The following is a 69,987-nucleotide window of genomic DNA, read 5'->3' on the forward strand; positions in this document are numbered from 1 at the left end:
CAACACGGCAGGAGTCGGTCTGGCTGGGATGGGTTTTGTGCTCCTGGGGAAGGTTTTGGCCTGACAGCACAGTTTGCTGCAGACATGTGATGGATTTACTTTGTTAAGGGAAGAAACAGGTTTGCTCAGGTCCCTCCTGCCCCTGGCTTCCACTCTCAGTGACACTGGGAAAGATGAAGCCATTGCCCACTGAAAAGGCCATGGGGTAATTTCAGTCCCTTGCAAGTTGGCTGTTGGCTCTCCACACTGCATCAGCTCCCTGGGAACACCACCTGTCAGGAGCCCATATCAGAGGAATAAAATACACAAAGCTGTTTGAAAATGATGCTGCTGGTGGGGCTGGGGTCAAAGCCCATCACTTTGGTCACACCAAACTTCTTTGTGACTTCTTCCCATGCTGCTTTCTTTAGCACTGACTCACTTTTGAAGTGCATCCTCCCCATCCCTCATCTCTCTTACCTAGGATGGCAGCTCCTACCTTCCTGGTTGGCAATCCCATTACTCGGATGTTAAATCCTTAAACTAGCAATACATGACTTCTCTCCCAAGGTGTCTAATGCTCTGCAGTGAGTCTGCCGATTCTTACTGCCTGGTAAGAACATCTGGGACATCTGTGTGTTGTCTTTTCTGTCCTCAATTGTAAACCTATTGAGACAGAGGCTTTATGTTTCTTCTGCACCTGGAAAGCCTCAGGGCAGATGCTCCCCAGCTGAATTCAGGCTCTATATCTGCTACAGGTGATGTATATTTCATGGCAGGGGAGTTGGTTGGCTTCTTGAGGAAGTCTCCTCCCGGCAGTAAAGGCCAAGCTCTCGTTACCTTACAGCAAGTAATCAGGCAAGTAAATGAATCTGAAGTTTCAGCTTCTAACCAGAGGATTTCCTGAGGGAGGATAGCCCTGTTTTCCTATAGCCATCATCTCTCCTTCCTAAAAAAGAGACAAAAACATTGTCTTAAAGGTGGATGGGTTGTACAAGAGTGACAAAAAAATAATCTTGTGCTTAATTTCTCCTAATCGTATGGAGTGAAAAGGGGAATCCCTTTGAAGGAGGCTGGGTGAAGAGTGAGGGCAGCAATGCTGCGCTATAGATGTCAGAGGGTCTGGGAGTCATGTAAACTCGGAGCGCAAAGCTCTGCTCTGCAGCATTGACCTCCTCCTCTGCTCCCTCTTTAGAGCTGCCCAGGCTGCTCCCTATCAGCAACCACCCAACTGAAAGTGCAGCATCACAGCATTTACCTGCTCTCAGCATTGCACCATCTCAGCCCTCCGGCACATCGAGGTGCCCAGCTCTCGTGAGTGAGCACAGCCGCGATCTCAGGGTGCCCCTGGATCCCAATGGGAAAGCCGGCTGCAGGGTGACATTGCTAGAAGGGCACTAGCCTGGTTTCAGTGTCCTGGTTTTATTTGTTTGTCCAGTGGTTCCGCCCTGCACCTCACCCCACCCCGTGGTTAGCGCAGTGTTAATTACGGGCCATTCCAGTGGGGATTGCGTTAGGCTGAGCTAGGTACAGATTAGAGGGGTGCAGGTCACTCTGCCAGGGCAGGGGAGCCGTGGTTAGTAGGACACGGTGACACACTGCCCCAGGCAGTGCCCGGCAGGATTCAGCAGGGCTGTGGTACTGAGCTGTGACAGGCAGTGCTGGCAAAGCTGGGGGTGGCCAGAGAGCACTGGGTACGTGTGGTCCTTGCACGGGCTGCAGCGAGCAGCACCAACGCGGGCTGTTATAAAATCAGCCCTGGGATGTACTTGTTTAAACAAGCCTCAAGGGCACAGCTTTCCTAGAAGCTTCTAAATAAAACCGATCTCCCCTTACCAAGGCAACCTAGCTGCATGACAGTGATGCTTTTGTGGCTAAAACCCAGGACAGGGGTTCATGGTACCATCCCTGCCACTGCTGCGCTTTGCACGACCTCAGGCACACCGCTGAGTCTCTCTGTGCATCAGCCTCCGCATGGGTCTGGTTACAGGAGCCTACAGAGTATCTGGGGCTCCCCAAGGGGAAGGTGTCCCATGTGTAGTCAGAGAGGCAGCTAGTAAAGGTCCTTATCTGTTCCTTGGCTTATTTTCCCCTTCACAACACTGGCTCTAGCTGGCAGACAGATGCAGCACTGCCCATCTCTGTGAGCTGTGCATCCCTTTCTCTGGGTCTGGCGTCCCACAGCCTTTTCCCCTGCCTGGGGGATCACTGAGAGAGTGAATCTGGCTTCACAGCTCACCGCACAGCAACCGTAAAGCTCTTTCTGTTCTTTCAGAAGCTAATGTGAAAAATGATGATAGGCTAAATCTAGATCTATGCAGCAATTATGTGGGATTCCAGACCTTGCACCTGTAGCATAATACATAACAGAGCCAGATAACTACCTCGTCTAATGATTGCTCTGAACAGCATACAAATCACATTATGCAGGGTGAGCTGAAAGCCATTTTTCAGTGGAAGCTGATGAGCTTGGGAAGACTTCCTTTGCCCAGCTCTCTCCGACTGCAGGTTTGTCCTTTTCTCCTTGGAATCCTTCCTGTTATTTTTCTACCTTCCTGTTGCAGGATGCAACATTCATTACAATAATAGATCAAACTTTGAGTGGAAAAACTTCGCTTTATAGTTGTCTTTAAGGTTTCCCAGTTTTGTTCCTGTTTACTGATCTGCAGCCCTGACCTCTCGGCTCACCCTGCCAGGTACAGCGTTCTAATAACATGGCAAAAACAAGCCCAGTGGGCCTGGGTGCATACCCATAATTAGCAGGTAGAATGTTTTCATGGGGTGCTTTGATGGGCAAAAGATAGAACATGAAGGTTTTAATCTGCCCAGCACTTTTCAATCATTATGTGTCTGGGCCTTAACGTAATTAGGTTTTTATGCAGAGGGATAGAAGTTATCTTATTCAGTGAGCTCACGGTGGCTGAGAATAGCTGAGGCAGACCCCAGCGCATCAGGGCTGTCCTTTTGGGCAGATGTGGGTGCTTTATGCAACACAGGTGGTCAGACACTGGGACAGGTTAGAGATGCCATTGCCATCACTACTCAAAACTTGCCAGGAGAAGAACCCAAAATGCAGAATTATCCTTGCTTTGAGTGGGGTTTGAGACCTCAGGAGACCTGAGGTGTTTGGAGATGCTGTGTGCTCTGTCAGAGCTCTTGTAGCGTCACCAGTGGTTGCAGAAGGACTTGCTGCAGAAAACCTCCCTGACACGAACTTGCCATCCTGACAGTGACCAAGCTGGAGAGGGGAAGCTCAGAGCTGCACAAGGACATAACGAGGCAATGGGTGTTGATGCAGTTTGCTGAAACACACACAGAGAGCTGGGGAGGAGGAACATTGCTCTGCTGTTTCCCATCCCTTGTTGAAGTTATACTTAATACATATTTAGACGACTACTTCCAGAAGCAACTTAAAGCCTAAGTCCTGTTACCTGGAAGCAGACTTGAAGTCCTCAGCACTTAAGTCACCTCTAAAACACAAATGTGGGCACGTAGTAATGAAATTCTTCTCACCTAGTAATCATCACCCAAACATGAGGTGTAATTCCTTCTTATTGTGTAATTCCTCTTATAAAGAAGAGAAGCTCTTGTAAAAGTCAGTTCCCCTTATCCTCTTAGCCGGCATCTAAAGATGGAGTAAGTCATTCTCTGAGGTACTTTTACTTAGGGGTTTAGATAGCAAGGAAAGACCAAGCTCCTAAATATCAAACAGGCATGGGCAGAAGAGGAATCCAACACTAATGATGTAGCTTCTCTGGGAATTCAACACAAGTTTAAATTTGTGTATCAATTTCTTAACCTGAAAACTCAAGCGCTTTAGAAACCATGACTGGACATCCTGCTCTGGCTCTCTGCATCTTAATGTGTTTGGAATCTGGTCATAGATGGTCCCAGCAACTGCTCCAGATTCCCTAGTGAGATACGCAGGAGGAAGTTTTGAGGTGGAAGAGCAACATCAATGTAAATCTGTTTGGAGAGAGGTTTACTGACTGGATTTCTGCAGGTTTTTTGCCTGTTTGTTTCCTGTTACTCGTCTGTTACCAGCATGGAGATGTTAAGTGATGTGACCAACGTAGCCAGTAAGACTGGCCACAGCTATTATATAACGTCTGGTTGCAGTAAACATCTCAATGATTATTTCTTTGATTGCAGTGCAAAACATATCCTGTGCACAATATGTGGGTTACCGGGTAGAGTTATGTCATGACTCAGGATGAGCCAATATCATCCGCAACTGTTAATGAAGGGTGAGATTTTCATTAGTTTCTCTGTATTGACCTATTTCAGTTCCTACCAAAAGCAGTGGCTGAAGAAGGAGGCCCTCTGGAAGGGAAATCTCAGATGATTTATGGTTATTGGGCACTATCACAGCAGAGGCTGAGCAGCATCTCAAGGGTGGGAAGAGTGATCCTGCACTCGCAGCGAAGGCTCACCCTCATGCTCCTGCCTCCCCGCATCCTGCATCACAGCAGCCCAGGGCCTGCAGGGATATAAGTGCAGAACAAAAAGCAGAACTCTCACAAGGGTGGTTAGACATAAGCAGAGTGTCTCTGGCTCAGGAAACTCTTTGGCCACAGAAGGGGAGAGCATGCTGAGGAAGCTTTGCTGCCTGATTAGCCTCACACTTTTCCCTTAGGCATCTGCTGTGGGAAACCACTGGAGACAGGATACTGGGTTAGAGGGATGTTTGGTCTCTCGCAGGGTGGCTGTAATCACGTTGTGTTCTGGTAGATAGCCCAAGGATCCCTCTGTATTAAAAATTATATTCTTCACCTTACTTATTTCCTTATGGGGAAAAAAAAAATACAGCTATCTTGGATTCCTGCTTGTATAACTGGAATAACTTTTGTTCTCCACCCCACCAAAAGAAAAGCAAAACGCTTTTGTGTTGTGTAAGGTATTAATGAAGAGGATTTCTTCTGAACAGAGGGTGTTTGGAGCGCTGCTAAAATCTCTGCTCAGGAGAGGTTCAGCCCCTTGGTCTGGGGACGTGTGATCTTACACAGCCTTCCTGAGCCACTACAAAACCAATTACCTCTGATTTTAGTAACAACTTTACTGACTTATCCTCTTTCTGTACCCATATTATGAGATGAAAATAGCACCCAGCTCTCAAAGGAGGAGAATTAAGAGGCTTTATGACATTTTAAAGGGAGTTGAATCGTGCTTCCATTTCCACCTTTCACTTGAAAAGGGAAAGCAGCAGAGCAGGTCCCAGGAACCGCAGGCCAGCCCATTATGGATGAGGCAGTGTGAGAGGATTTAACCTATCTAAAAAAAAAGATTAGAGAAAGGTGACAGCAATGGAGGGGTAAAAAGTGACTTGCTGGTGGGGAGATAAAAATTATACCAAGTCACAAGCAGCTTCAGGAACAAAGCACTGGTCTCCTGACAGGCAGTGCACCTGCCCTGCAAATGTTATTCACCAGGTAAAAGAATTATTCTTATGAATCATTGCCTTGTGAGACATTTTAGAAAGCTCACAGCAGTGATTGAGTGATTGGCTGGATTTTGAGCTTGCCTGCTGAATCCTGGGAAAGCCCATGCAGCAGGAGAAGGAATCAGTACCTGAATACCTGAGATGCCGTGTGAGCAGAGTGTGAAAGGTGCACAGTACACTGGGGTGGTTTTTATAGTCTCAGAGATTTTCCAATGTTCCTTTGCAACTGAGAAGCAGAAGTGGTTTGAATTTCCTATTTCTTGTCTATAGTCTAGTTTAGGATCTAATGAAGGGATTTTTTTAAGAGAGTACACCAAGAAGAACCCAGCAACAACTTTCTCTGGTATGCTTAATGCTGGAACAACCCCAGATATTCCGCAGCTGAAATAGGAGCTTTCCATCTGTGCAGCTTCACTACTGTATAGATGTATTTCTGGTAGGTAGCTGCCTAGTTTACCAGTATGGCTTATGTGCTGCTGGTGTGGGGCATGGCTGGGGCATGTAGGGCACACTTTTCTCCATCTACTTTGATGTGTGGGCTAAGAGGAACTCAGTTCACTGTGCTCCACTGTGCAAGGGTTGGGTAGCAGCAGCTAGCTGTTAAATCAGTGCAGCTGCAAAACTGCCCCCTGAGGTGTCCATCTCCTCCACCAGCAACCTCTTGGGTGGGAAGGATGGCTCTGCTCTTGGCTGGGGCAGTGGGAGGGCAGGCTACCTGGCTGAGCATGTTCTGTGAGAGGCAGATGTTAGCCAGGCTTTACTGAAGGGCAAACTAGTGCTTTATGTTCTGAATACACTGGGAGTCCTGGAGTGCATAGTTCCAGCTTGAGAAGGATGCTGGATCCATTCTACAAATGACCACTAGCTTTATCACCCAAAAATTCTCCACCAGAGTATGCAAAGTTGACTTGGTGATAGCCCAGGATATTTTGCACATTCATGTGTGACTACTACCCCTTTGCTCTGGATTCTTCACTGCTGCATATAAGATTCTTATTGAGCATCTTAAGTTAGAAATGCCTTGAGACAGGAACGGTCTTTTGGGTCTGTGTTTATCCAGTATCTGGCTTCCTGCCAGCCTGGCCAAAGGCTAGAGACCCTTAGTGCCTCCACATCACAGAGAATGATTAATCATAACAATCCTCAGCCTCTTGCATGTCTGGGTGGTGAATCCTTCTCACACATCTGCAGTACCAGTGCATACAGAAGGTCCATCGGCAGGGTGTGACTTTACAGTGCCCCAGCACAGAGTCCACAGACATTTTCCATGCACATTAAACATCAGGTATCATGTGCCATTTCTGAACTGCAGTAAACCATCTCCTATGCTGTGCTTGAGCTTTCCACAAGAAGCACTTTGCCAGCACAGTGTGGTTTGTGCTCTTGAGCATCACTGGACCCTTTGTACAAATGGGGAAACTGAGATGCAGGGTGGGGAGAAGGATACAACCAGCAAGTGAGAGAAGGGAAAAAAAATGCATTGTTTGGACCTTTCTGCTCCATGCAGATCAAGCTGCAGCTCCCCATCACAATGTTCTAAGTCCTGGAAGCCTCCCAGATACATTTTTGGAAGCTGCCTTGAGCTGGGTGTAGCACAGCCCTTATCTGCTGCTGCAAGCAGGCTGGATGGCAGGATGCATCCTCCTGGAGAGGCCAGGATTGACTGCCCTGCAGCTGCCTTGCCCCAGCTGATAAGATCCCACTGGCCACACTGGCAGCAGAGATGTCAATGGCGAATATGGGGACTCCAAGCATGAGAGAGGAGGTTTGTTGTGGGAAAGGCCTAACACATGGACTGACTTTCTTGATGTGGGTGTTGCAGAGGAGCCAGGTCTGGTTTATATTGCTTGAGTCACGAGGGATCAGCACTTGGAGGAATAAACGTGTCAGTAATAGGATGAGTGAGAGGGAGAGGAAAAATATTTGGGGTTGGTGCCTTCCACCTCCTGCTCTGCCCCAGCCCCACCACATCTCCTCCCCTTTCCTCCCAACCACAGCAAAGGCTGCTTGGCTGCTGCTGGGTGGGAGCAGTTGGAGGCTGTACCTCAACACATGCTCATGTGCAGATGAAGCAGCAGCATAGACAGGGAGGAGACAGTCAACGTGCTGTATCTGCCAGGACACAGTCCCACCAAAGAGAGTGGGAGCTGGCTGATAAATGCTCAGACCTGCAGTCGACCAGCCAAGGCTTGCCAAGGGAACTCAGCCTGGAATGTGCAACTTCCTAGTTTGGGTTAGTGGAGGCAGGACAGTGTCAGGCTTAATTCCTGGGTATGGTCCTCTCATTTACTGTTTCCTACAGTTCCTTCTGGGGTGTGTCTGGACCAAGACAAGCAGCAGTGACCACTGTAAGGATTCAGCTGGCTAAAAAGGGCTGTTGATACATGAAGCCTTTCAGGTCCTTGGAGTGGCTTAATACATTCCTGGGACTTTGTTGGGGTTTTTCCCCTTTTTTGCCATTTTGCTGCAGTTCCTCTACATCCACTTCTCTCTTCCAAGATCTGGGGGTTTCCTGTAGCGTGGGGAGCAGGGCTCATCAGAGGGAAGTCACCAGGCATCATGTTATGGGATGTGGTAGGAGCTATGGCCAGCCCAGTGCAACTGCAATAGCTCCCTATCCACCCTGGTGAGGAGCAGCTCCTATCCTTATATAAGGATGTAGGTGTTGCTGGGAAATCAAAGGTCATCCCCTATTTTAGGAGGTGGAGGCTTGAATGGAGGAAGGAGAAGCTTACAGGCAACACCTGACTCTGCTTGTGTTTAATTATCTAATGTGTCAATGCACAAATATCAGTTCTGCCGACCTCAAACATGCAAAAATCCTGAGTCAAGCCACTTCCTCTTGTCCCCTAGTGTGGGATTTCCATGCAAAGAGGATACACTGGGGTTTTTGTTTCCTTGTTATGTTGAAGCCTTCAGGGGACGTGGTTTGCATTCATCTTTAATCAAAGCAGCTGCCTTGAGGTAACCTGTAGGACCACAGGAACTGGGCTTGGAGAGGACCTCACAAGCTAATCAAAAACTCTGTGTTGGGTCCAGCTGGGTTGCTGGGATTTTGTGGTTAAATACATGGTCCCAGAGCCCTGCAGCAACAAGAGAATTGGAGGCAAAGCAGTGTGTATAAGTGATGATAAGAGGGTTGGGCAGGGGGGTTCGGTATGGGTCTGAGCAACTCACTGGTAAGACTGCAGGCTCTTCCCTGAGGAGGATGGATGAGGTAATACCCATGCGTATCATGGCAGGAAGGCACCTGGATTTGTGTGTGTTAGGGTTTTTTCTAAGCAAGAATTCCTGGCACTTGGGAATGGCTGGTCCTGGTCAGAAGCTTACCTCAAATCATCTGAGAGCTCCATTGATAAATGACCAGCAGAAGTTTACTGTAATGTGGAGCGATTCTTTGTGGAGCAGTCACCTTCACAGGGAGCACCTCAGCTATTTAAATCAGATGTCTTGTGCTTTACAGGGACAGACAAGTCCTACATGGGAGCTTACACTATGTGTGGTGCCTCATGGCTCAGGCAGAGGGACTTAGGCTTGCCCCGGGGTGTTGGCATGGATGCTGAGGGTTTGCATGGCCATGATGAGGGTTTCTAGCCGTACCCCACCATGGGGATTTCTCTTATGATTTTTTTGTAAGCATAACTTTATTTTTACATTTCCTTTCGGAGGATTGATGAAATTCCATTTTTGCTCACACCAGGGTTGCCTGGTGTGGCCTCACTGTGGTTAGCATTTGTTCTTTGGGACTGTTAAAAGAAGTATTGCATTGCTTTATCCCCAGCCCCTCAACATACCCATCCATGTTAGCTCCTCCAGGCTGGTTTAACAGTGTATTTTATCTGCAAGCTCCAGTTTAGTTTGAATATTGCAGCTGGTGCTGAGCCACATTGCTGGTAATTCCAGACAGAGCTCTGAGCAGTTGGAATGAGAGGGACCCTGTCAAGACACAATCTTTTTGCTGAGTGCTTTTACAGCTCTACTCAGTGTTAACCTGCCTACACTTGGACCATTATTTCCTGTGCTCTTTCATTGTGGGATTTCTCATAATGCTGACGGATCAATAGGGCCTTTGTACCTTTCCACCTTCCACAGGTGCTCTCCTTTACTTAATGCCAGCTAAAATGTTTTAAACAAAGCACAGAGGCTCAGCCCACTTGTACTGGTTGGGTAGGTGCTATGAATTAGTTGGCAGGTTTTAATCCAGTAAAGCCTAGTTAACACTGTCCTTGTGCAGTAAGCTGATTATGATAAATAGGGATGCTGTGTCTTAGGAGACGCCTGAAATCAGATCAACCTAATGCAGTTAGACTGGCCAGGCGACTTCGTTTTCTTCCCCCCCCCCCCACCCCCTTTTAACTCCTGCAGTGGTCACTTAGGATGCAGTGATGGCAGCTGGCTGCCATCCATCCGCCGAGGTCACTGAGATTAAAGGAGCTTCTGGAAGGATGCTGTGAGCTCACATTCACCTTTGGCAGCTGCTGGCTCCCTTGCTCTTTGGCAGCAGGGGATCTGCAGCCGTGGCTGGGAAGAGGCCAGGGGACAGGGGTGTGAGGTGCATGAAACTCAAGGAGTTGAGTGAACACAGGTGCACGTTGGAGAATAAGTCTGATGAGGAATGGCTGAGGGAACTGGGGTTGTTCAGTCTGGAGAAGGCTCAAGGGGGACATTATCGCTCTCTACAACTGCCTGAAAGGAGGATGGAGCAAGGAGGTGGCTGGTCTCTGCTCTCAAGGAACAAGTGATGACAAGAGGAAATGGCCTCAGGCTCAGGGCAGTGGTGGAATCACCATCCCTGGAAGTGTTCACAAACTGTGCAGATGAGTCCCTCAGTGCCATGGGTTAGTGGTGGTCTTGGCAGTGCTGGGGTAACGGTTGGACCTCATGATCTTAAAGGTCTCTTCCAACCTAGCTGATTCCATTCCTGCCAGCTGCATTAGCAGTATGTCCTGTGCCCCATGCATGAGACAGGACAAGTGGGGTACTTTGCCCTCCCTCTTCCTGGTTTGCAAGTGCTGGGAGGCTTCTGGCTTCCTAGGAAGCAAAATGTCCTGGTGGATTGAGGGTCACACTGTTGGGTTTCACCACCAGTGCTGGGCATGTCCATGTGCCACTTCTCCCCTGCGCAGGGGATGGGTCTGGACACAAAAGGTGCCCCCATGAACAGGGACACTCAGCAGGGCTTGGGAGTCCAGTGCCTCTGGATCCAGCAAGGAGCTTTCTGGTTTGAGGCATCATTTACAGCTCATTGATATGAGTGTTTTCTGCAGTTCCCAGGGGTGATCCAGGACACTTAAGGCCTGTGGGGAAGGTTTTCAGTCTTGAGTGAGTATTTCAGCATTTAATGTCTGAATACAGGCTCTGTTGAGCAGTGCGGAGAATAAAGCTCCCATTTAGGATATTGCTGCTGCCTAAGAGGCTTTAGGGATTGTTAAAACTCTTGTCTCTCAGGAAATAGCCTGGCTTCATCTGTTGCCAATTACAGCCATGGGGCAGCACGGAGGCCTGGGGTGATTGTTTGCAGCTTGCCAACCTGCCTTTGGGTCCACGAAGGGGGTAAGCACAGAGCACAGAAAGGAGGGAAGACCCCACTGCAAGGAGAAGCTGCCAAAGCCCACCAGCAGCCATGGAGCTATGGGGATGTGGAGGAAGGGCATCATTCAGCTCAGCCCTGGCATGAATTAGGGCTTCCCGTGTGCACACAGATGGGGCTGAAACATCATCCCCCTTTTTAGATCTGTTTGCCTCAGGGGTATGAAAACAGCCTTGAAATAGGAAACAGGACATTAGCAGGTTGGAGGGAGAAAGCAGACCGTGTCCCTCCTGCTGTGCCCTGTCTGCGGGGGGTCTGCCCCCACGTGCTGCCTCCATCAGCGCCCCAAAGAACAGGGCCCTTGGGGTATTTTGGCAACAAATGAGACCAACTTGTGTTTGGGTTTGGGGCTGTCGGCAGCGCTATGGTGAGAGGGTGGCCGTGACCTCTGGGCATGAAAGAGCACTGAGGACTCCCCCAACAGGAAACGGATAACAAATTCAATCTCCTGCAAGTCCCCAGGGGAAACCTCCTGTGAAGTGGCTCTAATCCTGCTCGGGGTTAATGCACAGCACGTTGCTGGCTGTGATCCTGCTGAGGGTGAGGAGCGAGCCCTGTGCTGCGTGGCTGGGTGTGCAGGATGTCTCTGTGGGAAGCAGAGCATCTTCAGGTGGTGGGCAAGGTCTGGTGGAGAACTGCTGCTCCATGTGCCCCAGGCACCCTGCCATCATGTGTGCATGCAGGAGGCAGCTTGGGGTGCCCCTCTAAGCCCCTCGCTCAGCAGAACAAGAGGTGTACCTGTGGGTTCACTTCCTTCCACTGCAAAGCAAATGATGAGGTTGTTTCTGTAGCCTTTTGCTACCCAAACCCTGCGGAGTTTGCACAGCACTGACTTAAATTAGCATTCAGCTCTCCTCAAGTGCCTCTGAGTGTTCTATGAGTTTGTGGACCCAACTGCCCAGAAACCAGGTATTCCCAGGAGCCTGTTGACTTTGCTTTGTGTTCACTGTGGATGCCAAGTCTGAAAGGCAACCCGTGGCTTTGTACTTATTTCCATCTTCTGTTGACTGACCACATTCTTCCAGCTGCAGGAGGCCATTTGTCTCAATCTGCCAGTTTCCATGTGACAGACTTGTCCCCTGCCAGACTGCCCCTTGCTCTGCTGCTCATTTGCCCCTGTCATATCTCTTTCAGGGCTAAGCCACCAGTTCATGTTCCCTGGGTCCTGTTTGGATAGTGAGTGTTGACTCATCTGTGGTTTCTCTCCTGATTTCATTCTTTATGAAACAGGGGCAGACAGAAGGTGAGACCACCCCAGAGATGGGCAGGCTACACTTACTGGTCCAAGTGCTGCCCTGGAGAGCTATCACTGCAATGCAAAGGGGCCAAAACGTCTCATTTCTGTGCACAGCTTTGTGAAGGATAGCTCCTTGGAGGGACATGGCTTTTATGGTGCATTACTCTGCCTTTTCCACTGTGCTTTACTTGAGAAAGAGGGGAAAAAAACAGGGAGAGAGCCTACAGATAAGGGAGGCGTCAAAGCAACATCAGATGAGCATTAAACTGTGCAGTGCCTGGGTGCTGGCAGGCAGCAGCGCGGCCTTGACAAGTTAGGGAAAGAAAACCACTGTAAGACATTTCTACAAGCTCAAACACTCTTGGGCAGCCTGGTCATAGGCCAGGAAAGGAGGTCCCATGGTAGATGCATAATGCTAGATGCCAAGGCTCTGCTTTACCTAAGGCCCCAATATAGAAGGAACACCCCCTCCTGACATTGAGGCTTGAATGGAAGAGGACTCAGAAAGTTCTCACAGATGATCTGGCCTAAAGCAATGTCAGTTCTCACCCCTGTTTCTAGGCACACTGAAAGGGAATGTAAAGCTTATTTGGGTTTTGGGTTCTTCAGTGCTGCATTGCTCCAGCTAATTGATTGCCCTCATGAGGGTGAGGCTCTTATCAGATCCAGAAGGGAGTCCACCTCAGGGAGAAGTGGGAGAGAAAATGTAGGGTTGATTAGTATATAAAGCATGGTAGTGAGAGGTGAAGTTTGCTGTTGACCACAAGCAAATTCAATCAGGATATATCCTTTCCTCCCCACTTAGATGTTGAGAGCTCTTTGCTTGCTGCAGAGTCATTGCTGAAAGCCTGTGGAGGTGAGCAGCATGCAGGGCTCCCTCCCATGCTCACCGGGAGCAGTGTCTGCACTGACAATGCGACCACATCACTTCTTGCTGGAAACAGGGGTGAAATCCCTGGAGCTGAGGGGCTGGCAGTCCCTGATAATAAATAGGTGTAACGAATGTTTCTAGGCCTGAGCTGCAACAGCAAAATGGATGATGCACAGGCTCATCCTCTGCATGTGCGTGTCCCATATGCACACACAACCAGAGCCTGATTCTGTGGGTCACGTCCCAGCAAGTGCTATGACACCCTCAGCAGGGGGGAGCAAGAACCAGTTCTCTTCTGTCTAGGGAGATATAAAGCCCAGGCATGGATAGTGATAAAAGGTAAAAGCTCTTTCCTGTTTCTTACATAACTTTTCTATTAAACGCAGTCTGACTACAGCTCTGCACGCAGATACAGCTCTGGGTGTCGCACACTCCCAAACCTGATGCTGGTTGTCAGTGCTGCAGGTGTGCTGCACATCAGTGGGTCAGGGGCACAAAACGTAGGTGCAGAGTGGGTGTATAATGAAACCCCTGCACCCTCGCAGTGCTGTCAGGTTGCATCACACTTGAAATCAGACAAACAAATCACCGGGCAGGGGAGCCTAGCCGTTCTGCCTGCTGACTAACCTCCCCTCCCCATGCCTCCGGCTGCTGGGAACCGTGGGCTGTTGGCATGCACAAGCCCTATAGCTTGGTTTGGTAGGAGCCCAAAGTGGCTTGAATGGCAGGAGGAAACTCTCTGGCAACCCTTCACCAAAGCTTTTTGGCCATTGTGTTTTGAGCACAGCGTAGCAGCAGCCAGTGACTCTCCAGAGCATGTGATGTGATAGAACAAAAGTGTGGGTGGCAGAGGATGTTAACGTGCTGGCAGTAATTCCCAGCTCTGTGACAATGAGCCACTGATATCATCAGACGTGCTGGGCCAGATCCGGTGTTCCTCCTCTTGCTTGAGACCCTGATGAAAGCAATGGGAACTGCCACCCAAGATAATGACTGCAGGATCAGGCGGATGATGACACCCTGCTTTTCTTATCTCGTTATCTCTGGCACTGCCTCTCCCTCTCTGTGTCTCTTTCCACTACTTGCAGTGTTTCATTCTGTGCTCACGAAGTGTAAGGAGAGCCCACTGGGGAGCTATAAAAAGCACACGATCCCTGGAAACTCCCTGAGCTTATAGGGAAAAACTCTTCTGCTTTGCTTCCAGCAATTAAATTGCATCAGAAGATGCCCAAATCCAAGTATTGTTTTGCTGCTGTTACCCTGGGCAGGCAGATGCTGGATGGTCTATAGTTAGGAGTAGCCAAGGAGGTGGGCTGTGCAGGGCCCAGGGAACCCACTGCAGTAGGATGTCCTAGAGATCGCGTTTGTCTGGAGCCCATCTTCACTAACCCCTTTGAGACCCCACTCTTGACAAGGCCCAGCATGTATTGCATGCCGAGGAAATCTTACCATTTAGCCAGTTCAGGCTTTTGTATGGTTGCTACTGCCTCTGCTCTCATATCCTGCTAGGACCTGCCATGGTGTGAGCCATGGGGCTGCAGAGCCCCAGGTGTACCGAGAGGAACCGCACTGATGGGCACCCACCAAGGACAAGCCCTCCATCATTCAGACATGCTGAAGCTGGAGGCATTTTTCAAACCCATTGGGTCAGTTGTGAGGGATCCTCATCCTCTGAGGTAACAGTGGCCGTGGTGAGGTGGATCCTGACTCTGTGCTAGCTTCAGGGACTACCATTCCCACCATGAGGGCTGGGGACGTCAGCTCCCCCCTCAAAGAGGGCCAGTGGCACCATCCCATTACATCACTCAGTGCAGACCCTGGCCTGGGGACCAGGAGCTGTGGGATCCCTGCCTCCAGCCCTACACACGATCCCACCAGGGAGCTCTGCTCCCCACTCTGCGGGGCATCATCTTTTTTCTTCTCTAGTTCCCTTCTGTAAGCACTTTGATCTCTGTGAGGACTCGGTGCAAAAGCTGTGTGTTCCCATACACCTTTTTTTCACTTGCCATTGCAAATATCAGTTGTTTTGATGACATGTTATGAGTTTGTCTTAAAAATATTGATTTGGTTGAGGGCTGGTGCTGCAAGCACACAGGAAGATGTCCTTGTCAGCTTTTGAGCACTTATAGCTGTGGAATAGCTGCTTTCCCAGGAGAGCACGCCTGTTCACCCAGTAAAGGATGCTCTCTCCAGCTTGCTCATTTCACAGCCATAAAGGGACCAGTCTAAACTATTACAAACCCAGCTTGTTTCAAACAGGGCTTTTTTTTAGCTACAGTACAGTGAGCTGCTGATAGGTTTCGATCAGACCAAGGGACAGCCATGTGATCCCTGTGTCTTCACATCATGTACGCAGTTTCATTGTTTAGGCATGACGATCTGATCCAGTGATTTCTGAGACAAACCCTGTATCTCCTACTTGACTAGAGCATTTTTTGATTTGGAGACATCAAGAGAGGGAAACTCCACCACTTCCTTTGGTAGTTTGTTCCAGTGGTTAATCATCCTCGCTACTAAAAATGTGAGCCTCATTTCTCACATGAACTTGGTTGACTTTAGCTTCCCATCCCTGTCTTTTTGTGCTGGCCTCATCTACTATGTGCAGTGAAAACAGGCCAGATGACTGAAAGCATTCCAAGTTCAAATTCAAGTAATCCTGCAGTATTTTCTATAGGACTACAACGTATTTTCTCTATGGAAGTGATGGAGAAGATGTTCTGCTGCAGCTGGTGGGAAATAACCCTTCTGACTTGAAAGAATTGACCTCCACACTCTGCTCCCTCTCTGCCTCTAATTCTGTTGTAATTCCTCCTCTGCAGTTAATTAAAAGGGAATCCCCCACTGGAGGAAGAAACAGAAATAGAAAAATCCTCTTCAGGAATAGGCACTATGTAGCTAATCAAGCTGGGACTGCATTGTTAGGAGGAACCTCTCCTAAACCAGGCCCACAGCAACCCACAGCAAGAGCATCATTTTTAGCTCTGCAGAATAAGTTGGCTGACAGCTTGTACGGATGCAATCCAGTTCTTATGTGTGAGAGCAAAAAGAAAATGCCTCACTATGCGTTTAATTACAGTTGTTGATTAGAAATCCTTTGCAGCGCACATTTCAGCTAAAACAACCTTGCAATTGATCATGTAGACAGAAGCCTGCTACTTCTGTGACCAAAATCTGACACTGAATCTGTCTCTATTTCTGCATCCTTTCTTGACCTCTGATCTAAAAAGAGAAGAAAAGTGTTCAAGGAGCTGAAAGAGAGAACTCCCCTATCTGGATATCTTTGCATGTGGTAATAAGGCTGAAGTTGCAGACATTTAACAGCAAGGAAATACCAACACCACTGCTGCTTGCTGATGGGCTTCGTCTCACCCTGACCTGTGCTCACTGGAGAATTAATGGGATGGTATTTGACGTGACAGCATTACACTCATAAGGTCTCAGAATCCCAAATGTCAGGGTCAAAACTCATGTCAATCACTCCTCTGGTTTGTCTCTAACATATTCAGCTGACACAAGTGCCTGAACTGCCTGGAAGGGAGGGAATCATTGCAGCAGAGTATTTAATGAGTGTCCACCACAGGACAGGGTTTATTTCTGGCCATGTGGCTCAGCGTGTCACACCACCTCCTGCCTCCATGGACCACATCTGCATGGTAGCCAACATGACAGGCGCTTGCTGTAGCTTCTCCCAGGGTGGTCCGATTTAGGCTGACAGCTACAAAGCACAGCAATAAATATGTGCTGTAATGATCCTGTCAGTCACGACTGGACTGGAGAAATGCTTCTACCTAAGTACAGCATGTGCAGACAAAGAACGGAAGCTGTATAAATGGATGAGATGGCCTGCTGTGAAAAATGGTGGGTGCTAAATCCTGGCTCCAATTAAATGCTTTGGGAGGGGGGTTTGGGGTGGGATCTTTGGTTTGGTTTGGTTGTGGGAGGTTTTTTGCATGTCCATGTGTTTGTGTCTAGATACAGCAGCCTGAAGGATGTCAGGATTAACCTGCCCAAGTCATAATCTGGTGAGCTAAGAAAACTGCCCCACTTACGGCTGGAGGAAGGCATTTCTCACAACAGTTTCAAGACTCATTTCAGCCAGATGCCTGTGTGGTCCCCATCACTGCCTGCCCCGAGCTCCTCCCTATCGGAGACGTAGAAAATGATCTTTGGCTCCACATTCCCATCTTCTCTTGCCATGATTTCTCCCTTATCTTCTTTATTTCAATCCTTTCTGGCTCTTTTAACTCAGGTGGCGAAGGTGGTGGAAAAAAGGGTCTTTTTCACCCTCCAGCATGGCAGTTAAAGCTTTGCTGCTGTCACTGACTAGAATGACATGTCCTGGGTGAGGCAGTCCTGTGCCTGGTCACAGGTATGTGATAGCTTTGGTCATGGGGTCCCTCCTCTCTCTCTGCAGCTCCTCACCTGCATTCAGAGGGGTGTTTGCATGTCCCCTGTAATCCCTGTTTGGGTTGTCTTGATGCATGGCAGGAGGCAGGAGTTTCTGGACTCTTTTGGAGTGCAGAAAACATTTGGAAAGGCCAACACATTGTATGTTGTCCTCTGAAACAGGCAGGGCATTACCAGCATCAAAGGGCTGGAAGTGTTCAAGGCCTGGTTGGATGGGGCTTTGAGCAACCTGGTCTAGTGGCAGGGGGTTGGAACTGGATGATCTTAAGGTTCTTTCCAACCCAAACCATTCTATGATTCTAAGATCTGAGGTGGCTTTTCCAAATACTAAGCTCCATTTTATCTCTTGTGCACTAGGGTGGATGTGCCATGCAGGAGGCTGTAACTTAAATGTCAAGTGAAGCACAAAATGAGTATGTTCATGTCTGGCTGTGGAGTGTCTGAAGCATTTCTCTTGTTGATTTAGGCCATGGGAAACAGACAGGATCAGAGCAATAATGCCCTGAGACCTCCAATTTCCACACATGTCCCAGAGCACTTCCTGCTGAAGGCAGGCAGCCCTGAGCCCTGACCGCTTGTGCCCACAGCAGATCACCCCACTGCATCAAAACCCGAAGTGTCTCAGACAGGGAGAGCGGGCTTTGGCCGCCTCTGGCTTCTTTCTGGTTTCCAGCTCTTTTACAGGGTAAATTGAGCCTTTGTCCTGCTCAGCATCATGAGGCCGGGCTTCCTGCAGACAGGGACAATGCCCTCTTGTTAAGGAGTAAGCTTGTGTGGAGGAGGCTGAGCCTCAAAACACCTTCCAGCACCAACCCCTGGGACCTGATCTAAGTAATGCAAAAGTGAGTGTTGGTGGAGGGAAGGATACCTACCTGCTGCTCCTTCTGGAGCCCCCTCCTATCATCGCTACCTCCCTCTTGCAGGTTTCTGTCCCAGCAGCAAGAGCAGCAGAAGCAGACACATCGACCTCTCACTTGGTATGGGGGAATTATCTTAAAATAGAGCCACCTACACCACGCTGGGCTGCATGGCCAGCACAAAGAACACGCATCATATCATCCCTCTGGGCTTAAAGCTGCAGCGTGGAAAGGACAAAGAATGTCCAAAGTGTGAGCTGGTCAGGATGAGCCCCCTGGAAATGACGGTCTAACCTGCATCGATCAGAGTGAAAGCCAGCAGTGAAGTACCTTTCTTGTCCCAAACTTATTGTAGGTCTGCCCTAGGCAGGGAGGACTCATATCTCTAATCAAGTTCTGTGCAGTTCCAGGCCACCTAGAGGGTAGGGCTTGGGCAGGCAGTGGGAAAGGGGAGCAGATACTTCCTCTGCCTTTAAGAATGACATTGGGGTATGGCCAAGATGTGCACCTAGCTCTCCTGTGGTGTCCCTGCTGCAGTGAGGGACTGCAGTTTCTCCCCTCTTTAAATACATCCATAGAAAATGCATAGGCAGGATTGCGACAAGGTGGTGCCACCATATGGGAAATACATGCTGAGCCAGGCCAGCCTCATCCTTCTGCTGCACTTATGTGGCTACAGCTTTCCCTTCCCTTGGCCATCCCACCACAAGAGAGCGGACAGAGAGAACCCCTGTCAAGCTCTGTCCTTTCCACATCCCCGGCTGCCTTGCTTCCCTTCCTCTGGAGGTTTGTGTTCAGAGGCACCACGCCACGTGTGTGCTTATTGGTGGGACACCTGTATGGTCTGATAGCAGTTTTGGCTAGCTAGCAGCATGTGATGCATGGAGGGTACTGCTGTGATCAATAGCTATAAGTGTAGAAAAGAAAGTCCCTGCCACCGTGGATTCATAGCTCATCATAGTGCCAAGGCCAGGCTAACAATATCAAATGTGTTCTATCAGTGGAAAAGCTTTAGTTGTACTTCATGGGTAGTCAGTTCATGGAGCTGTTAGGATAAAAAATGGAGCAGCAGCTTCAGCAGCCTGTTGTCTGTAGGCTCAGGTGGTGCAAAGGGAACACCATGGCTGCACAGTTTCTCTAGGACTGATCTCCCTTGGTGGAACAGTTTCCAAAGGCAACACCGGTTTGCATATCTCTAAGCCCCATGGCTTCAGGTGCCCAAGATCTTTCTGAATCAGTCCAAAGAAGTATTTTTTCCCCTTCCTGGTAGATAAGAGATGTTTCATGAACAACCCAAAACTGTCAGTGATTCAGCCAGTGGAGCACGCGTTAGATGTCCTGATTCCCAAAGTAGCACTGCTAAGGTCTGGCTGGTGGCGTGTCCCAGCAGCCAGCTTTCCCGGGAAGCTGCTCCTCAAACCACACTCCCACTGCAGCACCACTTCCCAGAGTGCTGCCTACCGGGGGATGCTGAGAGGTCCCAGGGGTGGAGGAAAGGAAGCGTGTATGTGCGTACCACGGTCCTGGTGGTGGGAATGAGAGATCAGCATCAATCACGGAGGTCACTTCACCACCCCCTCCTAAACTGGGCTTCCACTATTACCGCAAGCAATGCTGGACACATGTTCTGACAAGTGACAATTTTTTCCCCAGCTCAGCCATGTTCTCTTCCCACCCCTTTTTCCCTGTGAGTTGACTTCTGCCTACACAGAAGCTTCTAGACGAGCCTGAATGCCTTCTCCATTGTGTGCTGATGGGATGGTGAGGTTGTACTGATGCACGCTTTCTTCCCCTGGATTTCTAGGTTTCCCTGCATGTAGGCAGTGAGCAACCTGATGCTGTATGACTGAAGTCTCTGCTCACAGTTCATGAATAACAAAGACTACCAGAGCTCACAGCCCAAAAGCCGTGTTCTGTAGGAGCTCCAGCACACATTCGTGGAGCAAACCTCTGCAGTGGTGTGAAATGTGATGGCCTCATGTTGGTCTTCAGCCAGAGGTTGCACTCCACACCCTGGAGCTGGAGGAAAGGCTGGTGCAGGATGGTCCAGCCTCTCCAGTGTGATGACCTCTGGCTCAGCTCGGACCCTTCTGTGGATAGTTTAACAAAGGAAAGCAAATCAGAACCCACTGGGTGCAGGAGGGATGGAGCAAGCATGTGTTTATAGGGTTAGTGTTTTCCTTCTGCTCTGGAGGACTGGCTGTTACTTGCTTTATTGGGACAGTAGGCTGAGACTACCTGCTAGCCATAGGCTATAAGGTAGCCCTAGAGATCTTCACCATGAGCAGCCCATGTCAGAAGAGGCATTTCCCAGGAGGAACTTGGGAAGGGCTAGAGCAAGAGCCTATCTTTGAAATCCTTAATTTGAAATTAAATAAGTCTTAATAAACCTGGAAATCCCCCTTTTAAATCTGATATAGCAGCCTCTTCTGGGCCCCCAAGCCCTCAGGGAGGAAGTCATTGCGAAGTGAGATTAAATGCACTTAAAGTTAAGGGGCCAGGGAGGTGGGGACCCAAGGCCTGTCTGCACTTGTGTAAGCCAAAGCATCAGTCGAAGGAGCTCATTTGAAGGTAGGCCCATACAGGAACAGCCTCTTGTTCAAAGGAGACCATCCTTTCCCAGGAGTAGGAGCTAAATAGAATCATAGAATAGTTAGGGTTGGAAAGGACCTTAAGATCATCAAGTTCCAGCCCCCCTGCTATGGGCAGGGACCCCTCACACTAAACCATATCACCCAAGGCCTCGTCCAACCTGGTCTTGAACACCGCCAGGGATGGAGCATTCACAACCTCCCTGGGCAACCAATTCCAGTGCCTCACCACCCTAACAGGAAAGAATTTCCTTCTTATATCCAATCTAAACTTCCCCTGTTTAAGTCTGAATCCGTTACCCCTTGTCCTATCACTACAGTCCCTAATGAAGAGTCCCTCCCCAGCATCCCTATAGGCCCCCTTCAGATACTGGAAGGCTGCTATGAGGTCTCCACGCAGCCTTCTCTTCTCCAGGCTGAACAGCCCCAACTTCCTCAGCCTGTCTTCATACAGGAGGTGCTCCAGTCCCCTGATCATCCTCGTGGCCCTTCTCTGGACTTGTTCCAACAGTTCCATGTCCTTTTTATGTTGAGGACACCAGAACTGCACACAATACTCCAGGTGAGGTCTCACAAGAGCAGAGTAGAGGGGCAGGATCACCCCCTTCGACCTGCTGGTCACGCTCCTTTTGATGCAGCCCAGGATATGGTTGGCTTTCTAGGCTGCGAGTGCACACTGAAGCCGGCTCATGTTCATTTTCTCATCGACCAGCATCCCCAAGTATTTCTCCACAGGGCTGCTCTGAATCTCTTCTCTGCCCAACCTGTAGCTGTGCCTGGGATTGCTCCGACCCAGGTGTAGGACCTTGCACTTGGCATGGTTAAACTTCATGAGGTTGCCATCAGCCCACCTCACAAGCGTGTCCAGGTCCCTCTGGATGGCATTCCTTCCCTCCAGCGTATCGACTGAACCACACAGCTTGGTGTCATCAGCAAACTTGCTGAGGGCGCACTCAATCCCACTGTCCATGTCAGTGATGAAGATGTTGAACAAGACTGGTCCCAACACCGATCCCTGAGGGACACCACTCGTTACTGGTCTCCAGCTGGACATTGAGCCATTGACCACAACTCTTTGTGTGCAGCCATCCAGCCAGTTCTTTATCCACCGAGTGGTCCATCCATCAAATTGATGTCTCTCCAATTTAGAGACAAGGATGTCGTGTGGGACAGTGTCGAACGCTTTACACAAGTCCAGTAGATGACATCAACTACTCTACCCCTGTCCATCAGCTCTGTAGCCCCATCATAGAAGGCCACCAAATTGGTCAGGCAGGATTTGCCCTTAGTGAAGCCATGCTGGCTGTCACCAAGCACCTTGTTGTTTTTCATGTGCCTTAGCATGCCTTCCAGGAGAATCTGCTCCAAGATTTTGCCAGGCACAGAGGTGAGACTGACTGGTCTGTAATTCCGCAGGTCATCCATTTTCCCCTTCTTGAAAATGGGGGTTACATTTCCCTTTTTCCAGTTGTCAGGAACCTCACCTGACTGTCATGATTTCTCAAATATGATGGCCAGTGGCTTAGCAACTTCATTTGCGAGCTCCTTCAGGACTTGCAGATGGATTTCATCAGGTCCCATGGACTTGTGCACGTTCAGTTTTTTAAGATGGTCTCAAACCAGTTCCTCTCCTACAGTGGTCCCAAGGTCTTCATTCTCGCAGTCCCTGTGTCTGCCTTCGAAGACTTGGGTGGTGTGGTCAGAGCATTTGCCAGTGAGGACCGAGGCAAAGAAGTCATTCAGAACCTCAGCCTTCTCCAAATCCTGTGTAGGCAGTTCTCCCGAGATCTTCCTGAGGTGCCTGTGTTCTCCCTTGTCTGTTTTTTACTTGCTATGTACCTGTAGAATCCCTTCCTGTTATCCTTAATACCCCTAGCCAAGTTTAATTCTAACTGGGCCTTAGCTTTCCTAACCTGGTCCCTAGCTTCCCAGACAACATCCCTGTACTCTTCCCAGGCCACCTGTCCTTGCTTCCACTTTAAATAAAAGTTGACTTTGTCATACTTACAAGGGCTTGCTGGAGGTGCAGTCTGCAAACAGAGCTGCAAGGTGGTTGCTGTTGTAGGAGTTCCTGTGCAACAGGCATTTGCCATATCTGCAGAGGAAATCAGCGATGTCACCCCACGGGCTCTTTTCCGCCCGTAGGAAAGTGTGGCGAAGACTCGTACTATAAGCAGTAGCATCGCACTGGGAACAGTTTCCAATACAAAATTGACTTAAAAGGAGCCAAGGCACTGCCTTGGTTCTGCTTTGGTAATGCCAGCGTAAATCATCACCCAGGTCCTGCTGGTCTCAGATCATGCCCTTCCTACAGGGCAAAGGTGAGCAAATGCATGGCAGGGATCATGCAGGTGGTTTAACTCTCCTGTTTTTAAATGAACAGCATTTTTGTTAGTATTTACTTCCACAATTACTTCTGCTTAAATATAACTATGTATTTTATGGGCTTAGCATATGATACCCTTTTTTGCTGGTGAAATACAGGGTGCAAAATGCCCCTCCTGGCACGAACCAGTTTGATGCTCAGAATGAAAGCTGTAATGGGTCGAGAGTGATGGGGGTGTTTTATGTTATGAAGATGCTCGAGTGGGCTGTGCCATCAAAAGGATACAGAGTGGAAGCCACATCCTGCCGGCTTGGGTAATCCATAAAAGAGCTTTCAGTGTTTTCCCTTGGAGTAACAGCTTTAAATTTTAATAAGCTGTAGCGTACTTTCACCGGATGTCATAAGCTGATACAAAGTTTAAATGGGGTTAAGTAAGTAGGAGCCTAGGAGAAAGGAACATAAAAGACGTAAATTATTTCCTCTCTTTCACAAGTTTGTTTCACCAGGTTTATTGGGGGGGGAATATTTAATTCAAATGATTTTTTTCTTCTCTGGATGATTCAGAGGTCAGGGGATGGAGACAACCCTTGAAGCAATGAAATCAATCAAGTTGCTAATTCAGGTTACTTTGTCATTTACCAACGATATTTACCAAGTCACAGACTTGTGTGTCTGAACGTGATCCACACAAGCCTGTAACACAAGGATTTGTAGGCAGACTCTTTGAAAGGTCACCCAGCCCACCCCTACCCCCAGGCAGGATCGACTCTGTGTAAGTCTGTCCAGATAGGCCATTGTTCAACCTGTTCTTGGAGCCTCAGCAGTGGAGAGCAGCAGCACCATCACTCAAGAAGCTTCCCCCATCTACAGCAGATGTGCCTGCCTTCACTTCAAGCCCATTACCCCCCATCTTACCGTGGGTGAAAGAGGAGGTCTGGTTTATCCTCTTCCTCTTTGCAGCTCTGGGTGGCACGTTTGCTGTCACCGCAGCCTCCCCCAGCCCAGCGGTTCCAACTGCTTCCTCTTTCCCCTCAGCTGCCTTCTAGATGCACTGCAGCAGACCCAGTACCATCCAGAAATACCATCTAGGGTGATATCCAAAGCCTACATCTACCTTCTGCTTGTTTTCTCTTTGCAAAGGTGGGATAAAGAGGAGTTTGGGGCATGGGATGTGCAGTGCCATGCTTGGAGCTGGGTAATCCTAGAGAGTTTGTTTGCATCATGACCCACTGCTGTCACTGCCTATGCCTTGCAAACACAGGGGCTGTGGAGTGGGTTTTTTTCCTGCTACTGGCAGTGCTATAGAAAACAGAGGTGTAATGGGGTTTACTGTGTTTATTTTGTTTGCTTCTGTGTAGCCAACTGAAATGGCTTCAAAACATTCTCAGCTAAAAGCATCAGCTACTCCATTTTGAGCTTAAAAAGTCATTTCTGTACCCAGGAGATGTACTCGTTCTCAGTGGAGTGGGCATAGTAACACGCACTGTGCAGTGGATTATATCTATGTGATTATACCCTCTAGGCAACAACCTGGTGCTTAAGAAATGAGTCACTCAGAAAGACCAAGGCTGAGGGAATCAGGTTCAGTGATTATAAGATTTGCTTCCAAAAGATCTGGACCAAAGTAATCAGTGTTCCCCCAAGATATGCTTGTGCTAATAGCCAATTCGGTGGTTTGTGTAAGAATATTTTATGTCATTTGATGGCTCCCAACAGTCTAAAGAAGCAGTAACCACACACAAGGACTAGGATTCACAGTGTGAGAGGCTGGATGGGCTCTGATGGGCAGGAATAGCCAGGAGATGTGAGTGAAAACCTGCCCTGGCTAATGATGGCTGTGCTAGTAGGGGGAGATCTGCCAATGCAGAATAGGAGCAGGTTTCTGGGAAATACATCCAGGAAAAGGGAAGAGACAGGACTAGAAGGCAAGAAATGCGTGCGGGGAAACAGTGGCAGGAAGAGGAAAGAACAAATGAGAACTGGCAAGTTGATAAAAGAACAAAAGGGCTTTGTCTCACATTAAAGGCAGCCAACTACACAAATCATTTTCCCATGTAAGAAATTACTGCTGCTACCCCAGGGATGGTGCATGGTTGCAAATGGGAAGATGGGTTCTTTACATTCATAACTGGGCCTGCAAGTGCTCCATCAATATGGCTCATGATGCTCTGAGCCACGTCAGGCGAGTGGAGAAATTGAAACTTGATTGTGCAGATAGCTGTAATCCCTGTTTTACAAACTGACTGTCCATCTGTACGTGGGAATAAGTCATCAGCTGGTGGAACAGAAAGAACAGTGGCTTCTAAAAGGAGACAGGAGGATCAGCTTATTCCTCTTTCACTCCTGACAGCAGCTGTTGACAGCAGCGTGCAGCAGTCAGTGGAGTCACATAGGTATGAGTCAGGTAAGAATCAGGCGTAAGCCTGAGATTCCCTTTCAGCCTGATTTTCAGAAGTGCTGAGTGCAGGCAGCTCCTATTGAAACCAAGGCACCGTTTAGCTTAATTCTGGTTTACGGCAGCAGAGCTGGGAATATAAACCACGTCTGAGAGGCACCTGGGCCACAATAAATACGAATTTGTTTGGTTCTCCATAATTGTATAGGCTATGGCATGCATTTTTTTCCTAATTCTTTGAGAATAGTCACTTATGATTATGGATTTGTTACAAAATGTAGATTTAAAGTGAAAACTGCATGAACTCTCTTTTTTATTATAAATGCCCAAGCAGTTACTGATCTATTTATTAGCTTTCTGGGGTAAGAAGAAAGATTCCAGCTTAACATCATATCTATGGGGCCATAAAGTGAGGGGGGTGGTTGCCATGACACAGAGTCTGTGTATGAGAGTGCTTTACATCCTCTAGAATCAGCTTTTGGCAATGGGGTTTTCTGCTAGACTGAGAGAAAACTGATGTTCATGATCGAGTCTGGTCTTTAGACTTTGTCTCAAGAGTGACTAAGTCATGACACCGGTGAGGTCTCAACTTGACAATACCCTATTGCCACTGCTCGGCTGTTCATAGCCCAGGGTATAAATTTACCTGTCTTCCAGCTCTCCATTTACCGGCACGAGCTTATCTCACTGCTTGTGCTGTAAGCATTTCAACAGCAGCCACTCTAAAATTAGAAACTGATGTTATGGAAAACTTAATAACATTAAAGAAATGCCAACCCATCTTCTCTGCTGTCTTGGGCTGTGCTTTGTTCCTCTGAGGCATTCCTTGCATTTCACAACCGACCGGAGGATGGGGGCTCAGGACTGTGCTCCAGCAGGGATACATGATATAGCTCTGGCCCCAGACTAGGATCCCACAGCATTTATGGATCCCCCTGATCTGCCTTCTCCTCAGCCCCCTTTCCAGCAATAAGATTGCTCACTGGCTTTCTCTCACCTTTGATCTTGGGGTTAATGCTTTGGGGAGACAAGCACACTTGTAGCTCCCAGCACAGGGCATCCCTTGTCTCAGCTCAGGCAAACTGAGCCCTAGAAACTCAGCTGATCCTGACTCTTTTCCTCCCCAGGAAACACATTTCCCATTCATTTAGTCACCTAAGCCCCTTTTAAAAGCTGCTTTTGAGTTGTATTCTCTCCAAAAGGCAGCATCTTGCCCTAGAGCCATGCCTGCTGGCTGCTCCCCCGTGGATGCTGCACCCTGGGACCTTTTACCTGGGGTAGGGGTTCAGTTGTAACCCCAGGAGCTGGAGCCTCTCCTCCCCAGCTGCAGTGAGGATTTCCCTTCATAGCACTGTGAACAGGCAGAAACAAAGAGCTCAGAGGAGGTGGGGAGGGGAGAAGGGAAGAATGAGCTGGGTTAGGGGAAATACAGCCTGGAAGTAAAGGAAAGGACCAGTTGATCTGAAAGCCCCGATAAAAGCCCAAGACAAAGGACGAAAGAGCCTGGGAGATTATCAAGGGGAAGCGGGAGGAGGAGCAGAAAGATGCAGCAGACCCGAAGTGGGAATGATGTAAAGTGCTGCAGGGAGGAGGGGAGTTTCCTACCTAGAGCAGAGGGTGGTTTAAGTTACTCAACCACCTCCGCTTACAGGAATCGAGCCCCTTTCTCCCTTCTGGCTGGGAGCACCTGAAAAAAGAAGGAGCTGCTCCAGCAGGGAAAAAGTATCCCTGTCCATCCCACAACCCTGACAGCATCAGCCCCGATTGCTCATCTATTTCCAAGTACAACCGAGTCATTTCGCTGGTGGGCAGAGAAGTCAGGGACACTTTGCGTGTCCAGCACCCTGCAGTGAGGAAGCATTAGTACTGCTGTTGTTAGCCTCGTTATTTTCTTCTAATAAAAAGGTGGCCATGACTCACTCCATTAAGAAACAAAAGCAGAGCTGTAATCTACTGAAAGGCAGTTGTTTGGATGCTCGGCATTAGGTGTGTAAAAGCAGGAAGGTCAGCTGCAGGTCAGGTCTGGTCATGTTCACCCTGCCCAGGACAGGCCAAACTTCAGGTATTCCCCATAGAGGTTGTTTGCTGGGGTGGTGTGATCTGCCCCCTTCACTTCAGCCGGGGGGGGGTTGGTGGGTGTTGAAGCTCTCTTTCCCACCCCTCCACATATTTCACTTGGGTTTCCTGAGAGGAAATGATGCTCTCGTGTGACTCCACTGGCCCCCCGCTTCCTCCCAGGAGGGACGAGCACGCTAGCGCCTGCCCGCAGCCCCTCTTGCCCTCCCTGTGCCGCACTGGGACCAGTTCTCCAGCTGGGCTGTTACTGGGGGAGCGAGCCCCCGGGAGCCAGGCTGCTTCTCAGGGAGGAAGAAGCCGCTCCTGAGGCTGGGAGGCAGGAAAGGCAGGTTATGTTCAGGAGGTTTCCTGTGGTGGGATCAGTCACGGTGCCCCTGCCACTACCAGATTGCCCCCCTGGTGAAAAATATAGGGGAGGAATCATCCGCCCATGGGATGATGTGAAGGTTTTCAGCACGGCTGTGGCCATGGCTTCTCGTGGTGGGGATCTGGTTCTGGCAGGGACCACACTGGCACATGGGGACACCCAACCCAGCCATGCAGCTCTGGCCATGTCCATGATGGCTGCAGGAGCAGGGAAGGAGCTGCTTTGCATGACGGCAGTGGCCAGGTGAAGCACCCACGCTAAGGCGCTCCGTGAACATCTGCCCCTACCCACAAGCTGCTTCTATTTTTGTTCCACCTCGTACCCTGAGTGACTCAGAGGAGGGGAAAAGGGGGGTCAGGTTAGAAGAAGCCAGCCGGGGGCTGCGGGGGGGAGCGTTGAAAGAGGAAGACGAGGAGAAGGTGCTTCGAAACCAGTAGTTGCTATTCTTTTAATCAGCCTGAACCTTTTCCTCCGCACTCAGCCTCTTTCATGCTTCTCTGTTTCAGCTGCAGGCAATCTGAGGCAGCGATGGCACTTCCTGCCTCCTATTGAGGTGAACATACTTTCAGGGCACCATCAGAATAAATGACGCCTTGCTCTTAGACAGCTCCACTGTAATCTCTGGGGCCGCGGTGAGCTGGAGCTCATCCTTTTGCCCAACTTCTTCCAAGAATTTCCAGTTCTCTTTTTGGTCGCTTTGCAAGACTTATCTACAAGGAAAAGGCAAGTGCCCAATTTCCTAATTCCTGTGCATCTTAGTGTCTTGGCTTCTGGACACAGGCACAGGCAGAGCTCTGTCATGTATGTCCTGCCGGTCCATGAGGCACAGTCTCGCAGCCTTAAAGCCCACCACAAGGAAAGGGACGTAAGACCCCTCCTCAAACAGCCATGCAAGCAATTTTTCCCATTGCAGGTGTCCTCCATCCCTGACCCGCTCTCCAAGCACTCATTCATTCTGCAGGAATGGCGCATCTTGCTTTGTCCCAAGCTGCTACTCCTCGTTTCCTCCTTTGCTGCCAGATAACCGCATCCCCGAGGATATTCCCCGGGCAGCCCACGCTTATCGCTGTGATCAGCCTTTGCTGGGGGTGAGAACATGCACAGAGAAAGGGGAACAAGGGGAACTGAAACCCCTCTTTGCAACCTGGTGTGAGAACCCTGCTCCAGCACTGCCATTCCTCCTTCCCCCCTTCCCTCTCCCTCCCTCCGCTCCCGGGGCAGGGGTGATGCCGGGATGAGCCTGGGGCCGATGACTGGAGAATTTTTGCGGCGTTTTTCAGCTTCCTCTGCCTCCAGCCTGACTAACGCTGCCTGCGCGCCCGCGGCCCCCGCCGCGCAACGGCGGAGGGAGGGGATCCCCGCCAGGGGGCGGTGCAGCCGGGCGGCACGGGGCGGGGGATGCCCATATTTGGCAAGCGGGCGCGTCACTCCCCTTATATGGGCAGTGTCGTCAAGGCCCATTCATATAAATGCCCGGTGGCGGCAGCCGGGATTCCCTGCCCGGGATCGGCGCGGAGCCGCGGTTCCTCCGTCCCTCCCGTCCTATCGCCGCGCTCCCGCGCTAGCACCGGGACTCCCCAGCCGCTCTCCCCGCTCCTGCCCCGCTGCCGGCATGAAAGTCACGTCCCTTGACTGCCGGCAGCTGAGGAAGCTCCTGCGGAAGGAGCCCTCCCGCTGCCTGGTGCTGGACTGCCGGCCCTACCTGTCTTACTCGGCCTCCTGCCTCCGCGGCTCTCTCAACGTCAACCTCAACTCCGTGGTGATGCGGCGGGCCCGCGGCGGGGCCGTGCCGCTCCACTTTGTGGTGCCCGACGAGACGGCCCGGTCCCGGCTGCTGCTGGGCGGTGAAGGGGCGGCGGGGACCGCTCGGCTGGCGGCCGTGGTGGTGCTGGACCAGGGCACGGGCCACTGGCAGAAGCTGAAAAAGGACAGCACGGCACAGATCGTCCTCAATGCCCTGCTCTCCAGCCTGCCCGAGGCTGGGGCCAGGGTCTGCTTCCTGAAAGGTGAGAGGGGCAGCGGGGAACGGGAGGGTAGGAGTTTAGGAGGCCGATTTGGATCGATCCCCACAGCCTCTCTGGCTGGCGGCGGCCCCGCAGTGGTCCCGTTCCTTTTCCGCCACCACCCCCCCACCTCCCCCGATTAACGTGGTTGTTGTTGGAGGGCAGGGAGGTAACGCCGGGATTTCGTTTCTTTTCCACCCACTGGACATAAATCCCGGATAGACTCTGCGGGCTGAGCTGAAATGCCTTTCCGCTCACCCCCGCCGCGCGTTTAATAAGCTGATGGAAAGCAAAGAATATTAGGGACGAAGAGCAAAAGTTGGGGATTATCAAAGGGAGAAGTGGGCGAGAGGGATCGGGGCTGCGTGGAAAATAAAATCTGCCCCTTGGGGAAAAGGAGACCCGAAGCTGCCGGTTCTCGCTCTCCGCCCGGTGACACGGGGCGGCTCGTGTTGGGCTCCCGAACCCCGGGGATCATTGCCTGCTCCTCCACCCGAGAGCTCTGTCTCCCCATCGGGCATACCGAGGAAGCCCATAGCCAAAATTCCGGGTTTGTTGGGGGACAGAAATACCTCCTCACGTGTATTATAGCCCTTTGATTGAGGTTCTTTTTCTTCCGTGTAACTCGGACACAATAAAACGATAAAAAAGAAATCTCAGCCCGCCCTTCCCCTGTTCTCCCACCCTTGCCTTCCCTCTGCTTCTCCAGGCAGCGCCCTTGTCCCTTTGCCCTCTCTGTTGTTCTTGCCCCCTTCCCACCCCTTGCTTCCCCTCGCAGCCGGGCAGTGCTCGGAGCCCGCCCCTGTCACCGCACACCCGGGGCTGCAGGGCTCCCCGGAAGGGACCACGCCGAAGCCGGGGTTCCTAAACACCCCCACTGCCATATCCCGAGGCTGCAAATGGGGGAGAAAACCAGGCGATGTTTCTTGAATTAATTCTGCTCCTGTGTCCTCACTGGCCCGGGTTAATTCACCTCTATTAAGCATTTCGTGATGCCAGTTCTTGCCCTGATGTACTCAGTTTGGTCTCCTATAACTAGCACTGCCCCCAGTACATCCCCAACGGGGAAGAGGCACCTCCAGCCTGGTACTGCCAGATGCCATGAGGAGGGACACCCCCGCTTGTCTCTGTCCGGTCCCCCCCAAAGCACCAGTTGTACTGCTGCAAGGCAGGGATACTTGCACTGTGCTGGGGCAGTCAAACCCTTAGGGACCTCATTAAACTAAAAATGAAAAAACACTTCCAGGGTCACACCGGGAAGTCTGTGGCAAACCAAGGGCTGAATTAAGCTCTACTGACTCCCAGCCTCCTCATTTCGGTACGAGATCATCCTCTTTTTATGGACCAGCCCCACACTTTGAAGTGGTGACTCTGGCTGTGGGCAGTTTATCCGGGGTGGGGGTTTGGTGTAGGCTCTACTTTGTGCCTTTTGTGTATTGCAAAGTGTCTTATCTTGAAAACATTCCCCCTTCATGGATGGGAAAGTTTCCTCCTTTTCCTGATGCTGTTCCCCTTTGCTGGAAGTGCTCTGGGTGTCAGGATCAGGCCCATGAAGTCCACAGCTCCGTTTCAGGTCTGATGCAGCCTGAGGAGAGTTGGTGACTCAGTAGGCAGCACTGGTGATTCACCAGGACCACCGACCCCCCCCGGAAGCTGTTGTGGTCTGGGGGAAGGTTTCTGTGCAGAGGGGATATAAATCACCCTGAAGCAGTGGGCACTGATCAGAATAAAGGGTCTTCTGGGAGTCTGTAACACCAACTTCTCAAATAACGGGCTGTAAAACCATCAGGAAAATAAAACCTCCTTGAGGTTCCTTTTGTATTCCTGTTCTCCCTAAGAGTGGGAGAGCTGGGAGGAGGTGTTGGTTACTTAAGGGCTAAGGTGGTCTCACCTTGGCCAGTTTGGATGGGGCTTGGAGCAGCCTGGTCTAGTGGAAGGTGTCCCTGCCCATGGCAGGGGGTTGGGACTGGATGGTTTTTAACGTCTTTTCCAACCCAAACTGTTCAATGATTCTATGTTATGAGCAGGTTTCCCCTGCAAGCATGGCCCCAGGCAAGGGGCAGCTAGTGTAGGCAAGTAGGCCAAATGGTACAGTAAGCCCTATTCCATCCCTCACTTTCTTCCTTTCAGGGGGTGAGCATGTCATATCTTTCATCTGTGTAGGTGCAGTTTCATTATGGGTGAGCTTCAGTCCCAGCCACAGCACTGGTTGTGTGGTAGAGGGAAGATCATGCAGCAAGATAAAATAAGGACTCTTCCCTTGGTGCTGACAAGGATTCTATTATCTATTGATTAAAACCAAAGCAGCCCAGCTCTCTGCGATGAGCCATCTAGTATTTGCAGAAATGACCTCCGGGAAGCTAGGTTGAGTGGGGAGGGGGAAGAGGAGATTGCTGGAGGATGGGATGAGGAGATGACTCACTGTAAGAATGGCCTGCAAATATCCTGATCCTCAAGGCTTGTAATTAACCATTCACCAGCTGCATGCGTTTGCTGCCCCAGAGACATGAGCCATGCATGTCTGTTCGAACACACACGCCGATTTGGCTGGGGTGGATTTCTGTGTTCATTCAAGAGTAAAAACAACAACACAGGGAGTCAATGGCTATTTATATAAGCATATTTTTCCTATGCAATGGCAGTGGTTGGAGGCCAGGGAGGAGATAAGGTCAGCTATGCAAAACAAGAGGATTTAAAAGTCTTCCCTGTGAAGGGCAGTTGGAGATCAGGGAAGCGGAGGAGTGTGGAGAGCTGCCTGTGCTTGCTGGCTTTTCACACTGCAGGTTGTTAGGGATATCATTTTATCGACCCAGTTGTCGTGGATATCACTTTATCACACACACAAACACCCCTTATGGTCTCCATGGTCCCTTGGCTGCTTGACCTGCTGTGAGCTCTGGGGCGTGCTGACTGCTTGTGGCTGGGGAGTAGGAGGAAAGGTGCAGGTGCTGGGTGCCAACTCACTGCCAAGTCACCCTCCAGCCCTCCGTCATGGAAAACACTTTCATCACCCTCAGTGGGCTTTGGATCGTGCCGGCCTCTTGCAACACGAGGACCCCACGGCAGGGCTGAGTGGGCGATGGCAGCACGTCATGAATTCGAGCACACATCTGCTCAAACATTGCAAACCAATGACACAGCGGTGGTACGGAGCCGAAATGTCAAGGTACCAGGCAGCCCGTGGTACAGGCCCTGCGGCTGCTCAGATCTTCAGTGCTTCCTTTGTTTCATAACCTTTCCTTGCACCGGGCACCTGCACTGACCGCGCTTATCAGGGTGAACCAGCTGCAGGTGAATGAATCACATTGGGGTTTTGCTTTCTGAGCTGTGTTTACTTGAGGGCCCTGCTCTGGAGGATTATTGAATCTGGCTGTTCAAGAGTTTTCGCAATTCATTTGGGTTCTGAAAGAGCACAGGTGGCAGACATGTGGCACGCCACTGACGTTTCCAGGCTGCTTCTGCTACCTGGCTTATTCACATTCAATTTAGAGATCCTGTGTTTCCGTGCAGTGTATTCCCAGCCTGGAAACAGGGTGATTTAGCTGACGACAAACTTTGAGTAACAATGTAATAACAGGATTAATTCCTTTTCATTAGCAGTGCACTGAATGAAATGAATGCAGCCCTTAACCATGCAGGATAGCTCATGTGGGGCTATTCAGTTGTCAAGTGCTGTCACAGGATTTCATTAAGTTTTATAGCTGTTATTTAATAGATTGGTTTCAGTGGGACTGTCTTCATTACCTCGCTGTCTCGTGCATTGTGGTGATTAATGACACAGTTGCAAGCATCCCCCTCTTGTGCTTATGTCCGTTCAGAAATGCAAGTAAAATATTCCTCATGCTGTCACAGTGTAAATAGTAATGACAGATTTAGAGATGAATCCTGAGCACAGACATCTTCATCTCAAACACTGGGAATACTGCTCTTACATAAAACCTGTGGGAGGGAGTTTAGTCCCTGCTGTACTGAAGTTAATGGTTGATAGATTCGACAGAATTACATTCACTAACAGTTTTAATCTGGATCCACCAGCTTTTGGCAAGTTAATAATTGTCAGCAGTAATAGAGGTTTTACTTTGGGTGCCTGAAGCCTTTTAAACAAAGGCATTTCTCAGGGGAGCACTATCCCTCATTAACCCCCTGGGGCCCATCGCTGTGCAGCACTATACCACTGCATTGCAACCGATGGAGCCTCATTTCTCCTCTAGTTAATTAAACCAGGTTTTGCAAGCACAACATTCATATCTTCCTTTTTCTTTTTCCCTTTTTCTCCCTAGGGGGTTATGAAACCTTTAACTCGCAATATCCTGAGTGCTGTGTGGATGGAAAACTCATTTCCCTGGAGAGGACTGAGGCAGAGAGAAACCTTGCCAGCCACTGTGAGAAGCAGAGCACCAACCACAAACCTGCTTATGACCAGGTATGTGTCACGGCTGCAGTGGATGACCTTCCCCATGGGTCTTCTCCCCCCCTACCTCTGGGCTCTGGAGGCTGGCAGGGTGCCGGTGGCCCTTGTGCTGGTGTGGGCTGTCAGTAAGTTGTCACAGTCCAGATTGACAGCCCATGTGTTGAATAAGATGCCCTGGTTGGCATTGCCTCTGCCTGGTTTCAAAATTAGGCAATAGAAGGAGTAAAAACACCCTGTCCAGCCCCAAAACTGTATCTGTGTCCCATCTATCACACAGCCCGGCAGCAGCTCATGCCTCCCCAGGAGACTTAAAATGAGTAGAGGAGAGGCTGCCAGGAGCATCACTTTCCAGCAGGCAAAGTAGTATGCAACTGCTTGAGCCTCCTCTGAGAGCCCAGGAGGAATCTGAGCCTGGTGGAGAGGGCCATTGTTGTAGGGCCACTTCTGAAGAGGCTGTGGCTCCTGAGAGCCGCCCTTGGGCAGGGGAAGCCGGGTTTCCACAGGGGAAGTCACTGCATGCTGGCCCAGCCCAGGGAATACGTGTGCTCCGAGATGTCACCCTGCGGTCAGGCTGCTTCCGCCGAGGCGTGCGTTTCCTGGCCCTCGGGGGGAGCCCCTGGTGATGCCCCCATGCATCTCCCACCGCAGGCTCCATCCTTCCGCCCTGTGTGGTTCCTGCCTGTCCCCGGTGTGTGGACCCTGCAGTGGGGGCAGCTGTGGGGGTGGAAAGCTGTTTTCTCACAGCTGGGGGCTGGCAGCAGCGCTTGTGCATCATGGAAAGTTACCTGTGATCTCAAAACCCTGGTGTCAGGCGATGGCTGGTTTTGTTTCTTTCACAGTCTCGTCACCCAGCCTTTGCTTGCGCTGAGGAAGGAGGAACCGAGATGACATCTCGGGGCGGGTGACGCAGCGGGTGCTGCTCTCCAGGGAGGTGTGAGGGGATGAGGAGCTCCAATTTTATTGCTTTGCTTCAGCTTTGGAGGTTTAAGTGGAGGGGCTGAGCCCTGGGCTGAGTTAGAGCAGCCTCCTCCTCTGTCCTCCTTTTCCTCCCTCCTCAGAGGTGGCTCCCCACCTCGCCTGTGTTTTGGTAAAGCCTCGGAGGGAATGGACCTCTCGCATCTGAAAGCGCTTTGGTTGCATCCTGAGGGGCAGCACTTTAAAGAAAGCCAGAAACATCCTGCACGTGAGTGGGCTGGATGTGACTTTGTGCTTCACGGATGTGGATAGGAAAATGGAAACCTTCTTGCTGCGTGGGCTTTGCCATCGCACTGATTTGCTGGCCGGCAGCACTGGGGTCCAACAGCACCAGTGGGAGAGGGAGCCGGCACCCACGCAGGGTATCAGGACTTAAATACTCTTGGAAAGGAATTACATGTTTCTACTCCTTCTCTTCCAGGGTGGTCCAGTTGAAATCCTGCCTTTTCTCTACCTTGGTAGTGCCTATCATGCTTCCAAGTGCGAGTTTCTCGCCAACCTGCACATCACGGCCCTGCTCAACGTCTCCAGGAAAAGCTCAGAGTCCTTCAAAGACCAGTATTGCTACAAATGGATCCCAGTGGAGGACAGTCACACAGCAGACATCAGCTCACACTTCCAGGAAGCCATCGATTTCATTGGTAGGTCCAAATGAACACGCTTCCAGACCTTCATGTATTTTAAAGTCATTTATTTTAAAAGACGTGTTGGTGGGAAGGACACATAATTTTATGTATGTTCCCAGATGTCCAGCAAAAGTTTATGCTCCCTCCTTCCCAAGCATTTCTCCTGGTAGAGGGATTTCTATGAGGAAGGAAGGAAGGAAGGAGGGACATTCAGAGCAATGTCTTTGTCCTCTCCAGGCTGAGAGGCTCAGGAGAGGAAATGCCTCCTCTTGACTGCCATCAGGCAGATGAGGCACGTAGCTGGGCAGATCCATTTTCAAAGCAAGCGTAGGTGTAACTTCAGCATGACAAGGAGCAAAGACGTATGGTTGAATAACACCAAAGTCTATTGATTTTTTGTAAAGGAAGAAAACCCTATTGTTTCCTTGGCCTTGCATACCAGACCCTAGAAAAGCCAGGTGAAGCAGAGTGAGCTTATTACTTTGCTCTGCTGCGATATCCTAAAGCCAGTGTCTTAGAAATCCAGTATCTCCCCTTGTCACAGAGCTCCTTCCATTGCTCATTTTGTTCATACCAGTATCCCACCCTTAAATACCTGGATGCAAAGCAATGAAGATGCCTTTAGAAAACTCTGGGCCATCCCTTTCAAATCTTCCTGTATAAGGCTGGGGAGGTGAGTGAGCATCAGCTCTGCCAGGTAGCACAAGGGAGAGGCTCCTTGTACAGGGTGGTTTAGTGGGGTGGAGCAGCTGGAGACAGGGTGGTGGTGAAATCAGTGCTGTTGCTCTCCAGGAACATTCAAGAGAGAAACAGAATAAACCCCCAGTTACAGACTCACTGGGCTCATTGCTCAACGGAGCTCAGTCCTTCAGCAGTGCAGGCAGAACTGCAAAAACCTTCCCTTCTTGGTAAGGGACTTTTCATACCTCTCAGGGAAAGGATAATTGATGACATTCTTCTGTCCCATCCCCAGCCCCTTCCAATAATTGAGTCAATTGGAAACTTCCCAGGTTGAGGATGACTTTAGATTTCACTTTCTTTTAAATCTGGGCGTGTGGTGTCAATGCTGCAGATGACTCAAGTCCATGTCTTCCTTATTTTGTGCCGTAGTTAAATATAACCGGTTGTGGTGGCACCAGTCCCCAGGCAGACAGTTGAAGACAGGCAAATGATAACTTGCTCAGCTCTGCGTTGTTCCACTGAGTGCTACACTCAGCTCAGTTATCCATAAATTGGAGCCTGAACATATTGCTCAAGGCAATAGAGCAAAGAATGTCTATTTTTGAACTGTAGTTTTTGTGTGGAAAGGGTTTATTTTAAGCACATTCTCTTTAATCTAATAACAATCATTGTGTTGTGTGAGTAACCACAGTGGCTCCTGTTGTGTAAAATGGGTGCTTTGCATAAGCCTTTTATATCCTGACTTAAGTCCAAGCATCCTTTAACCAGGCTGTAATTAGTAACTGCCTACCAGCCCTTGTGTGCTTTGTGGTGAGGCCCCAGGGAGTGAGCTCAGCCTCTCCACCCAAGGGCACCCACCAAGGTCTCAGCACTTGGTACTGCCATGTGCTGCTAACCAGCCAAACAGGGAGTTAGGACTTAGAAGTCCTGGTTTTCTAGCAAAGCTGATGAGAGGAAGGCAGCCCTGCAGCATCTGAAAGACCTGATGGTTTGGGCTTGGGTCAGCACTTTGAGCTCAGGCAGAGAAGTGAGGGTACAGCAAACGCAAGCATTGCCCAGATACCTGATCTCTATCTTGCAATGCTCTGCAAAGTCAGTTGTTCCAAAAAAGAAAAAGGCATGTGGGAAGGAGAAACGGAAGCAATTTCCTGAAAAATACAGAAAGAGCCAAATCGGGACACACAGATTCTGAAACCAAGTGCCATCTGCAGCTCAGCTCCATCTCTGGGTTTTGTCCCTCTTCTCTTTTAATCTCCATGTTACCCTTAGTACTCAATGAAGGAACAAGCCTCTCTTTGCTGGTGGACTGTCTGTACCTTCAGTGCTGGGTGCATGTCACAGTGTCTCTGCATCCCCAGTGATAACTGATGTTTGCAACACCTTTTTTTCCCCTAGATCATGTCAGACGAATGGGGGGCAAGATCCTGGTGCACTGCGAAGCGGGGATTTCACGCTCTCCCACCATCTGCATGGCGTATCTCATGAAGACAAAGAAGCTCCGTTTGGAGGAAGCTTTCGATTACATCAAGCAGCGCCGGAGCCTGATCTCGCCAAACTTTGGTTTCATGGGCCAGTTGCTACAGTATGAGTCAGAGATCTTGTCTTCCACCCCCAGCCCCCCCATCGCCTCATGCAAAAGAGAAGCCGCGTCTTTCTTTGCGGAAGAACTGACCTTAGGCAAAGACTTTGAAGGCTCCTGTTTTGCCTTTCCTACCTCAGTGTTGAGTTCTGTGCCCATCCACTCTCCTGTCCACCAGCTGAAACTCAGCCCGATGACAGCATCTTCATCCTGCTGAAAAACCCTGGGAGACCAGAGCTGGTGTGGTTCTCTGATCTGAACTGTGACCCCCAACAAGAACATTTCATGAACGTGCAATAGAGAAACGCCCTCGACTTGGTCCAAGATGGAGTGGTTGTCATGGGTCATACTTCGCGTGTGCTGTGACTGTGAGACACAAGTGTGGCAGGTTCTCTGAACTTTTATGGTCCTTTTTTAAATCAAGAAAGTGCTTTTTTAGGTTTTTATCCAGAGTGTGCACCCACTACTGTATTCCCAGATTCCTCGGGAGCAATGAGAAACCCATTTAGTATGTTCTCAGTTCCCACCTCCTTCTTGTTTCTTAAAAGACCCTTATTTAACATTTCAAGCAATAAACAGCAGCAGCAGGAAGGAAAGCAAAGTGAAAAGCATGACCTTTGCATCCGCAGGGGTGGTGGGAGTGAATATTTGTTCTGCTTTACCTCCCGCTTTCCTCCTCCCCTCTCCTGTGTCATGTTTCAGGGAGCAAAGGGCTGGGGTGGTGAGAGGGAGCTGCTTTCCCAGGACAGGGTTGCACAGCCAGGTGAAAATCCCGTCCTGCTCCAGCCTCTGAAGTGTCAGGTATTGACCATAGTGTAACTGGATACCAAACTAGACCATGGATCCATTCAGGTGTTGCATTTCCTGTACTTCTGCATTTGCCTTTGTACTGGATGTGCTTTTAACTAAGGCAGGGGACTTAACAGAAGCTATCAGGCTACCCTGCTGAGCTATTATCCTCCCATCTGTTATTTAAGAACAGCCCTAGAATACTTGAATGTCTCAAATCTTCTGTTCCAGTTAACTTCCCATCAGATAACACTGTAACTGCTGGATTTTACACCAAAAAAACCTGACAAGCTCCAAGCCAACTCTTTCTCCATCCGTTCCCATGTGTTCCTAACTTGTATTGTGTGTGGTCAAGTGGTCTTGTTCAGTGTTATGTGGCTTTTTAGTGTGCGTGTGTGTGGTCACCTTCTAGCCAGCCTTTGTCTGTGAAAACCGGTTTCTCTCTCTTTGGCTTCTGTGTCTGCAGGGAGTTCACAGTGAGCGTCTCTCTTTGTCTGTTGACCTTTTTATTTTTTGTAATATGTAATCTGTATGGGAAATGGCAATAATTTCCAGGAGATCTCGTGAATGTGAAAGAAAACCTGCAATGGGTTTTTATGGAGTGTAAAGACTAATAAAGGAAAAAAAAAAAGCCAGGAAAAGAAAGCTTGTTTGTATTTGGAGTGAGCTGCTAAAGTGCTTTGGCAGAGTTTGGTGGCCACAAAGGTCACCTGAGACAAAGTTTCATGGCCCGAAAGTGATGTGAGGAGGGTGAGCATCACTGGGTTCTGCTGAAAGCCTCTAAGGTGCATCTCTAAGGAGGGGAAGACGGTGAGGGGGAGGACTGTTTTAAACAGAATGACATGAGTCACGGTGGCGTCACTTCCCAGCAGCCAGGCAGGAGCTTCTGGTTTGATTCATGCATGTTTTATATAAGATTTGCCATCCTGATGAAGATCTGAGCTAGGCACAGCCCCCACTTCCTTCCTGAGCACGTGCCATGGGATGCTATATGTAATGGTCCCCAGCGTGATGCTCGGTGCCACGGACCACCCATGAGCATCACGCTGGGGACCATTACATGGGGGTAATACTCATCTATTCATTTCTTTAAGTGGAAAGCATTAATTTGAAGTGCCAGCATCTCTAAGCCATTTCAGCCCCCTTTTTGGCTGGAAGATTTCTGGCTCATCACTGCAGCACATTTGTAATTTGCAGCTCCAAGTTATCAAGTTGAAAAGTCTACCGTAGGTGTTTGGGCTACAAAGCATCTCTGTGCCTTGTGGGGCTCATCTCTGTAACTTTTTACCCCAAGGGAAGCAAATCTGACAGGTGAGAAGCTGTCACTGGAGATGAGCCTTGGATTTCTTCTCTGTGTCAGGGGGATGTAGGAGCAGTCCTGCCTGGGATCTGGGAAACCTGAACATGGGAATATGATCCAGGAAAAGCAGATCAATTAATGTTCTGAAAGATGTGATTGCTCCCCTTGGGCAACTGGAAAGTGCTCTCAGCCCCCACAAGCACTCAAGCAGAAAGGCTGCTAGACTTAGTGACAGTGGCTGCATTCTGGAGACCTTGACAGAAACAGAGTAGCTACTAGCTGTCATTAAAACAGCACAAAATCCCTTCTTGGAGAACGACCATCTTTGTTCCTCAAGGATGAGGAAACTGAAACCTTCTGTAGAGCTGGTGATGTTTGCCATGGGAACCTTCAGAGCATGAGACAGTGGGCTGAAGGGGTTAATGGAGGGGCTGCTGGCCTTGGAAGATTTGACCACTCCAGTGGAAAAGGCCACAGGCCAGGAGGAGGAGCCAGGTATTTAGCAGAGAGGGAAGGGAGCTGCTCTGGTTTAGGAGAGGGACTCTGATCCTGAGCTTTAATACAGTGTGGTGGTGGATGGTGTTGGCAGAGGGAGATGCTGGGCTGGGATTCAGCAAGGATGAAGGGCCAAAGCCCTGTGGGAGCCTGAAGAGGGATGGTTGTCATGCCTGGGCAGAGGAGCCTGAGGCTTGTGCTCCTGCTCAGGGAACAGTTCAGTCTACTTGGCTGGTCCCAATCCATGTCTCCTCCCTGCAGAAACAAGCCCCAGCATCCAGGGCAGAGCGGGATGTAAACGCTGCCTCCCAGAGGAACGTGCTCCCCTGCTCGTGTCTGCTTTGCTGTTTCAGTCTAATGTAAGACCTCTGCCCCTAGCTCAGCTCCTTGCTTGGCCAATCCCACCTCTCTGGGGGGACGTCACAGCCATCTGACTGCAGGGCTTTGGTATTAGAGTACGTGCTCTCCTCCCTCCCTGGACATGCTGCTCCCACAGGCAGGAAGGAGCTGAGGACCCAAGCACCAGTGTGTGAAGGTGAATGTGACAAATCAGGGTGGTACCTACCTGAAAGATGGGATGTATGAGTTTGAACTGCATGGGCAAGGCAGGAACCCTGGTTCTCTGCTTCCGGATACCAACACACAAAAGCTACCTCCATCCTTAGCAGAAGGAACAGCTCCAGTTATATTTTGTGGCTTGTGTGCTGAGCAAATTTGACAGACTGGGTAGGATGGAAGATTTAGCAGGCTTTCTTAGCCAAGATGGGCTTGGTTTTGGGTAGTTGTCTTCTAAGGATGGAAGTTCACATTCAGGAAGGTGTGTGGGGAATGTCAGAGCTGCAGAATGGGGGTTGACAGTAATGGGAGCTGAACTGGCTGGTTCAAGATACCTGTGTCTACCTGCCAGCTAACCCTGGCAGAGGAATAAGGATCTCAAAAACAAAGTTCTGATTGAAAGTAGAGACCTACATACACATAACAACAAGGGGAAAGCTAACACAGGATGATTTCAGACATCAGAAAAGGCAAGTGAGGGAAAGATGCCAGGAATACTGTACCCTTAGGCAAAGCTTTGATTAGAGTTTATCCCTTATGATACCTGAATCCAAAGGAGATGAGAGGAAGTGTTAGAAAAAAGGGAAATTTGCAGGTTATACTGCCCATGGAAGTGCTGCTTCAGGGTTGTGATGGGATGTGAGCATCTCTCTCCCTTAAAACTCCTGATGGTGCACCTTTATGTCCTGGACTCTTTGGTGTCAGCTGGGGAATGTTTCAGATCCTGGTGTGGGGATAAACAGGGCTTGTACCACCGTTTAGTGGTCCCTTGCGTTTAGGCTTGCAAAGAGCAGTCATGTTGCAAGCATGAGTGCTGATGCTCAGCCTCTGTCTCTATTTTGTACATGCTGCCTTTCCTCTCTGCCTCCAAGACAAACAAACTCTTCAGTAAACTGCCACAAAAAATACATGTATTGACATGCTTGTAAATCACACTGTGAAGAGATATGGGGTGGGGGTGGATGGGTGGGTGTTATCCTTACGTGTCCCTATGTGTTCTTCCATATAATTTGCTGGTGTGATTTCCAGCCTATGCTGATTACAAAGGCTTCTCTTGCTTCTCTGATTAAAGGACTTTTCAAAAGGCAGAAATTCCATCCTGACCAGGTAAAATTCACCTGCTCCATGGGGAGCTTATATTGAGGTGCCCATCCCCAGTCCCTGAGCAACACAAGGTAGGGTACCTCTCCTTAGCTTCTTGCCTTCTGGTTGTGAGCTGCTTTGGCTTTTTAGGAGACAAAGCTCAATGAGCAAGGTATTCTGCAGGCATTGTTATTTGTATGCTAAAAGCAACATTTGCCTTGTTGGGAAGCCAAAGGTCCAAATGTGCTTGTAACATGGCAGAAATAAGTGAGGCTCTGGGCATGGTGAATCTCACCCTCCATCTTCACTTTTCACAGCTTCATGCTAATTGGCGAGGAGACACACTGCCAGCTCACTCTCTGGGGAGAAAAAGGCAGGAACCAATTTGCAAAGCCATATAAATATGGAAGTAGGATTTTTTTTTGGCGTGGGAGGTGTTACCAGTACCACACATTACGGTTCCTGGGCTTTATCACATCGTAGGCTTTTACCGAGACATGAGTAAGTTCACTAAATAAGGAATATGAAAACAGCTTGTGAAACGGGTTGAGTCATCAGAGAAAATCAGATGGAGTTCTGACACCAGGGCCTCAGTTGTAAAGTCCTACTTTGTTTTGCCATTGCATTATAAGCAATGGGATCGTTTCAGTCTGTTTATGTCAGCCTCAGAATTCAAAGCACTCTGACATCCAAGTAAGGCTTACCAAGTGAGTTCATTTTTCTATAAGCAGCTGTGGTGTATCCCTATGCATCCTGCCTGTGAATACTTGCAGGGAATGTAAAGATTACCAAGAGAAATAACTTCTGCGGTTATAGCTGAAATGCTTAGCACTTCTTCCAGCTTTGTCTAGTCACTTAAGAGGATTTATGGCCCCTAGATATCCCTTTCAAGTGCTAGCTTCCTGGCTGTTACTTGTAGCTCCTGAGAATCCTAGCAGGACCTGTTGTGCCAGGAGCTGTACAAGCACCGAACAAACGCAGAAAGCCAGAAACACAAGACCGGGAGTGACAGTGGTAGATAGCAAGGGACGAAGAAGCTCAAAACACCTTAGAGGCAGCATTGACCTAGGACTCTCGCTTCTGTCAGGGATTTTTTGCATGGGCCAGAATAGGGCATGGGAGACCACGGGTAACGTGCATGCATGGGATCCTTGGGACCCACTAGTCCCGTAAACTATGGATTTATGTAGTATAAATCCTACAGCTACATGACACGGGGATCCCTGCCCCAGCCTCAGCCCATGCTCATTGCAGTCATAATTAGGATTTCAGGACAGGCAGCACATAAAGGTGTCTCATCTGCTGGGACTGTTAGATATTCAGAAGTGACAGGAAAACCAATGACAACCTCAAACCCCTTTGGCATAACCATTTTTCTAGATTTCATTTTACTTCATTTACATGCACTACTCATGATAGTAAAGTTACTCACATGAGCAAGCATTCATTGGACCAGGCTTGAGGCTCCCAAGTGAAACGACAATGTAGGGTTTTATGGGCTCTCCTTCGTATGTGTGTGTGTGTGAATAGCGGTTTATTTCTGTCATACAGATACTCCATTTCTGAGATTCCTTTGTAAAGCAGGCAGCTTTCAATAGTGAGTCATCTTTCATTATTAAATTGCCCATACATTGTGAGCTGCCTCCAGGCCCTGATCCAAAGCCTATTGCCATCAGTGGGGAGGACAGCTCCTGAATACAGTGGGTTTCAGATCAGGCCCTGGATGAATCTTTCCATTAAGTATTTTAAGGAATGGCTTGTTCTAATCGGAACTAAACTTGCTGCTGCATTAAAATGGAATATGAGGTCTACGCGATTCAAACTGGAACAGCGGGTATATCCTCTCTGCTCTAATGCCTCAATCATGTTCAGTCAAGTTAACTGGAAAATCAATTGACACAAATTCCAGCAGGACCATTAACTGCCATCCGGCTGGGCCCTGAGAGGCTGGCCAAGATGAAGCAGATTTCTAACAGGGATGGAGCAGAACTGTGCATGTTCATCACCTGGAGATGCTGTCAACCTGAGGTCTCCCTAGCAATGCCCATGTTGCCCCGAGTAATTACTGTGGCTGACAGAGAGCCTGGGGGGTCAGGCAGTCTGGGATTAATTGTGGGCTCTCCCCCTGGCTTTCCAAGCAAGTGGTGCAGCTGCTCTGTGCACTCCTGCTGGCACAGTCACATTTGTCAAAAGCATAAAGGAAGTGAGTGAGACCTGGACTGACCAAGCTGGCCAGATGGATCCCTTGAGTATATCGAAAAGGACTGTAGCAGCAAAACTGTGTTTTCCACAGGACAGCTCATTTCTCCTGCAGAGGATATTTCTGCTCTGCTGGTAAAAAAGCAGAGCTTTGCTGATGTGGCTTTGCTCACACAGGAAGCGTTTTGCTGCTAGAGTAGACCTGAATTTCTCTCTAAATGTTTCTTGTAGGCTTATCCATATGTCTCTGCATCCTGCCTTGCATCAGGGCTAATGATATTGATCTCATTCTGAGCAAGGCGTAAAGCTTTTTTCTTTCAGTGCACATAAGACCCATGGACAAAGGCTATCCCAAGCTCAAAATCTCACTACCATGATGTATTTATCATACTGCGATGCCATATGTTCCATATTACAAGAGAGAGTTTGCTGTTGGTTTGGGGTTTTTTTCTTCTTTCCCTCCAGGATATAACGTTTTACTTAGTTAAAACCAAACCCCATTGGGCAGTACTTTCAGACGGCCACCATGGGGTACAGCAGCTGCTCTGCCAGGAAGGAAGCAATGGGAGCCCTGGGTGGGTGGCAAAAAATCTGTGTGCTACTGACTGCTAAAGCATCGACATGGTTCAGTTTACTAAATCCAGCTGTGAAGAGCAGCTGTTTTTCTGGCAGTGAGCATGACCTATGCAGGCGGATACGCTTGAGAGAATTGATCAGGGGCCACCAGTGGGGAGAAGGGAGAAGGGGAAGGTATGTTGTTCCCTGCACTAAGTGCTAAAGAGGCTCCTGGCACTTGTGATTACCAAATCCAGCTGCAAGGAGCTTTTCTGAACTTGAATGTGACATCTGATGGGGATATGCCTCGGCCATGTGTTTGCGGGGAGGCAGAAGGCTTCTGCATAACCAGCCACTGCCCTGGGGAAAGGTCACTGGGACAAGTGGGGGATGTCTGCAGACTGCAGGAGAGGCTGCCAAGAGGCAGTGTTCCCATCTCGGCTCTTCCTCCCATTCCCTTCTCTTGAGGCTCCCCCTCAGGGAGGGAGCTGGGGACACCAGGGGAGGCAGCAGGAACAGCAAGGGGAGATCATGCAGAATAAACAGCAGGACACTTCCTTGGAAGGCTGGAAAAGATAATGCCCATTATCTGGGCTGAAGTGTGAAAAGCGGCTCTGGTGAAGCCTGCCAGCTTGGGTGTGATAGGAGAAGGATGTCCTGCTGCCCCTGGGCTCAGCCGGGGACCTGCTGAGTGCTAATGAGGAGAGAGGTCCAATATAATCCCTGGGGTGGTGGTTTTAGTTGCCACGATAAAGCTGGGAGTTATCTTTGCTTTCCTTTGATCTTCAAAGAGAAGGAGGAAATGTCACACTTAGAGGAACCACCCGGTGTCAGGTGAAGTTGCTGCAGCTTGCCAAAGTCGGTCAGACACCATAAGGTCAGCAGCTCACCTGTGTTAGTGTGAAAACGCCTTGCAGAAAGGAGTCTGCCTTTTCCTGTGGCTGGTTTTGGTGCCCTGATTAGAAAATCACATTTGTTTGTGGAAGGCTGCAGAGCAGAAGGACGGCTCAAAGAGGGAGTAAAATCCAGGCAATGAGATTCTGATGTATTTGTCAGTTTGGATGTATATTACTTTGTTGGATGGATGTGGTCAGCCAAAATCATGGGTTTTGTTCCAATCAAATTACAAATTTACTGCAGCCGCCTCCTTCCAGAGTGCTAAAGAGGAATGGAGGTGGGAGGAAAGGGAGTTTTCAGTGTTTCAGGATGCTCTGTGGAAGGCAGATGTCCCAGTCTGCCATCTCGGTCAAACATCATTTTGTCTGTACTGGCCACAATGACTGAAAAAGCTGCCCTGAAATGAAGCAGCTTGGGTCACAGGCCCATGTGGGCTCTTTCTGTCCCTTGCCCTGCAGCCTGGCTCACCACACACACCAAGTGCAGACATTCAGAGATTTCTCTGCATCCACCCGCCAATTCCCCCAGGGAGCCTCTGTGGCCTGTCCTGGCGCTGCTGGGAACGGGTTGCAAAATATCCCTTTGGTCAATGATATCATCCAACTAGCAACACCTCCTGGACTGGGACAGGCACTGCTGCTTCCCCTTCGTCCCTCACCCACTCTTTTATAACAGCAAGAAATCAGTCTTTCTGTAGACACAGCTTCAGAGCAAGCAGCTCTGCGGATGGGATGCATATATTTATGTCTGCATGGCTCTCTTACTACCTGGAACATGTTTCCTGCTTGCTTGAACATGGGGAGATTCTTTGGAAGTAAAATTGACTGTTGTTAGTTCACCTCCTGATCTCCCAGGCTCAAACTGCTGTCTGAGCTGGTGATCTTTCACCTGGAGTTTGGGATCAGGCAGGTCTTCAGAGATCACCCTGTCTTAGCATTTATCTTGGTAAGAACCAGTTGATCCTGTCCTCCCTGGGCTGTCCCCAAGCTCTGCTGGTGCATAGGCAGGTGCCTAATTGGGGACATTGTGCAGACTCCCAAAAGCAGCCACTCTCCTGCTTTGATGTCCATGAGCTGATGCCGAATCAGCCCCACTTCATGGCAGCCTTCACCAAAGCCAAGGGGTGCTGTGGGCTGCTACTGGATGCAAAAGTTGTGTAGGCTCCAGGGTCCCTGATTCACTTCTCCTTCACTTCCAAACCATCTGAAAACAGACCTGGAGTGCCCTCCATCCCCACTGACCCCATAACCAGCCCATTGCAGGGCCTTTCCCTTGTCAGGGGGTTAAAAAAGAAACACCACAGAGCAATGTTTTCTTTCACAAAACTGCCAAACGCAACAAAGATCTTTGTTGCATCAGAGCAAAGAAAAACATAGATGGTTTCCATCCCTTGGCAGGATGCAGCCCCTCTCACCCCACAGCAGGAGTCAGCCTGGCCAACAGCGCCTGCCAGCAAAGCTCCTGGCTCAGCCCTGCTGCAGCACCCATGTCTGTAATTCGTGTTGTGTGTATGCTGTGGCTTGCTTCAGAAAATCAGTGAAAGCAAGTGAAGTTAATTCAACCACAACCACATTTTATTCATAGGGAGGCTCAGCTGCAGGTTGATTCTATAACAACTTAATAAACCTGCAGCAGATTAATTCTTAATAAAATACACTGGTTTTAAAAGGAACCTTTTCCTATTGTTCATCTTACTCTGCTGTTTTACCCTGCCACTCTCCTCTTGACAAGCATGTTAGCTTTCTCAAAATGTGGTTGCATGAATGAGTTTATGGATGAATACTTAACAGTCAGCAACAATTATTTCCCTTTACATATCCAAAGGATCATAAAGATCAAGAGAGATTTTTAAACATTATTTTTAAAAAGAAGCTGCTTGACTGTTTTGAGTTGTTTATAGAAAAAAAGTCGGAAGAGAAGCAGCAAAAAAAAAAAGACACAGATGCTTTTCATGATCGGCAGAGCACCCACTGCGAGGAAATAACAGGAGAGCTTGGCAGGTCTCCTGTGGCCTGGCAGGACCCTTCCACCCCCAGCGGCTTATAAAACACACAGGGAAGAGCTAATGACCCAAACATGGTGACAGGCAATAGGAGGCATACAGCTACGCGCTGCCTGCGGCACTGCGCTGGCAAGAGCCAATGTGCAGCTACTGCTTTGCCCTCCTCCTCTGAAAGCAGCTGTGACCAGCAGCACCGGATCATTCCCGAGTCACAGGAGCAAGCGCTGTTGTCACCACTGATGGCACGTTTGTGCTCTGTATACAGGTATATTGATGCTTTTCTGCCTATTACCTCTTACAGTGCCTAACCCCCACTATGGATGTGGGCAGGGAGAAGGAGCAGGGGTGTCCACTGCCTTGTGAAACATCAGCACAAGAAACAAAAAAGAGCAAGGAAAGTGTCTGACAGTGGTGGGAGTGGGTACCCACTATTGCAACACATATATCATTGACTAACACTGTGCAGGCAGCATCTAAACCTGCAATTACATCCACCCCTTATCAAAGCCTGTAGGCTTAGGACTTTCTCTTTTAAGTTTTTTCTTTACAGGCTGTTCACGGGCAAAGACATGGGCATTTCTGCAGGTTTTTGTGGGGGGTCAGACTCTTGCATTGCAATGCACACAGATGACTACAGGGCTTGAGAGCAAAAGAACTTGGTACCTTTGCACAAGAAAAAGATTTCTTGGAAGGGAAACCTGTATTTGGTCGGCTTGCATGTTTTTCAGAACAAGTGCTCCTTGTTCCTTGAAAGCCTGGTGGGTTGAGTACACTGAGACTGATGTGCATGCCCAGGTCTCTTGAGATATGGCTGTTTTTTCCCATTCACCTGTTAGAATCCCCACTGAATTAAAAGGAGAGAGAAAGCTGCACTATGGTCTTGCTGCCTTAGGATTTGGGTTTACATAGGTAGTTCAGAAGGAGAGTATTCTTGGCTGTCCCAGTGTTACCCTGCTTGACCGTGGGGAAGATATTTTCTTACTGCCTTTGTTTCACAAGTTGAAATTACAATATCAGAGTATCTGATTATGTGTTCAGAGTGCTGTTAAACACTGATTTCTGCAGGTCTAAGTGTCAACCAAAGCGCTGTGATACGGCTTGCTCCTGACATTCTGCTGTGACACCAAGAAGAGTCCCCAGCAGTGCTCTACCTCCCCTACCGACTTCAAGTGGTGAAGCACAAGTGGTTGATGGGATGAGCCCACTGATTTCTATAGTCATTTAAAAACGGCAGTAAATACCTTGGTGATTGCAGTCATTCATGAATGAAAGCAATCTATACACGTTGGTTCACAACTGAAAGTAGTTACAGAAGAGGTAATAATACACTTAAAATGCCTTCCCCCCCCCCAGTATGTTTAGCATGTTTTTTTTTCTAAGAGAAATCTTACTATTTGGGAAGAGAGAAAAAAAAAATACTACAGGCTTGAAATCCCACCTCTGTGTTCCTGTTCAGCTTCATGAAAGAAAGGCCTGACATATTTTTATGCCAGTGAAGCCTAGATGAATTAAAGCCATGTTCCCACTTTCTCCTTTCTAATGCTAATGTTTAATTCCAGCGTATTTATAGAAAAACACTGCTTATGAAACAGGGCCATAGAATAAAGCTCTGCAGCACCTACTGAAGAGACCTGCACTCCACATGTAACGAGCACTGAGTATATGTTTGCAGGTTCTGGTTAAAGTGCACTGTCTTACTAGCTGCCAGCTTGCTGCACTCCTACAGCCACAGCATCTTGACAGAATAAAGACAACGCACATCGCCCTTGGGTTGGGCGCGTGTTTTCAGCATGGACTGCAAAACCAAAAGGATAACACAAGAATGTAACACCTATTCCTCCCCACCCCTCCGCTCCCTCAAATACAGATCTCTAAAAGCTATGTGACAAAACCTGTATGCTGGGTCCTGCATTTGAAACACGCTTTGAAGATGATCATTTGCCGCTTAATCCTTAATGAATACAGCTGCTATTTTTGCAAGCATATCACAGTGGTGGGAGTGTTTGTTGGATAAATACCCATGAGATACGGTTTTATTCTTATGAATAAATACAGTCTGACGTCTGTGCACATACGTACGCAAACATAAATCATCTCCAAACTGCCAGAGTATGCTGTATATCCAAAGTCCTCAAGAAGGAATGAACACCTGGGGACAAAAGAGATCCGAGATCCTTATTTGTGTCTGTTCGTAATACAGAGGGTGATGCACTGCTTGGTCCACCTCAGCAAAAGCAAGTTGTCTGGGGCACCAGACATGGACTAGCACGCTGTGGGATCTCAGCTCTTAGAGCTTTGACTGTAGTCAGGGTTTTCAAAAGGACTTGGTGCATCCACAATAAATAATGTTAGTGCAGCAGAATAGGCAATATTCTCCTCAGCTGATGGCCACCCTGGTGAGTCTGAACCTACTCTTTAGGGGAGGAAGATTAAATTCATGCTCTGGCAGTCTATGACTAAGTGAAAATACGTTTCTAAACCACAAAAGAAGGGTTGAACACATGACTCAAGTCATCCTGTACTCAGTTGGAAGACAAATAGGAACAAATTTTAGAACCTGTCAATTTAAAAACATTTATATGCCCATTACTGCCCTGAGAAACAGGTAACAGAGTGGTCCTTCTACTCGTGGTCTTCAGTGGGAGGAGAAGGCTGCTAGCGAGGAGATAACCTAGCTGTTTGCTGGGACAAACCTTTGCTGAGTGTTTCAGCAGAGGTCGGACTGCGCTGCCTGCTGTGCGGTGCCAATGGAGTCTCATAACATAAAACATATTATTGCTGTCCTCTCCTGCCCTAGTGCCTCATGGGTTGATTTTGAAAATTACAAATTCATCTAAAATGCGTTAATCCATGCAATTTATTCACATGCAAATATTAACACAAAAATGGATGTAAATAATTATTTTAACCACATAGAATCACAAAATGGTTTGGGTTGGAAAAGACCTTAAGATCACCCAGTTCCAACCCCACTGCCATGGGCAGGGACACCTCACACTAAACCATCTCACTGAAGGCTCTGTCCAGCCTGGCCTTGAACACCGCCAGGGATGGAGCATTCATAGCTTCCTTGGGCAACCCATTCCAGTGCCTCACCACCCTTACAGTAAAGAACTTCCTTATACCTAACCTGAACTTCCCTGTTTAAGTTTGGACCCATTACCCCTTGTCCTATCACTACAGTCCCTAATATGGGATTGCTTAAGTGTATTGTGAGGAAAAGTGGTGAATTTAACTACCCTCTCTTTTCTAAGCAGTTGTTTCTCCCCGCCCTGCCAGTGAGTCCCCCTGGATGGGCCAGGCAACTGAGACCCAAAACAGTGGCATCTGTAATTCCCTTCACCTCTGAAAAAGTGAAGAGCAAATCCACAAACCAGTCCCAGAAAGATGCTGTGCGACTCATTTAAGGGTTTAAAATCCTTTGAAAGCCTAAAATTTCAATTAATCAAAGGTGATTAAGAAAAATGAAAACAGAGACAATATTTCCCTCCCCCACCCCAAGTCCCACTGAAGTGAGCTATTTAAATGTAAATGCAGAGCAGTCAGGCAGGAGGTTTTAATTCTGAAACTGTTTGTGGTACAGCCATTGAATGCTTTAGTTTTTTAAGCAATTTAAGGGCTTTATGAAGAAACAACGAAGTATTTCTTGAAAGGTGAAGGTGAAATCTGTTATAAAAGCCTCCTGATGGGCTGCTGGTAAAATCATTTCATTACATTGCAATTAAGAATGGTTCGGAGTGAGATTTTCCTATTGTGGCAAGGAAATAACTTAGCCACCTATTATTCTAGGAGAGGTAGGAACTAGACAGTTGTGTTTAAATCTACTCTTTATTAGTGTTAAGGGGATCAGAACAGGAATTCTGCAACATGCAGAGAAACCCTGGCTACAGCTGCATTTTTAAAGGAGTACTGTCAACCTGAAGATTGTGTTTTCTCTGGGACGTGGAGCCCCTACTGTTGTCACGATAACACCTGATATTACTGTAATGGAAGGAGACTAAAAGAAAATTAATGTTTCTCTTCCTTCGCTTTGCTTGTTTTGTATGTTTGACAGCTCCTTTTGGGAGCTGAATAGCAGCTCTCTGGGAGATAAAGGCGTGAGAACAGACTCATGGAGTTGGTATAGTGGGAATGAAGAGCAAAAATGGATGTAAATCAGCTAAACCTGACTGGCACCCAGACCTCAGGGCCCTGCCGCCATGGGGGCAGGCTGTGACCCTCAGGCCTGGTGGGCTGCCTGGGTGAGGGGACACAGTGGGGCCCAGCCGCAGGCCTCAACACCTCTTTTTAAATAGATATATTTATGTCTATATCCTCGCATAAAAGACAGGGTTTGAGAGGAAGGTTTTGTTTTACGTTCCCTGCCCTTCCACCGCAGGATCGGAGTGGGCAGGGTACCGCGCGGCTCGCCCTGGCGTCCACCTGCCCCGGCCCGGCAGCGCCTCCTGCAGGCTTGCGTCTCCGCTCCCCTCCAGCCGCGCCACTTTCACCGCTCGGCGCACACTTGCCTTTGGCGCCCAACCCGCCCCTCAGGGACAGAAACCACTTTTCACAGCTCCTTAGGGGGATCCCTACTGCGAGAGGACGCAGTCATCCGCCTTCTCAGCTTCACAGCGCTTTCTAAAAGGGCAATGAGGCACTTTAGGAGCTGAGAGAAAGGGAACTCCTTCTGTCTTTTGTGGTGTTCCTCTCCGGCGGAGCAGGGGCGCGCTTTCTGCTCCTCATCTCCCCCTCCATCTGGTGATGAATGGTTCGGGCCAGGTCGGGATGGGGGAGGCTCCGCCGCCATTTTGTTTGCGTGAGGGGTGAGCGGGGCACCGTGCTGGGGAGTTTGAGGGGGAAACAGGAGGTGGCTACCCGGGGTCGCGCCGAGTATTCGTACCGGGAAGAGACGGTGAGGGTGGGTTGTACGGCGGCAGGAGGCGCCAGGGCGGGCCCCTCCTCCATCCGTCTCAGACATGTACATCAAACAGGTAAGCCGGGGGGGTCTAAGCCTCCCGCCTGTGCGGTGCGGCCTGGGCCCGGCTGGGTGGGTTTGGCCCGGCCTGCTCTGCGCGGTGCTAAGGGGGTCTTCAACCTCGGGGGGAGCGGCAGAGCCGGGTTCCGGCCCGCGGCAAGAGGTCTGCTGGTTGGTGGCTGGCCCGAAGGCCTGTGCTTGGTTTGCCGCTGTCCTGTGGGTCGGGACCGCAGTTCTTGCTGAGGGGAAGCATCTCCGGCCCAGTCCGGACAGTCCCGCCGTGTAGGCTAGGGGGTACTCGGCCTCCGCCGGTTCCCGCGGCTGGCTTCAGTGAATGCAGGTGTGAAGTGGTGTTGGGGGAGGCCCTTGTAAGACTTGGCGGGCTTTGCGGGGCCCTTTGGACGGGGCAGCCCTGTCGTCCTGGCCGCGGCCTAAGGTCGGGAGGCGCCTACCAGTGTGGGGCTTGTAGACAAAGGGCTCTCCTAAACCGTTCGGCGGCAGTTTTCAGTCTTTCAGCTGTTAAACTTGTGCCATCTCTTTCTTTTTCTTTATGTTTTAAATTTTTTTTTCTGTGTTTTGTATCTGTATGTGGTTTCACTGAGGAAACGTGTCTGTGTTTTGGGTGTGAATTAAAACTGGTTCTGTCTGCCCCTTTCACCAGGAGAAACAACAGTTACTCTTTGTGATGCCTTAGGCCCCGGGGCACGGACCATAAAACCTGTTATATTTTGTCCGTGATGAGCAATCTGCAGTTAGAAAGAAGGTCCTTGTCTGGACCTCTTCCAAACCGCTTTTGAGATTGAGGCGATCATTAATGTTACTTCTATAGTATATTCTTGCATGGTATACTATAGTTGAATTTTTATGGCTACTTTCATACCATTGCCTATGCATGGATTCTTGTTTCTCAGTGTGCTCAAAATTGACCTTTCTGACAGCCTGCGACTGTATTAAGATGAATACTGTATCATGTTTGAAAGTGCATGTTCTACATAAAAATCTGGTTTTCATCAAGTGTTTGGCTGTCCAGGGAGTGTTTGAAATGCCTTTTGATCATGTTTTAGTAAATCACTCTCTCATTGCAGGTGCGTGCATTGTATTAAAGTCTTTGAATAAGAATTCTTGTTTTTCAGGTTTGAATTGCACAAAAGTAGTAAGTAGTAGTGAAGATACATAGAATCAGAGTCCAAATAATGTCAGAACAGGGGACATAAGTTTCATCTGGAAAAGAAGAAATTTAGGTGGCCAGTAACCAGTACTTTTCAGGGAGCTATAGAAGACAGTGTAAGAAGGTGTGAACATGAGAACAAAGCAGATAAGGGTGAATTTAGTTCCACCAGTATCCCTTATTTTGTTGCTTCCCCAAAATCATTTCTGAAGTTAAAGTTTAAACTATTTAAGTCTTAATCCGAGGCTATACAAGGCAATAAAGATGTTATGAGGCTTCAGAATATGTAGGGTGGGTGAAATGAGAAACTATCTCTGAAAAAACTTTGAGAGGCTCAAATGTTCAGTCTCCCTGTATTGTACACTTTTGGTGCCTGAGTATGTGAGTAGTAGAACTTTGTGCTTCTGTAGGAGTATCCAAGAAATAATGACCTTATTGGTTGGGTTGACCTTTTTGTAGAGATTTTCAGGTTCTTATGAGAATAAAGGAGGTGAAATATTCCATTCTGGATATTCTTAGCATACAGGTAAACTATAAAAATACTAGAGACTATTTTCCCGCTTGAAATCTGGTCTGTCAGGAAGCAGTGTTGTTTGCCAAAGCAGTTGGTCTGCGTTTGGGTCTTTTTTTTTTTAATTACTATTATTAATTATTTTCTAAAAATCACAGTAAGTGAACACAGTTGCTGTGGCCTAGAGGACTGCAGTTGGTGGCAAGGCCTGAGTGAGATTTGCTGTTCCTCTTTTTCCTTTGAAAGCCCCTGATACTGAGGCAGAGCTTACTATTGCTGCTATCATCTGGAGATGAGGCAGACTGTTTAGGGAGGATGGGGTCTCTGTTCACAGCCACAGTGACTGAATAGACTTCAGTTCATATATTGTCTTAAACGTTCTGTAGTTTGGTCCATTAAATTCTGAAAATGACTTCCAACATCATAGAATCAGAGAATAGTTAGGGTTGGAAAGGACCTTAAGATCATCAAGTTCCAGCCCCCCTGCCATGGGCAGGGACACCTCACACTAGACCATCTCACCCAAGGCTTCATCCAACCTGGCCTTGAACACTGGCCAGGGATGGAGCATTCACAACTTCCTGATCATCCTTGTGGCCCTCCTCTGGTCTTGTTCCAACAGTTCCATGTCCTTTTTATGTTGAGGACACCAGAACTGCACACAATACTCCAGGTGAGGTCTCACAAGAGCAGGGTAGAGGGGCAGGATCACCTCCTTCGACCTGCTGGTCACACTTTTGATGCAGCCCAGAATACGGTTGGCTTTCTGGGCTGTGAGTGCACACTGAAGCTGGCTCATGTTCATTTTCTCATCGACCAGCATCCCCAAGTCCTTCTCCACAGGGCTGCTCTGAATCTCTTCTCTGCCCAACCTGTAGCTGTGCCTGGGATTGCTCCGACCCAGGTGTAGGACCTTGCACTTGGCATGGTTAAACTTCATGAGGTTGGCATCAGCCCACCTCACAAGTGTGTCGAGCTCCCTCTGGATGGCATTCCTTCCCTCCAGGGTATCAACCGAACCACACAGCTTGGTGTCATCGGCAAACTTGCTGAGGGCGCACTCAATCCCACTGTCCACGTCAGTGATGAAGATGTCAAACAAGACCGGTCCCAACCCCGATCCCTGAGGGACACCACTCGTTACTGGTCTCCAGCCGGACATTGAGCCATTGACCACAACTCTTTGTGTGCGGCCATCCAGCCAGTTCTTTATCCACCGAGTGGTCCGTCCATCAAATTGATGTCTCTCCAATTTAGAGACAAGGATGTCATGTGGGACAGTGTCGAACACTTTGCACAAGTGCAGGTAGATGACATCAACTGCTCTACCCCTGTCCGAGAGTTCTGTAGCCCCATCATAGCAGGCCACCAAATTGGTCAGGCAGGATTTCCCCTTAGTGAAGCCTTGCTGGCTGTCACCAAGCACCTTGTTGTTTTTCATGTGCCTTAGTATGCCTTCCAGGAGAATCTGCCCCAAGATTTTGCCAGGCCCAGAGGTGAGACTGACTGGTCTGTAATTCCCCAGGTCATCCATTTTCCCCTTCTTGAAAATGGGGGTTATATTTCCCTTATTCCAATTGTCAGGAACCTCACCTGACTGCCATGATTTCTCAAATATGATGGCCAGTGGCTTAGCAACTTCATTCGCCAGCTCCTTCAGGACCCGCAAACGGATTTCATCAGGTCCCGTGGTCTTGTATGTGTTCAGGTTTTTTAAGATGGTCTCGAACCAGATCCTCTCCTACAGTGGGCCTAATGTCTTCATTCTCACAGTCCCTGTATCTGCCTTCCAAGACGTGGGTGGTGCGGTTAGAGCCTTTGCAAGTGAAGATTGAGGCAAAGAAGTCATTCAGAACCTCGGCCTTTTCCAAATCCTGTGTAGCTATTTCTCTCCGATATTCTCCCACTATGGGTGCTTTGAATTTAGATTAGTACGTGTTTGAAGTGAAAACTCTGTCTTGCCCAAGGAGAGGGGGAGCACAGACAGTTGCAATTCAAAAAGGTTTAGATAGGCAAGGTATTGGAGGAAGTTATATTGGAAGACTCTTCCAAAATTGCTGTTGCTTAGGTCTGCTGTTTGATGGTCAAGGATTAGTAGTTTTTTGCCTACCTATATACTTAGCTTCAGATTCCAGTAATAGTCTTGCAAAGAGGTTTTGACAAGCCATGCTGCCTGGGAAGAGAATGGGCCTGTGATGTCTGACTAAAAGTTAGTAAATGCCTTTAAGGTTTATTTCATTTTGATTTTTATGAACTCCAGTGTTTGATTTGCAGTCTGACATGGCATTTTCATTTGGTATTGAGATGGTTTTAATCCATTAGTACAAACAGGTGGTAAGAGGAGTTTTCTGTGGTAATTCTTGATAATGGGCTCTCACATAATGGGAGAAGGACTTAAGACCGTACTTGGTGTGAATAAATCAGGGCACTTTCTTCTCCCAGTCTTTTGTCTATTGAACTTTATGGACAGGATTTTTTCCCCACCATTTCTGTAGCATGCTACCAGTCCTATGCCAGTGATTTGAAGGTACTTGTTTCTTAAGTTGCTCAGGTGTGCAGTTAACGCAGGCTTTTGTAGTAGGGGGGGAAAGGCTTGCTTTAATGTGTACAGTATTACTTCTAGGCTTTTTGCTCTTTTGTATGTGCTTCTCAGGTACCAAGTATAATGCTCATCTTCTGGAATATGGACTATATTTGAAGATGTGAAAGAAAACAGAAAATGGAGATGGGACCATACACCTTTACAAACAAACCAAAGGCTAAATAATTTCATATTCTAAGTTTCAGCAGTAAGAAATATTTTGTAAGATGCTTTGCTGTCTTCCTAACAAGTTCATGATAGCTGTCATGGTGAAACATTGGCATTATTTGAACACTATCTTGCTTCTTTTGGGGAAGAGCTGGGTGAAGGACAATGATGAAATGTCAGCTCTAGTCCTTTTGTAAGTGTTCTTGCTGAGAGATCTGCAAACATCAAAAGTTTCAAGTGGCTAATGTGTTAATAAGTGGAGCAGAGCTGCTGTATAGTATTTCAGCTTTAATGTTTGGAAAAGGTTGCTTAATGCTTGAGTGTGTGTGCTGGATGTTGGACCACTTTGCTGCTACGTAGCACACAAGTATTAGGATATTGTCATTCTGTACTTTCTATGTTCCTTTGTTCACATTGTAATGGAAGAGTTGGAATTTGACATGCTGCTTCTAGTTTGCTTTGTGGCTCCTGAAGTTAATTGTGTAGGTTTGTATTTGTCCATTTAGGAAGTGAATTCAGTGGAACCAAGATATTTTGCTTTTTTAACTTTTCCCTTTAGGCTGTTCAGTAAAACAACATAAGATTGTATTGCATATAAAATAACTAGAGTCTGCTATAATTATTGCAGTCTGCAATTGCTCAGCTTGGAGAGTTTGCAGATAGAATTCTCATGCTGTGTGTGGATTGCATTATAAAAATTAACTATAAATCTGACCCTTTAGAGTAAGCATTTGTTATATTGGAGCTTTCTTTCCGGTATGTAATATTTGATACAAATGTATTTTCTTGTGTGGTTTGTTACAAAAAGACTCTCGGAACTTTCACTGTGCTTTGGCCTAGAAAAGTACCAGCATCTCTTGTAATGTGGGGAGAAAAATCTGTCCCTAAAGTGATGCTTAGGTGAGGGGCAAGTTTTATGATACAAGTTGCTGGTGAGCTGGAAGGTTGAAGTGCGTGTGGGAAGGGTGGGAGAGATCAAGTACAATTGACAGGAAATATTCTGTAAAATCTTATAGTCCAAAGCCTCAAGAACAGCGAGAACTTTATTAAAATAACTCTCTTCTCATTAGGTGATCATTCAGGGCTTTCGAAGCTACAGAGACCAAACCATAGTGGACCCATTCAGCTCAAAACACAATGTCATTGGTAAGTTTGATACTTTTAACATAACTGGAGCTGCACTGTTCTTTCAGATGATGTTCACATCAGAGTCCTTTATAGTTTTTAATAATCTGCCTACATTTGTTGACTGTATTTTCTATTTCAGAAACTTCCTTACAGTTACCTGTAACATGTCACAAGGTATATTCCACTCGCAAAGCAAAGTAATGGTACTGTTTGCTTTTACAGTGATAATAATATGTCTTACTCCTCAGAAATTGAGTGAGGTTTATCGGCTCCTTCGTATGTGCATATCCCTATCAGCTAGGCCCCCTTTAAAGGCTGTCCTTGCAGGAACAGCAGCAGGGAATTTGTACAGGATTCTTTGTGTATGTGTGTGGAAGCATGATCATTTTTAATAAACAAGCACACTGGCTACTATAAATGCCCACAGAGAAGATGATCCTCTTCCAGCTTTGGAGGGATGAATTTCTGGAATGTGGCCTGTCAAAAAGTATAAATTTGAAAGTGTAGCTTCGTCAATAACACCTAATCTGTCGGTATGTTGTTGTCCACCAGTCTCAAGCCTCTTCCTTTTTTTGTCCCCGTGGATGCCTTGTCATGCCTTTTCATTTGTGTTGACTTTAGTGATTGTGCAGCAACTTTGAGACTGCTGACACTACAGAAACTGTCAATTTTGGACATAAAAACTTAGTAGTCAGAATTTACACTGAGAGTGAAAAAAAGTGGTTATGACTTGAATGGAGTGTCCTATTTCATAACGTTACTTCAGCGGGAGCTAAATCTATCCACGAATTTGTGTTTTTAAAAGGTAAAAAAAAAATCTGGCTTCATTATTTTTTGCCTTTTTAAAGACCTTATAGCAATCCCAAGTATTTTTGGAGATGAGGTGAATCCAGAGGGCATGAAGGCAAGAAGGGATAAAAAGCCTGGGATGTTCATTACTGTTGGAAGGCAGGCAGTTCAAACATTAACGCAGTAGGTGCTGATCTTAAAGATAAGACACTGAGCTCTGCTGAAACATATCTTGATTACTGTATATAGTGTAGTGCAGTGTTCTTCTGACTTTGTTTTTTAACTAGAAATAGTACTACTTTCTTTTTTTTTTTTTTTCCAAACAAAACATTGCTGAATTAGCTACCTGAAATTCACAAAAGGCATGTGTTTTCCTTTGGTTAAATATAAAGAACTGGTGCAGTGCCCAGAAGAATTTGGTTTAGGTCTACTGTTCTTACCTCACCAGGAGATCAGTATTAAAAAGAAAAGGATGAGAGTAAGTAGGATTGACTGTGGAATAGTGTTGGAGTTTGTAAGCCATTGTAATGTATTTGAGTGGGGAAAGGGCTGCTCTCATGTTCTCAGACACTGACTAAGTAATCCACATACTAAGTTTGCCTCATTCCCTTGAAATTTTTATTGGTTGTATTATAGTTGGGTTCTGTTCTTGAATATGTATATGCAACATTTAATGCAGCGTTAACCTATGTCAACTTGAGGTTGTACTTTGTGTTTTAATTTTCAGTGGGAAGAAATGGATCTGGGAAAAGCAACTTCTTTTATGGTGAGCATGGATTTCTTAATATAATAGCATTTGGGTGCTGATGCTACCAAGTTTCTCTGTTTTTGCCTGAAGTTGGTTTAGCAAATGTTCCACCTCAACTTGGTAGTTATTTGGCACTGATTGAGGGCAGATGTCAATGCACTTGTCTGATACTTACCTTCAGTTTTTTTCCCTGGTATTCGGCCTCTCTTACTACGGGCCTTCTAGGACTTACAAATGACAAAAAGTATTTACAGGAGGGAATGGATTCTAAAAGTCACCCCTCTTTGAAAGCTGATTGTGATATTTGCAGTTGCTTAAGACATTCTCAGTGGCTAAATTCTGAGCTGGTTCCATACCAGTATGGCACAGTTTATGCAACCTTTTAATGTAATGTTATGAAGGGGATTTTGTGGGGTTGGTGCATCAGTGGAGGAGCAAAGGTGCCAGTCAGAGGTTGGTAGCTTTGTGATGGTAGTCTTTATAAATTGTTACGTGTTTAGTATTTTAGCAAGATTTTTAGCCTGTGTGCTGTGTACTGGTAGAGGAAAGCTCATGAATTCCTACTTGGGCAGCATTGTTAAAGCTTATGCAGTAAAACAGTTGCGGTGGTGGCGATGAGACAGAGTTAATTCTGGTGTGCAGCAGGCTGAGTGACAAAGTTAATTAAGTGACATTGTAAGATATTAGCAGTGTCATGACTGTACTATACAGCAGGAAAACAGTATGTTTTGAGTTAAAGAAACTGCTGCTTGTCTCCCTGAAGGGAAGAATAAATCTTCTGTTTCTTTACTATTTTATTACAGCAATTCAGTTTGTCCTCAGTGATGAGTTTAGTCATCTTCGCCCAGAGCAGAGACTGGCTTTGTTGCATGTAAGTGAAGCAGTATAACACCAAGAGTAAAGAATAAGCTAATGCATTTGAGTGTTACTACAAAAATGGTAAGTTGTTGGGCTGTGGCTGTTTGAAGCCAATTATTTTAAAAGCATCCTTAAAACATTTTTTGTTTCCTTTTGGCAAAAGGGTATTTATTACAAAGTAATACACTAAGCTGATAATGCATGCTGGTGAATGTGTAGCCCGGACTTTCAGAAGTAAAAAATAGATATTGGATCGTACATAGATGCTCTTGGCTCTCAAATCTTTGGATGTAAAGGGGGCAGTGAGGTTGTCAGGAAAAAGGGGAGGTGAATGACCTCAAAATCCTTCTAAGGTAGAAATTATCTAACCAAAATATCTCCTTCCTTATAGGAAGGTACAGGCCCTCGTGTTATTTCAGCCTTTGTGGAAATTATTTTTGACAATTCGGACAACAGGCTGCCGGTAAGTTGAAAATGATACTTGGGAAGTAGACCATAATTTCAAACTGTGGTAATCTCAGGATTACAGAAGTCTTTGTTACAGTAACAGCTTTTATAGAATCAGAATGGTTTCGGTTGGAAAGGACCTTAAGATTATTTAGCTCCAACCCCGCTGCCATGGGCAGGGATGCCTCATTCTAGACCATGTCACCCAAGGCTCTGTCGAACCTGGCCTTGAACACTGCCAAGGATATGTAGCATTCACAACTTCCCTGGGCAGCCTGTTCCAGTGTCTCAGTCAATTTTGGTAGAAAGTGCCATAAATGTTCTGGATTAGTTATACGAATTTACTGCAAGCAGTTTAATTTACTGGGTTTTGTTTCCTTAAGATTGATAAAGAGGAAGTGTCACTTCGCAGAGTCATTGGAGCCAAGAAGGACCAGTATTTCTTAGACAAGAAAATGGTGACGTAGGTACTTCTTTTCCTTAGCTGAATGCAGCTAGTAGTAGTTCTGTGAAATTCTTTAGTCAAACCAAACACTTGCATCTCTAGCCTGAAACAAATTTATTCAGTTGTAGAATACTGAGTAGTGGTAGTTTGACAGCAAAGACATCAGTCCTTGTGCAGTAGACTGCAGACTTTGAATTTACAGTTTAATCCAGTTATCAACATAATGTATAAGTGCTTATATAGTATTTCTCTCAGGGCTTTTTTTAAATAGAAAAGTTACCAGACTTCAGGTTGCTTCATATCCTGTCCTTCCATGTGATATCTTTACCTGTATTTGCCCCCCCTTTGCTTCAAGATGCTTCTTTCTTAATCTCTCTAATGCTATAGTATTTTTGATAGTTTTCCATTTTTGTTCTCTCATTTAATTTTTGAATTATCTATTATCAAGTAAAGAAGCTTCTTCAAACAGAGCATTCATTACATAAAGTGATTATAGCATGTGTTGGATAGTTGTGATAGTTTTTAGTTGTGATACTGAATTTTTACAGCTCTCACTTTTACCATGAGTGTTTTTAATAGTTTCACAATAACATTTCAGGAAAAATGATGTAATGAATCTTCTTGAAAGTGCTGGATTTTCTCGCAGTAATCCCTACTATATTGTCAAACAAGGAAAGGTAAGATTCTTCTTCACAAAGTGGAAGAAATTGCTGTCAAGAATATCCTGTTTCCTGAATGCCAGACTTAGTTCTGTTATTGCAGAGCTAAACCAAAACCTAAGTCTGTTTTAGTTTGAAGCGGTTCTTGTAGATGCTGCTTTTGAAAATATTAGTGTTTTAGTAGTTTATGTCCTTTTTAAGAAAAAAAAAAAGTTTTAATGTCTGTAATGTTGATGTTTAGAACAATGTTCTTTTCATGGTAATCTTTGCAGTCTCATGATTTTCTGTATACTTGAATAAAAACCTTAATTTCTATCACTATTTCAGTGTAAATCCATAGATTTCTGGGCCTTAAGATGGGGCAATAAAGTAATTGAAGAAAATTCTAAGAGGCTAAAAATGCTGTCAGTGGAGGATGAATGGAAGTATATATTTGGAAGTACCAGAAGTGAAAACACAGTAGGGAATGGGCTCACAGCATGGCCTCGTCTTCAAGACCCAAGTAGCTTACCAAGGCTTTCAAAGAACAAAGTTCTGGAGACAACAGACACACAGGGTGGGACACCATGGAGCCACTGATAACTGTCAGCTTCGAAAGATTACTGAAAGGCATACTTCAAGGGGGAATGAAGAAGATTTGAGGAGTACTTGATGGCAGAGATGCTGACCCAGCAGTACAGTCTCTCAGATGTTTATCAGGATAAATTTTCCTAGTTGGCTGAACTTGCGTATTTGGAAGAGAACTTCAGCTGGAAGTCATATGAATGTAGTGGGGATTGATGCATACGACTCTTACTTCCACAATACACATACTAGCTTTAATATAATAAAAATTAGAAACAGTTACCTTCCTACAAAAGGATGCAACCACTGAAATTGTGATGAAGGGAAGTGAGTTTTTCATTGGGTTTAATTGTATGACTGATTTAATGTTGGATTAATGAGTGTTTCATGGCCTGAATTGTCTCAAGATTTATAACCCCTATGTTTTGTTGTGGGTTTATGGAGGCAGTTAAACTATTTGGTTTAGCACCAGGACTTAAAAGCCCAAACTCGAGTTTCTTCATGCATAGTTTTGAGTGGGTAATGACCTCTACAATGTACATTAACACTAGTATCTTGAGTTTTATCAGTAACTGGTAGCATTTGAAGCCCAACAAAATTCATTATAAGCAGAGTAATTGCTATCCTAAAGTAATTGCCTCAAAAGAAAAGCAGTATAGTATATACTAGATATCTGAACCTTCTGCCAAAACCTCAGGCAAGCAGGCACAGCAAAAAAAGTGCAGTCTTTCAGCTCTTGTAGTTAGCCATACATCTAGAGCCGGCTATTGAAATCATTGATCTTGAATTTTCAGATCAACCAGATGGCCACAGCGCCTGACTCTCAAAGACTGAAGTTACTAAGAGAAGTAGCTGGTACCAGAGTGTATGATGAGCGCAAAGAAGAGAGTATTTCACTAATGAAAGAAACAGGTAAAAATTGTTTAATAAATGAATGTTTTATGCCACAGTAATTATGTTGACTCTAAAGGTTTATGGCTTTTTCAGTAAAGCTAATTGCTAGATAGGTTTTACTTCTGGTATGTTATCTATAAAGGTTTAATAAGTGACTTTGTGTGTGCTCTTATTACTAAAACGTTTTAGCAGAGGTAATAGAGATACTTGTACTGTTCGCAGCACACAAGTGATACCACCTAGCAGTGATCCAAAAATCAGCTAGGCAAACACTGAAGTTTATGTAATATAATCTATAATCATTTTAAGTGCCTGAGCCAAGAGAGTACACGTTTGCGTATGTGCTTTACATAACTAGTATTAACAGTTCTGCTGTTGGGATGCTTTTTTGGAGAACTTCTGGACATGGGTTCTCCTTTTCAAATTTCATAACTGTTGACAAATAATCATTGAAGGAAATTCACTAGCTCTAAAGGCATGGGAATGTATTACAGTGTTTAACTGAACTGCAATCTTGTAATCTTTTCTAAAGAGGGCAAGCGAGAAAAGATCAACGAGTTGTTGAAATACATTGAAGAGCGACTGCATACCCTAGAAGAGGAGAAAGAAGAGCTGGCACAGTACCAGAAATGGGATAAAATGAGGAGAGCATTGGAATACACCATTTATAATCAGGAGCTGAATGAAACTCGAGCTAAGCTCGATGAGGTGATATAGCTTGTCTAATATGAAATACAACATGAGCTGTTGATTTGCTTTTTGACACTTTTCTTTGCATTCCGTGGTAGAATCCTGTCAGTATTCACTAATTTAACAAATCATATTCTTCCTGGAACTACTACTAAGCCAGAGTCTTGTTACTTAAGCTATTGGTGATATTTCCGTACAGCTGTCTGCCAAACGAGAGACAAGTGGAGAGAAATCCAGGCAGCTGAGAGATGCACAGCAAGATGCTAGAGATAAAATGGAGGTAAGAATACTTCTAACAAGAGCTCTTCAGGGGTGTGTTTTGCTTTGTGGGTTTTCTTGAGGGTGGTGGAGGTGGTCTAAAGCCATGTTAAGTTCTATTTTATGTTTTCATCACACTTTTAATGGATCTTGATCTAATTAATAACAATCTTGTGGGGTTTGTTGATCCTGAAACGTGTTTAATACACTACATACTTTGCCTAGGAAATCGAACGGCAAGTTCGAGAACTGAAGACAAAGATTTCGGCAATGAAAGAAGAGAAAGAACAACTTAGTGCTGAAAGACAGGAACAGATTAAACAGAGGACTAAATTAGAGCTGAAAGCTAAAGACCTGCAGGATGAATTAGCTGGCAACAGTGAACAAAGAGTACGTAACAGCAATGAAGTCTTAAAATGCTATTGGCATGAGGTAGCATACTTGTACATTTAAGATTTGGTTTTAGACTGCTGCCTTTCATTATCTTCTAAGGTTTGCTGCACAGATATCTTATTTTTTATGATGTCCTTAGTGTGCTCCTGGGGGATGTAAACATAGACTCCTGTGTTTTGATCCTTTATTTATCACCCTGCATGTTGCAAAAGAAAACACCTATAATTTTTTTGATCTTAAGTGATGCAAGGAGGGTTTTGTTTGTAGAACTAATTTAAACTTGGTTGTTTGGCCCATACAGACCTTCCTTGCTTGCGTAGTTTAGCTTCTTGAGAATGCTTTGTTTCATCCCTCTTTACTGTCCTGATTAGAACTGAATTCACTTCTGTTACACATTGAAACAGTGTAGCATCAGAGAAGCATTGGCATCTCACAGTTATTCTTTAGAAGTGTGAATTTAACTGTACAGTTCCTGATAACTGCCTAACTTTAAATACTGCTTTTTTTGACTTTCAGAAAAGACTGTTAAAAGAGAGGCAAAAGCTTCTGGAGAAAATTGAGGAGAAGCAGAAAGAATTAGCAGAAACCGAGCCAAAATTCAACAGTGTAAAAGAAAGAGAAGAGAGGGGAATTGCGAGGTCTGTAGCATTCTACAGTGGGGAGTCAAAGCATGTTTTAAAGATACTGTCTATACTATGCATATGTGCAGTTAACTCAGAGTTGTACTTGTTGCCTGAGGTGGTCTGTAAAAAGCTACCTTTATGGTTGCGGAGGAATGATGTTTGGTGACATTAACTTTTAAGCTTAACCATTTTTGTGGGCTCTTGTGGGCTTCCTGTTTTGTGAAGTCTTCTGGATAATTTTATGGTTTATAATGCGATCCTTTTGTTAATGATTTGGGTCTTAAATTTTAGAGCCTGGTTTGACACTTCTTGAAAATTCTTATGGTAATTCTTAATGCTTGCTCTTAAATTCATGATTTCTCTATAATACAGCATGTCTTTCCCTTCTCAAAATAGACTTGCACAGGCTACGCAGGAAAGAACAGACCTTTATGCAAAACAAGGTCGAGGAAGCCAGTTTACTTCCAAAGAAGAAAGGGATAAGTGGATAAAGAAAGAACTAAAGTCTTTAGATCAAGCCATCAATGACAAGAAGCGGCAGATTGCAGCTATACACAAAGATTTAGAGGATACAGAGGCAAACAAGGAGAAAAACTTGGAACAATACAGTGTAAGTTAGCTTATTGTCAGTATTTTTGAAAGAAAGGTTAAATGCTCTATCTTATCTTGGACAGTGAGATTTTAGTGCCAGTTTATAGGGAATTTAAGATTTTTGGTTGGGTGTAATCTTTTACAAAGTGAAGTCATCTGCAGATAAATGCTAAACTCCCTTTAGCACTGCATCCCACTACTCTGTATTGACTTTTTCTGGTATTTACCCTGAAGTGTCGTCTGTATTGGTTGTTTTCACTCCTCTCTGTAATTTTCCCTGAACAGAAGATCTGTTAAACTGTGCTGTAGACACTGCATCCTTGCACGACTGTGGCTCTTTAGAAGTTGCATCCCTATCCATATTAGAAGATTCATCTTCTAAGTGTTATCTGTGTAACTTTTAGATGTGAATTTTTATTCAGAAACAGCTCTTGCACTGGAAATAGAGCAATATAATCCAAAAATATCACTCCTGCTTGGAGCTACAGGAGTGAAAACTCCTGCACTTATGGTGGGAGAGCTCCAGTGCCAGTGCTGTTATACTGTGCTGAGAGACAGTGTTCTTGTTCTTTGTGTAATACATCTACCAAAATGGAGGATCAGCCTGATGGTCTAGGAATATAGTTGTACAAAGACAGTGGTGTTCTATTAAGATACTGTTTGGATTAGCAAAGTAATGATTTGCTGAGTTGGTGAATAAAAGAAATGGCATTTAATACTGGCACAGTAATTGTATTGTACTGCTCAACAGGAGTTCTGTAGAATTGAAGAGGTTAAATTAGAAGAGGCCTTTGATTCCTGCTAAAAACATATCTTGGTTTTCTTTTTCTCCATAAGGAAGGTCAATTAGGCAAAGAGTTGTAGAACTTTTGGTGTTCAAAGGGGAGGTGTCTTGCATGAGAGCTTGGAAAGTTATGTTGGAAAAACTTGGCTATGCTTTGAGAACACAGCTAGTCCTTTTGTATACAGACAGCTATGAAAACAGATGAGTGCTACTCATACTTTAGAGCATGATTACAGTTATGTGTGTGATAGTTACTGTTTGGAGTTAGTTCCTTACCATAACTGAGACATTTCCCTGTATATAGCCACAGGCACAGTTCAACTTAGTACCTGTCTTGCAGTCTGCTTTATAATGTCATCTTGTTACTACTTCCTTACAAAGATATATTTATTCTTAGTGGTTTTTAAGTTTCTTGTAAATTGGTTAAGACATTTGTAGGAATTGTTTCTGAATTTTCAGTAGTAATTTAGTATTGAATAAAAGAAAGAGTTTTTTGAGCAGAGCGAGTTGTAGTTTCATACTGTTCTGTTCTTTGTATTAGAAACTGGACCAGGATCTTAACGAAGTGAAGGCGCGTGTTGAAGAACTGGACAGAAAATACTATGAAGTGAAAAATAAAAAGGATGAACTACAGAGTGAAAGAAAGTTAGTAACTAATTGAAATATGTGTGAATCTCACTTAATGTGAAGGATCCCAACTGTGTAGTTGTTAACATGGCATGTAGGTATGTTTTTGAAATCTGGCCATGTATGAACTCCTGCACTTCTCATTCCCCTTAGATTAGCAGTCTTTGAGAATAATAATAGTAAAAAAACCTTCAGACTTCATTCACATTTAAAATGTTTTTTTTTTTTTTGTTCTGTAGCTATCTGTGGAGAGAAGAGAATGCAGAGCAACAAGCTCTTGCTGCAAAGCGAGAGGATTTAGAAAAGAAACAGCAGCTTCTCAGAGCAGCAACAGGAAAGGTAATATCCCATGTATTTGAGAATTCCTTGTGGAAACTTTTCTTCTCAAAGGACAAGTCATAGTCATATCTAAAATGACAGTTAATTGTTTTGGCTGTGGTCTTAATGTCATATTTAAGATGGACAAATTATATTTGTGAGTGGAATTCTTCAAATATTTGTAGCTCTAGAACTCCTTGGAAATTAGTTTTGTAAGATCAGGGTCATTGAGGAGAGAGCCAAAAGTGGGGAGCATGTACTTTTGATTCCTTTTTGCTTAAAGGAAAAAAAAAAAGGCCATGAAAATGGTAGGCTGATACTGAAAGTATCTTCCATATTGAAGTATCTTCCATTAGAGCTATAGGTTAGTTAGCAGAAACCTGACAAAAAGCAGGCTAGAACTTTGACAAAGTTAAAGGTAAAATGGACATTACTTCTACATCTCTTAATTGCATTACAGTAATGAGTTGTATTTTAACAGGCCATTCTGAATGGGATAGACAGCATAAACAAAGTTTTGGAGCACTTTCGTCGAAAAGGCATAAACCAGCATGTTCTAAATGGATATCATGGCATTGTGATGAATAACTTTGAATGTGAACCAGCTTTCTACACCTGTGTTGAAGTTACTGCAGGGAACAGGTAATTGTGCTCTTAAGTAAAACTTAAGATAAAGCAGCTGCTGTGTGACAGTTATTGGTGCTAGTTGCTACTGACATTTTTAGTCTTTTGAATTTGAGCTCTTGTCCGGTTTTGGTTAAAGTGCCTTCTGTATAGCATGACTGTACTGCTACTTCTCTGAGAAGGAACTAGGAAGAATTCTGCCTATTTAAAAATGAGTCTAGCTGCTCTTGATCTTGTTTAAAGAAAAACCCAATACCTACATCAAAATAAAACAAAGACCCTTAAAAAAAGGCCCCAGACCCACATTCCTGATACTTCCCAGAAACTTCCCCGAAGGACTGATGGTGAGGCTGAGCCATATTGAATAAAATGGGTGGCATCTTCCAGTGAGATGAATTCAACAGTAAGCAGTCCTAATGTTTTAATAGTTAACAGTCAGTAAGAATTATTTCACTTACAGTAGAAAATCTCATGGATGTGAATGGTCTCTTAACTGTCAACCTGCTATTTAAAAGCTATCTGAAAAGACTGAGTGTCAATGAGTCTGCATGTAATATGTGTTCCAGAAGTAAGTGCCTGATGGGTAATCCATCACTTCCTGCAGCGTTTGACACTTCAAATTAGTATAAATTGTCTTTTTGAGTGATCAATCCCCTGTTCTAATTCATGAGTAGTCATACAAATTCTTGCTTTAATGAAATGTAGATAGTGGCATAAGGGCAGGTAAGAGGACAGAGGTGACATGTTCTTGCAAACTGTTACAAAGAAGTGCTGATGCTACTGCAATTTGAAATGCTGTCCCTCTTCTATGTCCCTCATCTGTGTCTGCATGAATAAAGGTGTCTCTTCAAAGTGCTTCACGATTCTCTACATCCT

General features: G+C 46.9%; 2 protein-coding genes and 1 long non-coding RNA gene across 4 annotated transcripts in view; 2 read left to right on the forward strand and 1 right to left on the reverse strand.

The window, feature by feature from the left end:
* Positions 1-28,559: 28,559 nt before the first annotated feature.
* LOC134158160 (uncharacterized) lies at positions 28,560-29,915 on the reverse strand. The gene is made up of 2 exons (XR_009962618.1): positions 29,839-29,915; positions 28,560-28,681 (listed from the first exon to the last, which is right to left on the reverse strand). It is a non-coding gene; the product is annotated as an uncharacterized LOC134158160 (long non-coding RNA).
* DUSP5 (dual specificity phosphatase 5) lies at positions 29,600-39,845 on the forward strand. Its single transcript, XM_062607826.1, has 4 exons — positions 29,600-30,142; positions 34,420-34,562; positions 35,947-36,166; positions 38,228-39,845. Exons 1-4 carry the CDS (start codon positions 29,749-29,751, stop codon positions 38,626-38,628), a joined length of 1,158 nt encoding a protein of 385 aa, XP_062463810.1. The 5' UTR covers positions 29,600-29,748; the 3' UTR covers positions 38,629-39,845.
* Positions 39,846-53,073: 13,228 nt separating this feature from the next.
* The window catches only part of SMC3 (structural maintenance of chromosomes 3), a 28,262-nt gene continuing 11,348 nt past the window's right edge, over positions 53,074-69,987 (forward strand). The window contains exons 1-16 of one of the 2 annotated variants that reach the window (XM_062607827.1): positions 53,074-53,259; positions 58,742-58,817; positions 60,316-60,354; positions 61,140-61,207; positions 61,586-61,657; positions 62,025-62,104; positions 62,685-62,763; positions 64,104-64,221; positions 64,736-64,911; positions 65,093-65,173; positions 65,377-65,541; positions 66,061-66,182; positions 66,564-66,777; positions 68,084-68,187; positions 68,409-68,508; positions 68,969-69,129. In XM_062607827.1, coding sequence (XP_062463811.1) covers positions 53,245-53,259; positions 58,742-58,817; positions 60,316-60,354; positions 61,140-61,207; positions 61,586-61,657; positions 62,025-62,104; positions 62,685-62,763; positions 64,104-64,221; positions 64,736-64,911; positions 65,093-65,173; positions 65,377-65,541; positions 66,061-66,182; positions 66,564-66,777; positions 68,084-68,187; positions 68,409-68,508; positions 68,969-69,129 — 1,670 coding nt within the window. In that variant the 5' untranslated portion in view covers positions 53,074-53,244. The remainder of the gene's footprint in view (positions 53,260-58,741; positions 58,818-60,315; positions 60,355-61,139; positions 61,208-61,585; positions 61,658-62,024; positions 62,105-62,684; positions 62,764-64,103; positions 64,222-64,735; positions 64,912-65,092; positions 65,174-65,376; positions 65,542-66,060; positions 66,183-66,563; positions 66,778-68,083; positions 68,188-68,408; positions 68,509-68,968; positions 69,130-69,987) is intronic. The other variant, XM_062607828.1, reaches the window with a different exon arrangement.

The sequence above is a fragment of the Pezoporus occidentalis genome, unplaced genomic scaffold (genome assembly GCF_034315485.1).
Source record: "Pezoporus occidentalis ecotype Australia unplaced genomic scaffold, CSIRO_AGI_Poc_V1 ctg127, whole genome shotgun sequence".
Lineage (NCBI taxonomy): Eukaryota > Metazoa > Chordata > Aves > Psittaciformes > Psittacidae > Pezoporus > Pezoporus occidentalis.

Bases quoted from the DNA above. Each gene is read 5' to 3' on its own strand.
- DUSP5 (XM_062607826.1), top strand. From the start codon at position 29,749: ATGAAAGTCACGTCCCTTGACTGCCGGCAGCTGAGGAAGCTCCTGCGG. The intron at 34,563-35,946 runs GTATGTGTCACG...CTTCTCTTCCAG, and splicing joins ACAAACCTGCTTATGACCAG to GGTGGTCCAGTTGAAATCCT. The intron at 36,167-38,227 runs GTAGGTCCAAAT...TTTTTCCCCTAG, and splicing joins GGAAGCCATCGATTTCATTG to ATCATGTCAGACGAATGGGG.